At 55.9% G+C, this 69,799-nt stretch overlaps 1 protein-coding gene across 8 annotated transcripts; it reads right to left on the reverse strand.

Moving 5' to 3' along the window:
- Positions 1-34,026: 34,026 nt before the first annotated feature.
- Positions 34,027-59,925, reverse strand: TLE2 (TLE family member 2, transcriptional corepressor). Of its 8 annotated transcripts, none has more exons than XM_075544916.1 (21): positions 59,812-59,925; positions 59,135-59,231; positions 58,943-59,040; positions 58,475-58,538; positions 58,027-58,071; positions 55,564-55,626; positions 53,904-53,978; positions 53,556-53,739; positions 53,005-53,024; positions 50,489-50,596; positions 49,019-49,063; positions 48,128-48,277; positions 44,912-45,050; positions 43,616-43,776; positions 42,622-42,698; positions 41,891-42,140; positions 41,184-41,431; positions 40,940-41,087; positions 38,727-38,877; positions 35,388-35,464; positions 34,027-34,339 (listed from the first exon to the last, which is right to left on the reverse strand). In XM_075544916.1, the coding sequence occupies exons 2-21, from the start codon at positions 59,156-59,158 to the stop codon at positions 34,232-34,234; spliced, it is 2,235 nt and encodes a 744-aa protein (XP_075401031.1). In that variant the 5' UTR covers positions 59,159-59,231; positions 59,812-59,925; the 3' UTR covers positions 34,027-34,231. The 8 variants fall into 8 exon arrangements, with proteins under 8 accessions (XP_075401031.1, XP_075401022.1, XP_075401044.1 ...); XM_075544907.1 differs by lacking the exon at positions 59,812-59,925 and adding an exon at positions 59,643-59,786; XM_075544929.1 differs by lacking the exon at positions 59,812-59,925 and having other exon boundaries at positions 43,652-43,776; positions 59,135-59,496.
- Between the last annotated feature and the right edge of the window lie 9,874 nt (positions 59,926-69,799).

Raw genomic sequence — 69,799 nt, forward strand, 5'->3', positions numbered from 1 at the left:
AGCACGCTGTTTCCTTTAAAAAACAATGATCTGATGCAAATGGCTTAAGTGGAGAACAAATGCTTTGAAAATGATGAGGGCAAAGAATGTACAGATGTGCTTTACACAATTGATTTATGTATGGATTGTTATAAGAGTTGTATGAGTCCCTAATAAAATGTTAAAAAAAAAAACAATGATGAAGATGACCCCTCCACAACCCCCACCACCAAAACCAGTCGCCCTAACTCTCTGAGCGAATGCCCCCTGGCCTTCAGTGGAACTGGCCCAGCAGATTCCCTGCTTTTAATTAGATCTTTTTTTAATCCCCTTTTTTTTTAAGGCATTCTAGGTGAAAACAGGCGTGTTACTGAGAGAACCTGTCTGCAGCCATCCATGGCTTGCAGGAAGGAACATGTTGGAAAGTGTTGGGAAGAAAGCCGTGTGTGTAAGATCTGGGACTGGACATACTTCCAGACTTACCCTCATACATCCCAAGGACTCCCTGGGTGGCACAAACGGTCAGGTTAGCTGTTCAAATCCACCTAGAAACATCTCAGAGGAAAGACTTGGCGATCTACTTCCAAAAGGTTAACAGTGGTTGAAAATCCTAAGGACCACAGGTCTACTCCACACCATGTGGGGCCGCCATCAGCCAGAACCAGCTGGACAGCATCTGGTGTGAAACCCACTCCTGGTACTTCCCTAGCCCGGTGGGGCAGGGAAGGACCGCCCCTGTGAGCTGCTGAGACTGTAACTGTTAATAGGAATAGAAAAGCCCCATCTTTCTCCCGTGGAGCCTCTGGTGGTTTTGGTCTGCAGGCTTTGCAAATAGCAGCGCAGATGTAACCCTTACGCCACCATAGTCCTTAACTGCGTATAAGTCCTCAAAGACATAACGGGGTGCATAAATTGGGTGACTTTGTGTTACATAAATTATGTCTCAATAGAAAGAAACAAAGATGCCCATCGCCATTCTGTCTCATGGCGACCCCATGTGCTCCAGAGGAGAGCTAACTCCAGGACATTTTTGTTTTTCTTAATCTAAAACGTGGATGGTCACCAGGCCTTTCTTCCACAGCGCTGCTGGGTGGATTCAACATTCCAACCTTTAGGTTAGTTGTTGTTGTTCGGTGCTGTGGAGTCGGCACCAACTCAGCGCGCCCCTCTGTATAATGGAAGAAAACACTGTCCCACCCTGCACCATCCTCGCGCTGATCCCTTTGTTGGAGCTCATTGTTGCAGCCACGGGGTCAATCCATCTTGCACAGGACCTTCCTCTGTCTTTTTAAAAAAATTGTTTCATTAGGGGCACATAAAACTCTTATCACAATCCATACATACATCAATTGTGTAAAGCACATCTGTCCATTCATTGCCCTCCTCATTCTCAAAACATTTGCTCTCCACCTAAGCCCCTGGCATCAGCTCCTCATTTTTCCCCTCCCTCCCCGCTCCCCCTCTTTCAAGAGCCCTTGATAATTTATAAATTATTATTTCCTCATATCTTTCCCTGTCCGACGTCTCCCTTCACCTCCTTTTCTGTTGTCCGTCCCCCAAGGAAGAGGTCACATGTAGATCCTTGTAATCGGTTCCCCCTCTCCAACCCACCCTCCCTCCACCCTGCCAGTATCGCCACTCACACCCCTGGTCCTGAAGGGATCATCCACTCTGGATTCCCTGCATTTCCAGTTCCTAACTGTACCAGTGTACATTCTCTGGTCTAGGCATATTTGTAAGTTAGAATTGGGATCATGATAGTGGGGGAGGAGGAAGCATTTAGGAACTAAAGGAAAGGTGTATGTTTCATCGTTGCTACACTGCACCCTGACTGGCTCGTCTCCTCCCCAAGACCCTTCTGTAAGGGGATGTCCAGTGGTCTACAAATGGGCTATGGGTCTCCACTCCACACTCCTCCCTCATTCACTATGATAAAATTTTTTTGTTCTGATGGTGTCTGATACCTTCAACACCTCATGATCGCACAGGCTGGTGTGCTTCTTCCATGTGGGCTTTGTTGCTTCTGAGCTAGATGGCCGCTTGTTTACATTCAAGCCTTTAAGACTCCAGACACTATATCTTTTGATAGCTGGGAACCATCTGCTTTCTTCACCCCTTCCTCTCTTTTTTCACTGCCTCTCTGCTTGACCAAGTATGATGTTCTTCTCCAGGGACTGGTCTCTCCTGAAAACCTGCCCAAAGTTTGGGAGACTGATCTCACCATCTCTGTCTCTAAGGAGCCTAACTCCAAGGTCAGCTGCTTCCAAGGGAAAAGAAGGTAAGACTCTCTGCTCCTTGAAGATCTACAGCCTCGGACACCCACAGGGGCACTTTCGGGTGACGCCTCTCAGCGGATTGGAGTTCAAGGTTAGTGACCCATTGTAAACAGATTGGGCACTTTGGTGAAGCTGCACCGAAAACCTCTGCCTTCAGAGGGCGACCGAGACCGTAAATTCTGCCTTCTCCGGGTTCTGTCCTTATATGGGCATTCCTCATTGCGGATCTTTTTCTTTTTTCTTTCGGTGTTGTTTTTGCTTGGTTTTGTTAGTTGCGCTCAGCACGACCTGCAGTTTTTAGCAATGGAGGTGTGTGGCATCCCTGCACTTCTTTCGGCGTCATTTCCCCAGCAGCGTGTGCCCCCAGTGTGCCTCGGGGTCACCCTTTGGTTATTGAGCTAAATTTTTTTTTGAGCTAAATTTTTTTTTTGTTTTGTTTTGTTTTTTTGAGCTAAATTTTTAAAGAAAGAGAGTCCAAACATTCTTGTTGTGCTGTGGGGCACCGCACGGACTATGCAACCCACCGTAAACCACCTGCGCCGTGGGGAACCACAGCCACTTTGTGGAGAATGCTCTGAAACAGAGCCCACACTTACCCACGAGCTCCGCCTGTGTGGACAGGGCCTGGGCAGGCCCCGAAGAAAAGCCTTCCGTGAACACGTCTCGCTTGGGGTGTGCCTCCGATCCCATACATCCCACATGTCATTAAGATGAAGGCCATCCGAATTAACCACTGGCCATCTGCTGGTGACAGACTAGCAAGCCCACAGGGGGCCGTTTGGCTCTGTCATGGCAAAGTCTGACTTAACCCCAGGGGTCAACCAATTGGCTGGACAGATAGATGCTCCCGTCCCTTGACTGAGGGGCACAGAGAGGTGGAGTTGGCACAGAGCCCAGGCCACACTCCTTCCCCAAGCCTGAGCCATAGAGTTCTCAAGAGGCAGGTGTCACCTGAGGCGGACTGAGCATCCAGGAATGTGACGTGTGACAAGGAGTCACAGTTGGCCAGCCAGAGGACTGAAGTCCTTTCCCAACCCTAAGAGGGATAACAGATGCTAGGGGATCCTGAGATTCCCCAAACTCAGTCCCACTTTCTAAAACAGCCCCAAAAGACATCTAGGAACCTGAGGGGGCGGGGGCTCGAGGGGACTTTGGTGGCGGCTCTAGCAATGTATCACAGTCGGGTGGCTTAAAACTAGTCATGGGTGGCCTCATATGCTGGAGGCCAGTGCCCTGAGCGCTGGGTCTCAGAAGGGTGCTGCCCTGCCCGGAGGCTCTCAGGAAAGGGTCTCTGGTTGTCTCTCAGCTTCTGGGAGCTCCTGGTGGCAGCTCAGCTCAGCATCTTCTCTCTGCCTGGAGCCCCTCTCCATTTTTTATAAGGGACACCTGTCCTCCATGGCCCTGGGGAACCAGCGCCCAGGTAAGCACTTGATGGCTAACGAACGGGAAGGTTGGTGCTTCCACTCCAGAGTAGCCTTCAAAGATAGCTTTGGGGATCAGCATCGAAAACCCAAACTCACTACCGTCGAATCCATGCCCACTCACAGCGACCCTCCAGGACAAGAGGAGAAGTGCCCCGGTGCGTTTCCGAGACTTTCAATCTTCTTTCGCTCGGAGCTGGCTGGTGGTTTCAACTGCAGACCTTGCAGTTAGCAGCCCAATGGGTAACCCACCAAGCCACTATTTCATAGCCTCAAAAACCCAGTGGGGTATTGTGTTAGGCAGGGTTCTCTAGAGAAACGAAACCAGGACACGTATGTTTATTAATATATATACACAGCACAAAGGAATACAAGAGCTAATTAGTCCACACAGCAGTACAGAGGGCTCGGTTCAACTCACTTCCGTGGAACAGTTAATAGACTGGAAGTCCTTCAACTCACGTGGGCTGCTGGGTCCCAGGTAAGGAAGCAGACAGCAGAGTCCTCCCTTGGGCAAGGCAGGCAGAGTCTGCCCACAGGCAGCAGACAGCAGGTTGGATCACCAACAGTCACTAGCTCAGTAGCTTAGTGACACAGGCCCAGATGGGATATTGAATGCAAGCGATGCATGGCGACAGGATCCATCAGCCTCAAGCGATGTACACACCAGCAGCATGGTGAAGCAGGTCTCGAAGGAGCCTCAAGCTCTAGCAAAGATCCATGGGTTGGCCTGGCTCATAGGTCATGTAGCTCCCAGGTTGAGGCAGAGAACTAGCTCCAGCAGAAGCACACAAGCTCCAGCACTCTCTGATCTCCAGAGAGCAAGGGAGATGGGGGCCGGGCCTTGCAGAGCCATTTGTCTCTGCCCTCCAATCAAACTGCGACCTAATTCATCCCACATGTTCCTATTGGCACAATAAACCTACCTATCCCAGTTAATCTATATTCTGCTTATGTGGAGTTCCCAGGAGGCAAACTCAACTTGATGACCTCTGACATCTCACTACCCCCCCCATGATGCCGCCCTGCGGGTTTCCTTGGCTTCAGAGTGAAACACCACCACCCCGCCCACTCCTGAGTCATCCTCATCCCCACTGCCACGTTCAAGCCCATGTTCACATGCATGTGAACGACAAGCGTCTTAAAAGACCCTACTTTCCAACAAGGACTTGTTCACGGGCAACCGCTTCAAACGCCAACAAAAAAATCAAAACCAAACCCGTGGCAGCTGAGTCGGTTCAGACTCATGAGCCCCATGGGACCGACTGGACCTGCCCCCCGTGGGCTTCCACGGCTGTAGACCTATTCTGGAAGCACCCTGCCACATCTTTCTTCCATGGAGTCCAGGTGGGTCTAACCCACCCATCTTCAGGTCATCAGCTGCACCTTCAATCCATAGGTTCCCAAAATTATTTGGCCTACCCCATCCTTTCAGGAGTGAGCGAGAGAGAGAAAAATTCAGTGCCCCCTCCCACCTTCCTGGCGATTAAAAACGTTTGTACTGTGGCCCATCATCCAGGATAAAGTGTAGAGAGCTCTCTTCACAGCCTCTTCCTAGACCTTAGCAGGTGCTGTTGCCCAATTTGGGAAACATTAACTAACCTCAGCACCACCGGTAGTTAAAAAAAATCCTACCCCCAAACCAATCAATTACCATCAAGTCAAAATCGGCTCATTGTGACCATGTCGGACAGAGTCGAACTGCCTCTGTGGACTTCTAAGACTGTAAACCTTGACAGGAGTAGAAAATTCCCTTGGAGTGCCTGGCAGGTTCAAGCCCCTGACTTTATGGTTAGCAGTCAGTTCATAGCCCACTCAGCTCCCAGGCCTCCCCCAGTAGTGGTGCCATCAAGTCAATTCCGACCCATCGCAACCCCATGCACAGCAGAAGGAAACACTGCCTGGTCGTCGTGGGCCGTCTTCACAATTGTGCCTCTACCTGAGCCCGTAGCTGCAGCCGTTTCATGAAGGACCTGCCTCTTTTATGCTGCCCCTCCACTGAGCGCATCCTAGTCCTCAAAGAAGCATCTTGTTTGTCAGAGTCCAGGAGGCCGGAGGTGGACTTGCAGAACACCAGCTGTAGAGGAAGGCTCTCTCTGGGCTCCCCAGGAAGGTTCTCACCTGTTTGGACTTCTGTCGCCTGGCATTCCTCCATGTCTTGACGACCTTCATGTGATTGTGGTCTCCCTCAGTTTGCCCACGCTGTCATTGTCTCTGTTTCCACGGCCCTTCCTATCATTAGAAGTGATTCAGTGTTGGACCCCCGTGTCCTAGCAGGGGCTCAATCACAGGAAACTTACAGAAGACCCTGGTCCCAGAGTTACACCAATAGGTATAGTTTGGATTCATCGCGACCTGATGTCCAACAGAGTGAAATCCCTCCCGGGCACACACTGACCTCACACTGCTCTTCCGTGTGAGCCACGGATGGAGCCACGGATGGAGCCACGGATGGGGCCACGGATGGGGCCACGGATGGGGCCACGGATGGGGCCACGGATGGAGCCACGGATGGGGCCACGGTGCCCGTCCATCTCGTCGAGGGCCTTCCTCTTTTTTGCCGACCCTCCACTTGACCAAGTGTGACGTCCTTCTCCAACGACTGCTCCCTCCTGAGGACACGTCCAAAGTCTGTGAGACAGTCTCGCCATCCTGGCCTCTCAGGAGCACTCTGGCTGGCCTTCTTCCAAGAGAGGTCTCTCTGTTCTTCGGGCAGTTAAGGTGTGTTTAACATTCTTCACCAGCGCCACAATCCACATGCATCAATTCTTCTCTGGTCTCCCTTATCGAATGTCCAACTTTCTTTTTGTTTTTTAATCATTTTATTGGGGGCTCGTACAACTCTTATCACAATCCCTCCATCCGTTGTGTCAAGCACATTTGTACAGTTGTTGCCATCATCGTTCTCAAAACATTTCTTTCTACTTGAGCCCTTGGTCTCAGCGTCTCGTTTTTCCCCTTCCCTTCCCCCTTTCCCTCCCTCCCTACTGAACCCTTGGTATGTTAGAAATTATTATTATCATTTCATGCTTCACACTGTCCGATGTCTCCCTTCTCCCAGAATGTCCAACTGTCACATGCCCATGAAGCACTAGAAACAGGCCATGGTTTGTGTCGGATGCACCTTAGTCCTCACAGTAACAGCCTTACTTTCCACCCTTTAAAGAGGTCGCGTGTGGCAGACAGCAGATGGGGCGGATAAACCGGTATGAACAGACGCATGGAGGACAACGGAGCGTTGGGGAGAGGAGGATGAAGCCAATAGGCAACTAGTTGCCTCCACAGACTACAGCCTCCTTGGCCATGATCTCGAAAGAAGGAGATGGTGCCCAGCTCCCTGGACCAAAAACTGATCCAAGAGTCTATAGAATGCTTCTCAGACATGTGGGAAGAGGGGGTCGGGGTGGGGGTGCAACGCAAGACAGAATTCCAGTTTCTTGAAGATGCCAGAATTTCTGGAACCAAGGGGGCTGGAGGAACTCCCCCAAACAATTGCCTTGGCATATAATCTATACCACAGACGCCAGAACACCCACGAAGTCCTCTGGCAACCAAACAACACTTTTGCTTAGCTCACACGGCTGCCTTGAGCCTTCGGTCCTTGTAACACTTATCTCTTTAGGATCAAAGTGAAAACAGCATTTCGGAATTTAGGGGAGCCTGGCCTTCTGCAGCCAGGGGAGACACGGCTCAGCAAGGGCAGGCCAGAGTGGGTGGACGGCTGGAAGAGTGTGGTCAAGGTCCCCGGTTGTTTGTGGGGGAAAGGCATGGGCGGAAGGACGAAAATACGCCTTGAACTGTACTTCCTGAGCACCTGAAAAACAGCCAAGGATCCCTGGTGGTGCAGAGATTAAGCACCCAGCAGCTCACCTCAAGGTCAGTGGTTCAGAGCCACCAGCAAGTCCATGGTAGAAAGAGCTGGCGTTCTTCTGCCCCAAACTCCTGTTCCCACAGAGCGGGGGGCGGGGGGCTTTTCTTCTTCCAAGAGCCCTCGGGCTCTTTATGATATCATTCGTGGGCACGCGGGTCAAACATGTGGTGAACTCACACCGCCTGTGACGGCCGGAACGGCTTCTCTTTCGTGAGGCCTGTGTGAGGCGTGCTGGTATTGACGTTGACTTCGAGGGCCTCCTGCAGCCCTGGTGGGGTAGTGGTTACATGCTGGGCTGCTAGCCAAGAGGTCAGCAGTTCGAAGCCACCAGTCATGCCGTGGGAGAAAGACAAGACTTTCTATTTCCCTGAAGAGTGACCGTCTTGGAGACCCACAGGGGCAGAACTGTTCCACAGGGTCGCTCTGAGTCGGCATCGACTGGATGGCTGGCTGTGTGAGATTGAGTGTGTGAGTCAGCCGCAGGCCAGACATTCCCCGACTGTGAGATGGAGTCCCTTTTGATTCACACGGACTGGAAAGGACAGAGCAGGACTGCCCCCCCCCCCAGGGCCGTCTTATTTATGGACACAGACGGCTACATTCTGTCTCCCGTAGAGCAGATGGTGGGCTTGAACTGCTGAAGGCTGCATTAGCAGCTGATGCCTTTAAGCACCACGTCAGCTGAGCTCCTCCCTCAGGAAGATAACAGACATCCTGGGAAACGCCAGACTCCACTCCATGATTCTCCGCAAGAACACCATGGCCAGGAAGGTGACCGGAGCATCGTTTGGCTAAGCCAACTCAGCTCCTGGCTTACTGCCGGGCACTGACAGGTCCTTCCTATCCCGACCCACAGTGTCCCTCTGGGGCAGAGCGGGGCTGTCCCTTAGGGATTGCAAGACTGGTGATCGGTGGTCAGATCTTTGTTGTTTCTTTCCTTCACGGAGGAGCTGTTGTTTTCAAACGAAGCTCCCCCCTCCATAAGTCACCTGGCCTGTCTGTGCCTCAGTTTCCTCCTCCGTGAGATGACAATTGCTGAGACGAGTCCTTACACGTCCAGCGGAATTCCTGGTGCAAACAGCTCTGTCATGCAATAGAACCAACCCAAACTCAAGGTCAGAAGCAGGCAGGGCCTGAGGCTGGAGCAGACACCCCAGAGCTGGAGGAAGAAGGTGGATGAAGGAGGTGAGCTGGGGGTGGGGTAGGGGTGAGGCTCACCCAAAGGCCTACCCAGAGGTGCCACTGAAGAAAGACCTGGTGATCTCCTTTCATCAATTCAGCAGTGGAAACTGAGGAAGCTGGTGAGCATATGTTGGGGGGGGGGGGCGCGCGCGCGTGTGTGTGTGTGTGTGTGAGAGAGAGAGAGAGAGAGAGAGAGAGAGAGAGAGAGAGAGAGAGAGAGAGAGAGAGAGAGAGAGAGAGAGAAATTTTCAGGAGAGGCCGGGAGAGGGGTTGTCCAACTGCAAGCATGGCGTGGGTGCCAGTGAACTGGACGTGCTGAGGAATGGTTGAGCGGGCGTGTATTCGCGGGGGAGACTGGGGCAGCAACAAAGCAACTGGAAAGAGTCCTTGAGAAGCCAGCTCCGCTCAGACACACGTGGGGTCGCCCTGAATCAGCCACGAAGCCACCACAGCTGCTTGCTGTCAAGGTCCTTCCCTGAGCTCAGAGCAATGGCCCAGGGAACAAGTCATGCGTCCTGCAAACGTGACTGCCTCTCACTGCCCACCGGGCAGCAAAAGGCAGGCCTCCATGGGCCGCAGGTCACCTCTGTGGTCCAGACCCAGACTGGGGGCAGGTGGGAGGCACCCAGACCTTGAGGCTCTGCCCCTGCCTTCAGGGAAATTCTGGAGTGGGGTGGGGTGGGGTGGGTGAGACAGGAGGCCTGGAGGGGACCTGGAAGCTTTCATTGTTGCCAATGGCCAGTCCACTGGACTCTGACCTCTGGTGACTGAGAAAAACTGAGCTGTTGGGGACGCCTTAGAGGGCTCGCCGTTCTCCTGACACGCACGGGGTGGGGGTGGGGGTGGGGGCGTCACCACACAGGGGAGGAAACAAGCAACGCGGACAATTGTCTCCGGTTCCTTCGCATTTCTTTTTCGCTGATTGTTGTTTTACAAACTACCTTGCCAAGTATCCACCCCGGGGGACAGCAGGACAAGGCCTGGACCGCTCTGCCCAGCTTCAACCATGGATGAGAGGGAGGGGACGTGAATCCCCCGAAGATGCACGGAATCAGTTCCGACTCCTCTCCAGCGCTGGTGCACAGCGGGTTATGCGTTGGGGTGCTCCCTGCAAGGCGTGCGCAATGGAACCGCTAGCTTCCCCCTCAGGCTTTTCTTGGCCGCTCTCTTCAAAGGCGAAAGACGAGGCTGGCAAAGCCTTTCAGAAGCCCTGTTTAGGCGGGAGTGGGACTCGTCAAGGAAGCTGACTGGCAGGCCTTCCTGACGCAGCTCCTTGGTGGGAGCAGATCGCCAGGCCTTTCTTCCGGGGCACTGCGGGGCTTCAGTTCCAAGCCCCAGCCTTCCATGGATACCTCCCACCGATAGGGGCCCTGCTGCGCAGGGTAAGTGGCTATGTGGGATTTCCAAGATGCTGCAGAGTCCTTTCAGAAACTGGTCGCCAGCCCTCACTTCTGAGGCACCTCTGAGCCGGTTAGAACAGCCGACCTTATGGCACAGAGACCTCTCACCACCGCCTGCTAACTCATGGGACTTTTCTCCCCCTGAGCTCTCCAAAGCCTCTGCCTCACCCACCCTGGACACAGGTCGCTCTGGAGCCTGGGGTTGGGAGACACATACCAACTCTTCCCCTCATTCCACCTTCTCCCTCCAGCCGGTGGGCGCAGGGTGGGGGTTGGTTGTGGGGGCAGTGAGGGCCCCTGTGTTAGTCCAGATAGACTAGAGAAACAAGTCCAGGGAGACTCATATGTGTATAAGAAGGAGCTTTATCTAAAAGAGTAGTTGCATAGTAAGAAAACATCCCAGTCTAATCCAGATCAAGTCCATCAGTCCGATATTAGCCCATAAGTCTGATATCAGTCTGTAAATTCCTCTTCAGACTCACACCATGCGTGCAGTGACACTGAATGCAGGAAGATCACAGGCCCGTGGGTGGAAAGTCTTGTGGATCCAGTGGCAGTGGAAGCATCTTAGTGGCATGAGACTCCACATGGCTCGTCCAGCTCCAGAGCTCTGGCTGTCATCAGCGTAGCTCCATGTGGCTTGCCAACAGGAATGTCTCACAGGGAGAGTGTGTGTCCCTCCTCCAGGGAGGAGGACAGGCGTTCCGGAATCTTCAGAAGGCCATGCCCACCAGAGGCTTCATTGGCTATGACCTGATTGACAGGCTAGACTCCACCCCTTAGCAAATTGACAAGAGATGATGTCATTGCCTGGGCCCTTTCTGAGTCTCAGAGCCAGCCCAGCTTTCGGCTTTGCGTTTTAGATGACGGCTGGCAGTTATTTCCAGCAAGAAAGTCCCCAAGCCTTTGGAATGAAGATGTCTTGTTCTTCCTCCAGGCCTGGGGGTTCCAGATCAGAGAAGAAAACCCTGGCTGCCTCCTTTGCTGCCTTTCCCCTGGGGCAAGGGAAGTCTCCCCAGCTGGCACCGTGGGGGCAAGGAGACCACTGAGGCCATTGGTGGGGGCACCAAAGGAGCCCCGGGGGTGGAGCGAACGCTGGTGCTGTTGCTTTATGCCAAGACAGGAGGTTCAAGACTACCCTCAGGTGCTTCGGAAGAAAGACCTGGCGAACTACTGGCAATGACGGGGGAGCGGCCTGGGGGGGATTCATTGGCCGCGCTCCAGAGCGGAGTTCTCCTCCAATGCGCGGTTTGCGGTCGCCACGAAGGGCGCACCATAAGCGAGGATGACTGTCCTCGGTTCCGTGGCATTGCATTTTCACCGATTTGATTTTAAAAGACGCTTGCGCCTGATGGCTGCCCCAGGAGAGGGCAGGACCAGGGTCTGAAGAGCCGTGCCAGCTTCAACCTGTGAAGAGCAGGGAACATTTTAAAACGCACGCTCAGGTTGCGACTCCTCGCCAGCCCTGGTGGCGCTGCGGGTCACACGTTGAGCTGCTCGCCGCAAGATGGGCCGTTGGAACCCACTAGTTCTGTGGGAGAAAGATGAGACTTTCGACTCCCGTATAGAGGTGTTAGCTTCAGAGAGCCACAGGGGCAGTTCTAGCCTGTCCTAGAGGGTCGCAGGAAAGGGAAGAGAAGGGCCGGGGTGGTGGTGGTGGAGTAGATTAGCAGGCTCATCTATACACATATATAAAATACTTTAATTAAGACGGAGTTGAGGCATCGCAGGTCAAAGAACACCTTTTTGTGTCTCAGACAGAGGGCGTCCCTAGTGCCGTCAGTGTCAGGCTGGGCTGTCTAGGAAAACAAGACCAGTGACACTCGTAGATGTGTCAGAGGAACTTTATACCCAGCAGTAATTGTGTCTCAAGAAGGCGTCCCAGCTCCAAGCCGTGGGTCCCCTGCTGGCGGGCCCTCGGCGCGCTCACTGGGCTGCAGGCCGATGACGCAGAGAGGGGAAGCGGGAGATCGCAGGCCGCTGGGTGCAGAGTCGCTTGCGTGGGAAAGTAAGAGCAGGGTGCAGACAGCTCGGGGGGTTGACTTCCAGGGTCAGTGGTCCGCACAGGGCCTCCCCTGGAGGCAGTGTGTCAGCCAGGAAGCAGGCAGAGGGCAAGCGATGGAAAGGGAACGCCTCCCCTCAAGGAGGCATCATCAGGCCTGCGGGAGAGGGAGAGGTTGGACTCCACCCCAGCACTTTCACTCACTCGAGGGCAAGTTGATGGGAAATCTAACTGCCAGCCGCTCCACGACACCCAAGTGTTTCTAGCCTATCCTGTGGACGGTGCATTCCAGGCCCGAGTCCTCAGCCCCAGCGGCAGGGCCAGGGCAGGGCGTGCACCCACATGCAGGCACGCACGCATGCGCACACACACGCACACAGGGCTTGCTATGAATGGGAAAACTCCTGGCAACCAAGGCTAACCTGAAGGTTGGTGATAGGAACTGAAGCCCAGCCGTGCTTGGGAAGAAAGGCCTGGCAGATGATCCGCTTCCATCAAGGTGCAGCAGAAGGAAGTCCTGGCAATTGGCTTCCTTAAAGATTCTTGCTTCCCCTCACTGCCACCCAGCTTGCTCTCCCCAGGGGTCTCTGGGCAGGTGTGAGGAGGTCTGTCTGGGGGCAGTCACCAGAACAGAGCCCCGGTGGGGGCACCTCCCCGAGGATCCTGGCATCCCTCTGTGCACTCTGAACCATGCAGGGGGTTCCCACCGCAGGCGCCATTGGCCAGGACCATGAGGTGAGGGATCCCTCAGACCACATCTGGAGAACACAAATAAAGCCCCCCTCTGGGGGGGATCCTTCCTCAGAGGGGCCGGTGTGCCTTGGGGCTCTGGACTCGCAGGGGCCCTGCATGGCCAAGCAAAGCTGCCCGCATGGGCTTTTTCTAGGCTGTAACCTTTACAGTGTGCATGCTTAGTGAAGAAGATGGCGAGATTTGACCTCACATACTTTGGACGTGTCATCAGGAGGGGACAGTCCCTGGACAAATAAGCGCATCAGCAGAAAAAGGAACACCCTTGATGGGAAGGGCGGCTGCAGCCATGGGCACACAGGGGACAATTGGGAGGGGGCCGCAGGACCTCATGTTTGTATATAAGGCTTGGAACCAACTTCGCTGCTGAAACCCCAAAGCCCAAACTTACTGCTCACAGTGACCCCCTGTGGGTTTCAGAGACCCCAATAGTTGGCAGGAGTGGAAAGCCCAGGCTTTCTCCCGTGGAGCTGCTGGTGGTTTCAAACTGCTAACCATTTAGATCACAGTCCAGCAGTAGCCACCAAGCCACCAGGGCTCCTTGCTACTAAGCACAGCCACCGTCATCTTTTCAGGAGCAGAGAGCCAGGCCTTTCTTCTGTGGAACCTGTTGAATGTGTTCTAACCCTTAGCAGTTTAGCTGTAATCACTGGCTTCTTCAAGGGGTTGGGGAGTGTGCTTTTCAAAGCAGAGGTTAGGAGAGGTCATGCTCTAAAGGTGACCTCTCATAGAGACCTGAGTAGAGACCTCCAGGTGAGGGCGGAAGTCAATGGCTGGGGGGAGGGGGAGGCTGTCTGAAGCAGAGGGAACTGCTAATTCAAGGGCCTTGGTAGGAATGAACCAGTTTGAGATTCTTGGTGCGAATCTCAGGGCTACAATGTCTCAAATTGGGGCTTCAAACTGGCTTTTAAACTGAACCCTTGAACCCCACACCACACACACAGTCTCCCTGGCTGATGATGCAATGCCAACCTCTCCCTTAGGCCCTGACATCACCTTCCTCACAAGGTGGAGGGAAGGAGTGAGGGGGGGGGTGTCTCTTTCTTACTCTCTCCCCGCTCTCCCGCCTGACCCTGACCCCCAGCTTAACCGTGCCAGCCCCCGTGCATTTGTTTTGTTTACTGGGATGTAAGGACGGAAGTGAAGATGTCCCCAAAGCATGGGATAACGAGGAGCCGTTAGTTACGTTCTCTCCCGAAAGGGAGCTTGCACGCGCTCGTTGCACGCTCCCTAATAGTGCAGAAATCCCCCATTAGCCCATAGCTAGGGATTAGGGGGAGGATGCTGAAAACTCCCCCTCCCCCACACACCACCCTTCCGCAAGGCCAACCAGAAGCAGGCTTCTCGCCAAACAATGCAACCACACGCCACCCAGCCCCTCCTCCAGTCCCACTCCACCCCCACACCCCCACCCCCTCCTCGAGCCCCAAATCCCCGCTTCCTAGCGTGGAGCCCCGGGAGCCAGCAGCTCAACGCAGTAGCTCTCGGCCGTCGCGGGGCCGCAAGGGTTAAGCGGTGGCTGAGGACGCTGAGTGACAGCTCCGCCGGCGGCTGGGACGAGCCGACCAATCAGCGAGGGCAGCCGCGGCCCACGTGGGCATGCCGCTCGGCGATTGGCCAGAAGCTCCCGGCGGCCGCCCGCGGGGCCCGAGCCCACGTGCAGCTGCTGCTCATTCTTTTGAGCGGCTTCGCGGTCCAGGTGGCGGCGGGGCGGGGCGGGGGCGGGGCCGGGGCGGGACGGGCGGGGCGGGCAGGGGTCCAATAGTCCCTGGGGGGAGCAGGTGCTGCCCCTTGGCTTAAACTTGGCGCGACCCCGGCAACCTCCTCTTCCCTCCCTTGTCTGGGCCTCCACTCTCAGACCAGTGAATTTGGGGGCGGCTTTTCTGGAGGGGTGTTGAGAGGCAAAGCTGGGCTCAGGAGGGGACCTGGTGCCCGCCGGGTGATTGGGGTGGCGGGAAGTGTTTTGCTTCCTGCCTGTTAAATGCCTCCGAAGCCACCTGACTTTGAACTCTTATCCATCCTTCAAAACCCGTTTCTTCTCTTCCCTGCCTTAGGAAATGAAATCAAAGCCAAGTTTAAACCTGGTTTCCTTCCCTGTGTGTGTTTGGCACCGTCTCCCCCATGGTGCAGGGGTAGGGGTGGCAAGGAGCCTTTCTGGGTCCCCATTTCTTTAGGCAGCCAGAGAGATGTGGCTGTAAGCCCTAGGACAGCAGACGGCCTCATTGTGCTCCTGTGGAGGGCCTGGCGGATTCTAACTGCCAACCTTTTGGTCAGTGGCTCCTGTTTCTGGCCAGCCTCCAGCAGGGAATGCAAAGCTCAAACTCTCTGCCACTGAGTCGGTGCCAACTCAGAGTGACCCTGTGAGCACCGCCGGGTAGAACCAGCCCTGTGGGTCTCCGAGAATCTTTACCTGAATAGAAAGCCTCATAGTTCCCCCCAGGAGCAGCTGGTGGTTTTGAACTGCTGACCTTTCAGCTAACAGCCCAACGCTTAACCACTCTGCCACCAGCACTCCTAAAGGAATACAAGGGATGGGGGTGGGGCTTCAAAAAGTACCCAGCAAACTTGTGTTATCTTTTCATTCCATTTTTGCCCACAAATGTCTTGAAGCCCCCTTGCATGGTGGGAGGGCACACTGGAGGGCAGAGAACCAGGTCCTGGAAGGAGGCAGCCGTGGGTGGTGCAGGCAGCCCCAGTGTGGGGTGAGGGGTGACCCTCCTCTGCCACTGCCTTGCCAACTCCCTGTGCATTTCAGAGCCTCTGGCTCCCTCCCAGCTGGCTGTTCTCTGAAGATGGTGTCCTGGAGCCCAGCCACCACCCAGGGGACCCTCCCAGCATGATGAAGTCCCTCACCCCCACTCCAGGAACCTTGATGAGCAGAGAGCATGGTGTTGCATTGGCCAGATGGGGAGCCAGGGCCTTGAGTTCAAATGCAGCTGCCCTCTCACAGGCCACACACCCCCGCCGTCCCCCTTTCTGTTATCACTGGTACCCCAGGCAGCAGGGACCAGCGCTTCCTTTGAAATTAAATTTCCTTTTGCACAAAGCCCCAGTAGTGTAGAGTATCAGCAGTCTGAACCCACCAGCCACTCTGAGGGAGAAAGATGAGGCTGGAATCCAAAGGGGGCGCTCCTATTGTATCCTGTAGGTGGGTATATACACATACACATGCACATACATACACACATATACATATATACATACACACATATACACACATATACACATACATACACATATACATAAACACACACATATACATAAACACATACACATACATAAAACTAAAGCCTGTGTATACTTCCTCTGTCCGGCTAATATTTTACAAGCAAAAGCCATCCCCTCCCCTCCCCACCCTCGCTTTCCTGAGGGGACCGTTTCTGATCAGGGAGTTGGCCCACTTTTTCAGCAAAGGGTCAGGCTGTCAATCTTTTAGATTTTGCAGGCCCATGGGTTAAATCAAAGAGAGTCTATAGGTGCTTTAATTATAAGAGAGTGACGGAAGGCACTCCCTACGAGTAGAGCCCTGGTGGTGGGATGACCTACTAACCACAAGGTCGGCAGTTCAAATCCACCGGATGCTCCAGGGGGGGGGGGGAGCAGGATGAAGTTTACTGCTCCCATAAAGGTTTGCCGCCTCAGAAACCCAGAGGGGCAGTTCGAACCTGACTTATAGGGTCACTGTGAGTCAGAACCCAGTCCCTCTCAGGCTGTGTGAACCCGGGCAGGGACTTCGATGAAGAAAGGCCTGGTGATCGGCTTCTAAAAAGCCATGGCCTCCAGATGCAAGGCAACAATTAGTTCACAGGTCTCACAGGCCATGGGAACCACAGCCTCCACGACCCTGAGACCAAATGAACTAGATGGTACCCCACGCAGCCCCTGCTGACCTCCCCGAAAGACCATGCTGGACGGCATGGGAGGGAAAATGGGGAACAACATTCAAAACCATAAAGAAAACTAGATTTATTCACCAGATAGAGACTGGTGAACACCCGAGACTGTGGCCCATAAGCACCCTGTAAGCCTGCAGCTGAACCCATCCCTACCCACTGACCCAGCTCAACTTTCAGCCAACCAGTAGACCTATAAAGTGAACGGTCAGACCAGAGAGGGATACACTCTTTAGAAGGTCCCTGCCCTGAGGAGATCAAAGGGCAGCATTGCCAGGAGACAGCTCAGGCTTCAGGCAGGGGCAGGAGAGGAGGGGGGAGGATCTGGGACCCGGGCTGGGACACTGTGGGAATGGCCACCCATGGCACAGATCAGAAAGGGCCTGAACTGCTGAATGGGGAACCAAGGTGCCCCAGCGGCATTCACCCAGATCACAGTAAAGAGTCGGAAAATCAAAAAACAGGGTCAGCCAGGAAAGCCCTACGGAGCTACTCTCCTGCAGGCATCGCCCTCCCCCTTCCCCCCCTCCCCCCTGGTCCCGAGGCGTCAGGACCGGCTCCAAGCGCCGTGGTCCATTCCTGCTGCCGCCCTGGTGGCACCACGGCTAAGTGCTCGGCTGCTATCTGACAGGTTGAAGGTTTGAGCCCCCCCCCACAGGTCTGTCAGCTTGTTATACTGTGGTGGCCCCCCGTATTGTGATGCTGGACGCCCCGTCACTGGGATTTCAAACGCCCGGCAGGGTCACCCCAAGTGAACAGGTCGTGGCGGAGCTTCCAGACGGAGAGCAAACACTGGAGGACTTGACTGCCCGCTTCGGAGGAAGCACCTGCTGCAGATACTGTCAGCTCCCGAAGGCCGAGCAAATGGGAGCAGGACGTGGCTGGAGGGAGGGCTGGGGATGGGCCTCTTTAGTGAAGACACTGGACAGTGGCCCAGGGGTAGGAGCCACTGTGAGGACCGGGCCGTGTTCCCCTCTGTCACGCAGCAAGGCCGCTATAGGTCGGAACCAACTAGATGGTACCTCGCATTAGCAGTGGGCTCTGTGGGACAGAGCAGAGCTGTCCCCCAGGCCTTTGTGGAAGCCGAGTGCCACCTCCTTCTCCCCCGGAAAGGCTGGTGGGTTTGAACGACTGACCATTCACTTAGCAGCCACGTGCTTTAACCTCAGTGCCAGTAGGCCCCTCAGAGCAAATGCTCTCAGGTGATGACACCTCATCCCCCCTCTGGCCCCTCCTAGCCTGGCCCTGGAGCCACCAAAGGAGCCCTGGAGGCACAGTGCCAATCAGAAGGTGAGAGCCAAGCCCAGCAGCTGCTCCGCGGAAAAGCAGATCGACTGTCAGCTCCCATAAGGGATTCAACCCCACGGCCTTTGAGCCCGCGATGAGGCCCAGGGACCCCACAGGACAGACAGAATGACTCTGTCCCCAGAGTGTTGCAGACGGCCACCTTGATCTCCCAAGGAGCACCTTGGTGGCTCAGCAGGCAAAGCACGGGACTGGGCCCCCAACGCACGGAGGTTCAAGCCCACCAGCTGCTTGGTGGGCAAACGATGTGGGAGGCAGTGTCCATATAGAGACAGACGGACCCAGTGGCCACCACAGTGGACTCAGGCACAGGGGCCACTATGAGGATGGTGCAGGCCCGGCGGCATTCCCTTCAGTTGAGCAATGAGGTCATGGGATCCACTGGGCTGTTCGACTCTGTCACAGCGGTCAGTGTTGGAATTGACTCAGTGGCGGCCAACTTTATCCCCTATGTGGGGAGGGGTGGGGACCAGTCCAGGCGACCCGGCCCCATGGCAGTCCATGGCAGGTGTGTCCTCCTGCCTCTCTTCTGAGTGTGGGAACCGGTCATTGGTTGCCTCCTCCCTGCCAAGCCCGAGCCCATGGCCAGAGCGTTCGCCCAGCTCCTTGTAGTGAGCCTCCAGGACAGAGCCAAGTGGCTCCATAGAGTCGCTGAGGCTCTCTGTCGTCATGGGAGCAGACAGCCTCGTCTTCCTCCCTGGGAGCATCTCGTGGGTTTGAACCGCCATCTGGCCATTTGACTCATAACCCACCTAGACACCAGGGATTCCTGACTCGGCCGAGCCAGTTCCTGGGGGCTCAGGGGTGGGATGGGGGTGGTACCTGGTGGGAGGGAGACGTCACCTGGTGGCATGGTCAGTGCTAGGATCCGCAACCTTCCCTCCCCGACCTTTGACCCTTCTAGGCTGACTTCTGCCTCCAAGGGCTTGAAACAGCACAATGGAAGCCCCTTGGATCCACGCAGGGAGCAGGTACAGAGGAGAGGGACACCATGTGACCCTGGGGACAGGATGTCTCAGACAGAGGACTCACACTTGGTCCTTCTTTTTGGGGAGGGTGCAGGGCCTCTGCTCAGAAGCCAGGGCCAGGACTGGGATCTCAGGGGAGCCTGGAGCAAAGGGCATGTTTGCTCGGTGGTGGTAGCCGGCCACTACCGAGCATCTCAGGTGCCCAGCATACATTTCTTGGCCTTGGATTTGAATTTTGAAAACGTGACCTTAAAAATCTGCAGTGTCTCGATCCCAGAGCCTTTTGTTGCCACCTTCGGTCTTGCTCCCAGGATCTCTGCTGGGTAGTGGGTCATGCACTGGGCTGCTAACTACAAGGTCAGCAGTTCAAATCCACCAGCCGCTCCTGGGGAGAAAGATGAGGGTGACTCCCCCACTCCCGCCCCCCCCAGAGATTCACAGCCTCAAAAAGCCAGAGGAGCCTACTCTTGTCCTGGCAGTGAGTTTGGATTTTCTGGTTTTCCGTCTGGCTCCTGGCTGATCCCTCTTGCCTGGTCCTCCTGGTGGCAGGCCCTGCCTGGAACCTTCCTCTGGGGTCGCTGGGGTCCTGAGGCTGCTGCTTCCAGGCCATCTTGGCTGGCCCTCAGGGTCCCTCTTGCCTTGGCTACACAACTCAGGAACTGGGGCAGCCCCTCGGGACCTGGGGGGGCTGGGCAGGAGGCTGGGGTGGGTGGATGGGATGATCGGATGATCGTGGGGGGTGTTGCAGGCCCTCTGCCCCCAGCAAGCATCCTGGGAAGGCTGTTCTTGTCAGCTTCCCACCTAGAGTCCCATGGGACAACCCCCCTCAGCTCACTGCTCATTCCCGCTTACTTAGAGCCGGTAAGTTAACCCCTCCAGTACTGGCTTCATCCAACACAAAAGCAAACTCGCTTCAGCAACCCTATAGGACAGGGTAGAACTGCCCCCATGGGGTTTCTGAGGCTGTAGCGCTTTATAGGATTAGAGAGCCTCATCTCTCTCTCCCATGGAGCATCTGGTGGTTTTGAACTGCTGACCTTGTGGTTAACAGTACAATGCATCACGCACGAAGCTTCATCAAGGCAGCCTTAGCTAATACCACCCTGACTGTGAAGGCTGGGGCTCTGGGGGAATAATGGGTTAGGCCTCAAGGGGGCTGCTAACTGCCAACGCCAGCAGTTCAAAACCACCAGCCGCCCCTTGGAAGATGCACGGGCTTTCTACTCCTGCCGAGTTACAGTCTCAGCAACCCACAGGGGCAGGTCCGTCCTGTCCTTCAGGTCCCGACCGAGTCAGAATCGACTCAGTGGCAGTGAGTTTCCGACTGCGGAGGAGAGGCCCCGGTGGCACTGTGGGTTAAGCGTTGGGCTGCTAACCAAAAGCTCGGCGGTTCAAACCCACCAGCAGCTGCATAAGGGAGAAAGCTGCGTAGATAACCTGCCCAGAAGCCCTCTGCAGTAGCTCTGCTCCAACCCACAGGCTCCGCCCACCGTGAGTGTGGGCAGTGGGTGGGGCTTGGGGCTGGTTTAGGAGCAAACTGGAAATCCTGTGTGGAGGGGAGGTGGTCTGTGGAGGCCTGGCCTTTTGCTTTGGGAATGTCGTCTCCCTGTGGGCTCCACAGATCACAGTTCTCTGCAGGCTGGGGTGCAATGAGTCAGAGTCAGCTCAGGGGCAGCTGGTTTGGGGTGTTCTTGCTGCTGTTCATGTGGCCCGTGGTTGGTGGCTGGGGGATCCGGGAAATGATCAGGGCCCCTGCCCATGGGTTTATACTCTGTTGGGTAGTATTGTCCCCTGGAAGTTGCTGGGGTGATAAGAAAATCCTAAATCAACCCTGTAAGCAGTTACGTAATGTGCTGTCAACTTGTGAAGGGGTGGGATCAAGCCTGTCAATCAGGTCATAGCTAATGAGGCCTCTATGTGAGCGTGGCCTTCTCCTGAGGATTCTGGGAACTCCTGTCTTCCTCCCTGGAGGTAGGACACACACACGCCTTCTGCTTCATCGCATGGAGCTACCCTGATGGAACCAGAGCCCTGGAGCTGGAGAAGCCACGCAGAGACCCACGCCCTCACAGAGATGCTTCCACCACCACTGGATCCAAGACTTTCCACCACTGGCCTGTGATATTCCTATATTCAGCATTATTGCATGCTGTGTGAGTCTGAAGAGGAATTTATAGACTGGTATCAGACATATCGGCTAATATTAGACTTAGGGACTTGGACTGGACTGGGCTGGGATGTTTTCTTAATGTACAATTGCTCTTGTATCGAAAGTTCTTTCTTATACATGTAAGAGGGTCTATGAATCTGTTTCTCTAGACAACCCAGACTAACACAGCACCCCCAGGTGAAACTTGGACATTGCTTAAGGAGGTCCGCAGAAGACTCCATGCCTTTGCATGATGGTGCTGGGTGAAGCATTTTCAATATACCACGAGCAGCCAGAAGAACGCACATCTGCCTTGGAAGGACAGCCAGCAGGCTCCTGAGAAACACGGATGGTGAGAATCCGCATCAGGTGCTTTGGACCAGTCCCTGCAGGACAGCATGCGTGGTAAAGCTGGAGGGTCAATGAAAACGAGGGAGACTCTCGGCAAGATCGACGGGCACAGTGGCAGTGACCACGGGCTCAGACATTCCACGGACTGTGAAGATGGTGCAGGCCTGGGCTGTGTCCTGCTTGGCTCTGCATCGGGTTGCGGTGGGTCGGAAGCGACATGACAGCGCTCAACAACTCTGGCTAACCACATAGGTTCAAACCCACCAGCTGCTCCTCGGGGGATAGACAAGGCTTTCTGCTCCCCTAAAGGCTACGGCTTTGGAGACCTCCGGGGGCAGCTCTGCTCTGTTCAGCAGGGTCGCTAGGAGTTGGAGTGGACTTGGTGGTAGTGGATCTCACCACGGGTGGCCACGGAGCCCAGGGAATGTGATCCATGGTTCTGAGTTTTGAATTTGGAGTCCTTGGTGGAGTGGGATGTGCAGTGCAGTGAACGGCGGGCGATCCAAGTCCACCAAGAGGCGCCACAGAAGAAAGGCCTGGCAAACTACTTCTGACACAGCAGCCACCGAAAGCCCGGTGGAACCCAGAGCCCCTCACTGACTAGTGGCTGCTGTGTTGGGTGTGGCCGTCCGACAAGGCCGCCAGGGGTGGAGCAGCAAGTCAGCATAAAACTGGATGTGTCAAGCGTCAATCCTGCACAGAGAACACGTGCACCCAGGTGGCGGGGTTTAACAAAAGCAATGCAGGGGAGGGCTTTGCGGAGCAAAGGAACCTGGGCAGTCTTCTCAAAGGAAGTGGCCACGGGTGTTCCAGGCAGAGGGAGGGCACACTGTGCAAAGGCCCCGGGGCAGGACCAGGTCTGGCAAGTTGGAGGAACAGTGAAGAGGCCCTTGTAGCAGGAGCAGAGGGAGTGAGGGGAGGAGAGGTGAAGGAGGGGAGAAGGGGGAGGGGAGAAGACAGGCGTTCAGGGCCCTGGGGACCTCAGGGAAGATTCAGGTTTTGACCCAAGGGAGGTGGGCATCCTGGAGGGCTGTCGCCTGAGGAGGGACTGGGCAAGGTGTGCTGGGCCCTTTGGGTTGAGGGGCAGACTCGGGCTTTGACTTGAAGGAGGTGGAGGCCCTGCGGGGCTGTGAGATGACAGAAGGGCCCTGACTTGGAACCCTCCCTTTCTCAGTGGACCCCCCCACCCCCCATCACCTTGGAGTGGTCCCTTCTTCCTTCTGAGTCTCTGTGGGTGCTCAGTTGGCTCAGGAGACGGGGACCCTGACAAGTACCTCCTAGTTCACCTGCTGGGCTGTGAAGGGCCTGGTGTGTGCTGTGCGCAGGGGCTGTGGTCTACCATGTGTTGGAGAATTCCCCCGGGGCCAGTGCCGTGTGGGCAGAGGGCCAGGCCCTCCCAGCCCGGGGCACCCTGCCCGACCTCCCTCCTACCACCTGGCCCTTTCTCCGGGGCGCTGGCAGGACTTGCTGCTCATGCCAGATGTGACTGGCTGGAAGCCAGGGCTGTGTCTGCCGCCACGGTGGGCAGCTCAGGGAGCAGGGGGAGTTGGGTCGCAGGGAGGAGGGGAGGGCGGCAGGAAGCCTCCAGAACACAGTTACTCATTCAACAGAGGGCCTGCTGCCACCTCCCACACGGTGCCAAGGACTATCTCAGGTCCCAAGGAAAGGGCCAAGGGGGATTCAAAGCAGGCCCTGTGGCTGGGCCGGGGCACTGACCCTCAAGGGATACCTCTGATGGTAGGGATGGGGGGGGGAGCACCCCTAAGGAGATTAGCCAGGCCAGGGTCCAGTGATCAAAGAAAGCCCACCAAGAGGTGATGTTTGAACAAGTAGATCAGGAAGGGCACTATGTGCCCAGGCAAACAAAGCTGTCCGCGCAAAAGTTCTGGGGCAGGACCGGGCTTGGCAAATTGGAGGAACAGTAAGGAGACCCATGTGGCTGGAACAGAGTGAGCAAGGGGTAGAGAGGAGGAGGGGGCAGCATGCACAGGGGCCTGCGGGCCACCAGGAGGACTTTGGCTTTGACCTGGAGTCCTGGAGGGCAGCGGCAAGGAGGCCTGGCTTGGGTGCTCATGGCATCCCCTGGCTGGGATGCAGGGGACAGGCTAGGGGCAGGAGTGGGCAGCACTGGATCCAGGTGTAGACGCCGACAGCCAGCTGCTGGGCTGTTTTGGAGACCGGCCACTTGGATGCTGCCGCAGCCCCACCCTCCCTCCACAGCAGCTGGCTTCTGGTCCCTACACACCACTTCCCCTCCCCGGCCACCCTGCTTCCCACCTCACATGTACTGCTTCCAGACCAACAGCCGGCCAGCTGAAGGGTGCAAGTCTCAAGCTCAACATGAGCTGGAGTGACTTGGGGAGGGCTCCCCTGGGTCTCAACCTGAAGCCTGGTGGGCTCCAAAGGGGGGCAAGGAACCCACATGGCCCCCCTCCCCCCAGCCCCTACGGCAGGAGCAGGGCCAGGGCCAGCTGGAGAAGCAGCTTCAGCAGCAGACAGACACGTCTGGACTTGCCCCACGTTCTGTCTGTCTGAGGACAAGGGGCCCCATCGCTGTGGCCTCTGTTTTCCCGTCGTCCACAGAATGGGCGTCCACATGTAGATGTTAAACTTCTCTCTGCCAGCTACCCTTGTTGTTCATGAGTGCGGACAGAGCCTGGTGGCCTCCCAGGCCTCCGGAGCTTGCTCAGATTGGACTAGCTCCGGGGCGGGGGGTGGGGGGAGTCGAGGGGGAGGAGTGCCTTTCGGCACCTGCGTGGAAGGAGCATGGTGGGGGGAGAGGTCCGCCTCTGAAGGCCCATCTGGGCTTCCCTGTGGCAATCACATTAGCTGGCACTCCGTGGAATGACAGGCCACGTCCCCACGTGGCATCAGCCGCCGTTTAGTGCTCCCCGCTGTGGGCAAGTGAGTGGAGAGAGTAGAGCTTCCCTGGTGGGCTGGACTGCAGGCTGTCACCAATGGTCTTTCTTCAGAGGAGCTGCTGGGGGTTCAAACCAGCGGTCAGTCAGTTCACAGTGGCGCACTTAACCGCTGTGCCACTCGGAGTCCCCTTGGGCCGTTTGCCTGTTCTAGGCCACTCATAGGAAGCCAAAGCAAAACCCAAAGCCCACTGCTGTGCTGTTTGGGTTTGAACCACTGACTTTGAGGTTAGCAGGCCTACACCTACAGGACACTGCCACCACGGCTCCTCCACTGAGTCACAGCCACCCTAAAGGACAGGGTAGAGCTGCCCCTGTGGATTTCTGAGACCATCACTGTTGACGGGAGGAGAAAACCTCATTTTTAATCTGCAGCATGGCTGATGGTTTCGAACTGCTGATCTTTTGGTGAGCCTTCCAAACCTGAGGCTCAGACTCATTGCCATCCAGTGGACACCGACTTGTAATGACCTGATAGGACCGCGCTTGTGGTGGTTACATCATCTGGTGTCAGTTTGGGACTTGAGAGGCTTAAGAGTGACGGAGTGGAGACTAGTCTGTCAATCGGGTAACAGCCAATGAGGCCTGGCCTTCCCTTGAGGATTCTGGGAAATCCCGGTTCTCCTCCTTGGAGATCGGAGACACTTTTCTCTCTTTGCTCACTTCCTGTGAGACATCCCTGAGGACAAGACACATTGCACCAGGCTGATGGACCCTGTGCCCTGGGAACTGAGGAGCCGTGCGGAGACCCCTGCCAGCACTGAGATGCTCACACGCCGCTGGGTCCAAAGACTTTCTATGCGCTGGCCTTTGGCACCATTGTATGTGTTCCGTGAGTCTGAAGAAGACTTTATAGATTGGTATCAGACATGTGGGCTAATATCAGACTTATGGGCTTGGACTGGACTGGGTTGGGATGCTTTCTTACTGTACAATTACCCTTGATATAAAACTCTCTCTTATACACATGAGTTTCTATGGATTTGTCTCTCTAGTCTACCCGGACTCACACAGGGGTAGACGTGCCCTGTGGGTTTCTGAGACTGTAATTCATTATGGGAGTAGAAAGCCCTGTCTTTTCTCTCGTGGAGTGGCTGGTGGTTTTGAACTGCTGACCTTGTGGTTAGCAGCCCAGCAAGTAACCCCTAAGCCACCAGGGCTCCTTAACTTGAGGCTGGTGACTTGTTGGACAGGGCAGATCATGCTTCCTATGAGTCTAGATAGAGTTGTCTTCAAGATTCTCACCCAGACAGTGAGTCCGCCTGGGGCCCCAAACTGGTACATCTTATTTATTTGCATGTTAGTTTGGGTTTTGTTACAGAGCCGACTGGATCCAACCATTCAGATACATTTCATTTGGGGACATGGGTGGCCATCCGCACAGTGTCACAGCCCTCGTCCCACATCTTCTGTTTCCCATTTCCCTTCCTCCTTCTTTGCTGGGCCTGCCTGCCTTCTGAGCTTTCTCCCTGCACAAAGGCTGCTGCTGGTGGGAGTTGCCGTTGAATCGAAACACAACAGAACCATCCTCACAACTGAGCGCATGGTTGCAGCCACGGAGTCCATCCATCTCACGGGACATCTTCCTCTTTATCGCCGCCCCTCCCCTTTACCAAGCATGAGGTCTTTCTCCAGGGACTGGTCTCTCTGGACAGCATGTCCAGAGCATGTGAGGTGAAGTTTCGCCTTCCTTGCCTCTAAGGAACTTTCTTGTCTGGACTTCTTCCACTCGACAGATCAGTTTGTCCTTTAAGCAGACCACGGTACTTTCAATACTCCTCCGATTCTTCTACTGTCTTCCTTAGTCAGGGTCCAACTTGCACATGCGTGCCAGAGAAAATAATCCCAGGACCTGGGCCAGGCACACCTTAGTCCTCAAAGCAATAGCCTTGCTCTTCAACACTCTAAAGAGGTCTTGTGCAGCCGATTTGCCTGATGTAATTACACCTTTCCATTTCTTGACGGCTGCTTCCATGAGCATTGGTTGTGGATCCAAGCAAGACGAAGTCATTGACAAGTTAAAGTTTTTCTCCATGTCCCATGGTGTTTCCTATCAGTCCAGTTGTGAGGCTTTTGGATACTGAGTTGCAATCCACAGTGAAGGCTGCAGTCCTTGATCTTCATCAGCAAGTGCTTCAGGTCCTCGTCACTGTCAGCAAGTAAGGTCCCTGGACATGGACTGCCTTGTTTTGTTTTGTTTTCTTTGGTTGATTGTTCTAAAGTGTATGGTCCTCCCTGGAGCCATTGTTAATCTGTGTAGGCTGAAAGTTGAGCCCCAGGGTGAGTTCAGTTCTAGGCCTGCAGGATGACTAAGGGTCCAGATTCAGGGGTTCCATCAGTCTCACCCACACCAGCAAGTCTGCAGTCCACCCTGGACCTTCTAACCTGCCCTTTTTCAGAGACATTAGCAGAGGTAGCCGGGCACCATCTAATTCTTCTGGTCTCATGGTTGTGTGGAAACAGCTATTTGCCTGATCGATTTCTCCTTTGAACGAATTGTTTCTTTGTTCCTTCCTTTAGTCAGAGAGAGACCAATTGTTCCACCTTAGATCAATACTCATAATCCTTTTTTTTTTTAAAGACCCCTGCATGGACCTACCCCGATGCAGCTCTCGGTGCTGGAACAGCTGTGTGGAGACCCCTGCGAGCGCTGAGATGCTCACACCTTCGACTGATTCGGCTTTCCTCCTCCAGTCGGCATCATGGCCTGGGTTTTGTGGGATGGAGAAGGACTGTGTGGATGGGTGTTGGACGTATGGGTTAATGGGTTAATGGTGGACTTGTGGGCTTGGGCAGCACTGGGTTGGGATGTTTTCTTGATGTGCACTTAACCTTTATAGAAAACTCTCTTATACATAGGGGTTGCTGTAGATTTGTTTCTCTAATGTACCCAGACTCACACCCCCTGAAAAGTCAGCAGCTCAAAACCATGAGTAGCTCAGGGAGAAAGACGGGTGGGGCTTCTACTCCCATCGAGTTTCAGTCTCACCCCCACAGGGGCAGTTCTACCCTGTCCTCCAGGGTGTCTGTGAGCCAACACCGACTTGGTGGCAGTGAGTTCGGGTTTTGTTGATTGTTATTTTTTCAGCTAACGGGGACTCCTTTTGTCTTGTGCAAAATACATTTAGGGCTCTTGAATAATTTTTAAATTGTTGTGAGGCACATGACTGGCTCTTCTCAAAAGTTTGCCGACCCCTGGACTAGAGAATTCTATTGTCCAAGGCCTTCAAGCCCTCAAATATTTAGGTCCTGCTATTCACTGGGGGCAGTGATAGCCTAGTGGTAAAGACACCCCCCTCCCACCCCCTGCCTACCGGCTTCCACGGGAGAGACAGGGTTCCATTCCAGCCAGGGCACCTCACAGCCCCACCCCCACGTCCGTGGAGGCCTGCGTGATGCTAGGATACCAGGCAGGTCTCAACAGCGAGTCGCCCGGCCTCCCTAGAGCGAAAACAACTTTACAGACTGCTTGCTCAGCGAGATGCCTAAGACCCTGGCCCTGTCTCAGACAAGCTCTCAGCCTGGATCTGAACTCACTCACTTTCAGCCAAATGAAGACTGACAGGCCTACTCTGATGGGAGGGAGGTTCTCCTTAGAACAGCATCAGAGATCAAAGGGCAGCGGTGGGGGGCGGAGGGGGGGGGCGGGGAGGAAGCTCAGGAGACAGGGAAAAAAGAGGAAGGTAACTGGGGAAACGGGAAGCCGGGGGAGAGTGGGAGGAGGGCTGCGACACTGCGGACGGCCACCATGTCACAAATTGAAATGTTCATGAACCCCTGAATGGAAAACCAACGTGCTCTGGGAAAAGTTCACTCAGATCATTTAAGAAACAAGCACAGCATGGAGCCTGAAAACGCTGCCCCCCCCGCGTCTGAAAACAGTGTGTGTGCCCCCCCCCAGCCTATATAGGCTTGTAGCTCTCTCTGGACGCCACTATGTGTCACCAGGTAAGGCAGCTGTCAGCTGGTGGACCAGCTGCCTGCCAGACCCACGAACACCTGGTAACTCGGGCTCCGCGCAGCCCGCCCGCAAGACCCCACATGCCCCCTCCACTCCCCACCCCTGTCTTCAGGGGCTTGCCTCTGCTGCTCCCAATTGGCTCATCCTCTCTCCCACCGGCCGACCCCCCCCCTTGCCCCCACCCCCATCTGCCCCTTCTCCAGCTCCCAGATGGGGTTCTGACCCGGTTCTTATGTCTGCAATGTGCCTATGGACTGGGCGGGGCCTGCGGGGACCACGCAGCGGAGGGGGGGGGCACACACAGGCCGAGGGCGGGACCCCAGGGGCCTGGAGCTGGAGGCCTCTGCCTTCCCCTCCCCTCCCCATTGCCATAGCAACAGCCAGCACCGCCGTCTCCACAGCAAGCGGAGCGGAGAAGCACTGGCCGCATGGAGGGTTAATTGTCAGGCTGCTAAACAAATGGTGGGAATGGTCGGCGGTGCCCCTGGAGCTGCACGGGAGTAAGACGAGGCAAGCTGGCTTCCTCCAAGATTTTCAGCTGGTGGGTGATCCTGCTCGGGCCTTTTCCGCTTCCTGCCCTTCCCTGGGGAGCCCAGTGGTTACCAGCTGGGCAGTGAGCCAAAGGTCAGCAGTTCAGAAACCCACAGGGGTTCTTCTGGCCGGGCCTCCAGGGTTGCTAGTGAGTTTGAATCCACTCAACAGCTGGGAGTTCTTGCCTTTCTGCTCTTCTGTCCCCGAATCCCTCTGGGCCTGTCCTGGTGTCTTCCTGGCCTAGAAGGACCAGACAAGGTCCAGGTGCCCTCCGTTAGATCAGGTAGCCTGGGGGTGGGGTGGCCTACAGGTAGGGATTGGAAGCTTCTGGAACAGAGCACACCTCACTTGGAGACTTTTCTTTCCACCAGTCTGAGCAAGAAGGCAGGATTTCTGGTGGTTGGTGGCTTTTGCACATAACACTGAGCATAACTAAGGTGTTTACAGTTTTCCAACTGGACAGGCCAGTCTGGTCTGACCAGATTCTTCCACTGCCAGGAAGCTGGCAAACACGGAGGGAGAGGCCTGGGTCTGTCTTGTGGTCCCCCCATGGTGGTGTGGGGGGCTAGAAGAAACAGCTTCAGAAAATGCTTAGGGGAGTGGTTCTCAACCTTCCTAATGTTACAACCCTCTAATACAGTTCCTCATGTGATGGTGAGCCCCAACCATAAAGTATTTTTGCTGCTACTTCATCACTGTAATTTTGCTACTGTTGTGAATTGGACAACCGCTGGGAAAGGGTCGTTTGACCACCCCCAAAAGGGTCGCATCCCACAGGATGAGAACCGCTGGTTTAGGGTAATTCCTGAGGTGGGGAAGGGTTGACTTAAGGAGGTGGTAAGGAGCTCTGGTGGTTTAGTGGTTACGCCTTTGGCTACTAGCTTCAAGGTCAGCAGTTCAAAACCACCAGCCGCTTTGCAGGAGAAAGATGGGGCTCTATTCCTGTAGAGTTATAATCTCAAAAGTAAACAAAACAAAACAAAAAAAAAAGAGTGACAGTCTCAGAAACCCACAGGGGCAGTTCTACCCTGTCCTATAGGGTCACTATGAGGCAACATCAACTTCATGTCAGTGAGTTTGAGAGCCTCCTCTTCAGGATCTAACCCATTATGCCGCCTGGTCAGCCTCCCCCCATGACAGCCCACACCTGCTTGCCTCCTCCTATTCCTCACCAGCAGGTACTTACTCCAAAGAAGATTCATGGGATAGCTCATGCAGGAAAGGCTGACCCCAGCAAGTGGATCTCTGGTGCCATCTGCTTTTATCTTCGTTTTCCCAGCTTGGCTACGTCATGCTCGCCTCAGCAGGGAAGATGTCTTCTGCCAGTGTGTTGGGTAATACTCCCAGGGAGAGACTGATGAGGTGGCAAGGGAGGAGCCTGCCCCTTGGGGTTTGAACCTTGGTGCAATCTGACTTTGTCTTTGCCTAGTTCCTCCTCCTCCCCTCCCCCACTCCCCCTCCCTCCCTAGGGGGGCGGGGGTGGGGATTCCAGAGGAAGGAGCAACAGCCCTGAAGTTGAGTCTGGGTCTCAGCTGACAGCTTCCTGTCATTCTGGCCCATGGCCTCTTACCGCACTGTTCATCCCTGTGGCTGGCCTGCCTCTTTCTAAAGACTGCCCTGCTACTCTGGGCCTGAGGCTGCCAGGGGCCGAGGGGACACAGGTGGGTGGGAGAACAGGGGTCAAGGCGGTTTTTCCGGGGTCAGCTGTGACCCTCTTGCTTAGTGGGGGGAGGGCTTGCCGGTCATCCATGACATGTGGCTCTTGCCACTTTTGCTGGCAGGGGGTACCAAGGACCATTATCTGGGGGGTGCAGGGCACAGGTGGGAGTACTAGGCCCTGGATGCTCACTGACCGGCTCCAGATCCAGGTCCCTTCCTAGACCCACGGTTCTGGGCAAGCCACTTCCCTGCGCTCAGCTTGCCGCAGCCTGGATTCCTGGTGGTGCAGATGATTAAGCGCCCGACTACAAGATGAGAGGCTGTCTTTCTGAACCCACCCCAGGACACTTTGGCAGAAAGTCCTGGGGAGGATGAGGGCCACAGTCTTGGTGCCCCACCGGTCTCTGCGTGACCAGTGAGCTGGCCTCTTGGGGGACTTTGTGCTGTGTTCTCCATGAGTCAGCATTCACTGGACAGCAGTGAGTTTACGTCTGATCCAGGACCTTCTAGTGTGATCTTTTCTTCAGAGCAATTGGGCACCATCTAGTTCTTCTAGTCTCAGGGCCACAGAGACTGATGTTGGTATAGCCCAGGAGCCCCCAACGTGTTTCTACATCTCTCCATTTTCATTACTCTTCTTTCAGACAGGGAAAGGCCAATCGTTGCACCTTATACGGCTGCTCGTGAGCTTTTAAGACCCTCCCCAGTCACTACACACCCAAGTCAGATGTAGAACGAGGTCTTTGTGAACTACGTTATGCCCATTGACCTTGGTGCCCCTCTGTCTCAAAGCTTTGGCCCAAACGGTTCAAGCAGCTCCTTACACTCATCATCCTCAACGCTGCTAACGTTCAGAGTTGGGGAGTCACTGGGGAGCACGTAGATTTGCAGAAAGCCCAGGGCACGCTCGCTCCTAGGAAAGTCAGCGTCCCAAGGAAGAGGCAGTGGAGCTGAAGGCTAAAGGATGAGTAAACACGCACTGGTCTGATGGGCAGAGCAGAGGTGGATGTCGCCCGGAACCTCAGTCTCCTGGGGACCACCACCAATGCCCACCGGAGTAGCAGCAGTCCGCAAACCGAGTGGCAAGTTGCCCTTGGTTAGATCTGCTGCACACGACCTCTTCCAAGAGCGGAAGGGTACTTTGCGACCTCCGCGGTGCCTGGCCCAAGCCGGGGTCTTCTCGAGCCGCTCTTGGGCACACAAAAGATACAGGACAATGGATACAGGCAGATGGAAGACGCGTGGCACGTTTGAAGAATGATGTTGGCGAAGAAGATTGATGATGTTGGCTGAGTCACGGGTGACCAGAACAAAGAACAAACGTGTTGGGGTGCCGCTCCACTGTACGTAGCAGGGTTGCTGGGAGCAGAACTTTAGTGCAGTGGTACCCCACCCACCCTACCCACCAATCACCTCTTCATCTTACCCTGTACAAAAATGGTTCCCATAGACACATTTCAACACTAGAGTGAACGGGTGCTGGACGAATGGGAGGAAGCCTGGTTGAGGCTGCTGAAGCTGTCCTCCTTGGCCCGGTATGGACAGATGGAGAAGACTGGAGGTGGAGGTGATGGAGGGGTGCTCTCTAGCTCGGGTGGGGGGCTGGGCTGTCTGGGAAGTGGGGGCGTGAGAGGGCTGCAGAAGGGGTCCGTGTACCTACCTCACCAGCTGTGACATCTACTGCATGAAGGCAGGGGTTTGGGGAGATGTGGCTCTGTCCCTTCAGTGCCCGAAAGCCCAGTAGATGGGTGACTGACTTGGCTCTGTTCTCTACTGCTACTATGACAGAAAGACCATAAGGGGTGCCTCTACCAAACAGAGCTTTGCTTTCTCACAAATTTAAGGTGCGGGCTCTGGGGGAAGGTCCTCATCGCTTCAGCTTCCTGTCCTTGGCTCCTAGGAGATTTCTGCAGTCATGGCAGCAATCTTCCCCATCTCTATCTGCTTAACTACACCCCCCCCTTTTTTAAATCATTTTTTTTCTTACAACATTCCATACATCAATAGTATCAAGCATATTTGTAATTTTGTTTCGATGATCATTTTCTAAACATTTACTTAGCCTCTCTTGTATCTCAAAAGAGATGATTTGAGACACACCCCAGACTAATCCTGCCTCCTGAGCATAACAAAGAAACCCTTATTTCCAAAGGGGCCTGGCTCACATCAACTCCATAGGACAGCCTAAAACTGAAGCTTAGGGTTTTTGAGAACAGGGCAGACAGTTTCATCTTCCTCCCCTGGACGTTTGGTAGTTTTGAACTGATGACCTTGGTTCATAGGCAGCCTGATTGCAACCCCTTATTACCACGTCTAAGACTGCTTCTTAGAAATGAGGTTGGTGAGACTGTCTCATGTGCTTTGGATATGTTTTCTGGAGAGACTAATCCTCGGAGAAGGGCATCGTGCATGGTTGAAGGTCAGTGAAGAAAATAATAATAAAAAAAATAATAAGAGTATTCTAGCTGTCCGTCCTTCAAGACAGATGTTTGTTCTTCTGGCAGCCCATGGTACACTTAAAAATGTGTTGGAAACCCAAACTCCTATGCCTATGGCTAAGGGGCCCTGGTAGTGTAGTGGACTATACATTGGGTGGCTCACCCCCAAGGTCAACAGTTCAAACCTACCGGCTGCTCCAAGGGAAAATGATGAGGCTGTCTGCTCCTATAAAGATCGACTGTCTCGGTGAGACCTGGTCTCATGTATTTTGGAGGGCATGTTTATCAGGAAAGGCCAGCCCTAGCTCTCCAGCCCCCATTTCTCGGCATTGTGCTTGGCTGCTGAGGGGTGGGCGGCAGCCTCGTGCTCCATGGAAGGGTGCTGGACACCATCCCTATGACCGGTTGTAGACTGGGCACCCTTCTCTTGGGCCCTGCAGAGTTGTCATTGACGGGTGTTCAGCACTTGATCACCAGACCTTTCTTCCGAATCTCAGGCTGGAAGCTCCGCGGAAGCCTACCCGGCTCACACCAGCCTGCACTGCCTGTTGGGGGTGGTTCCTGTGCACTGGCTGGAAATCACACCGGGGACCCTCATAGGGAAGGCGAGCATGCTACTGTACCCAAACCTGGTACCTTTGCATCCGTGCCAACTAGAAACCCTGTGGGACGGAGTGGAACGGCCCCAAGGCTTTCCAGTGGACGGAAGCAGGCTGTCTCCCCTTCTCCTGCAGATCGGATGTTGGACTCAACCTGCTGACCCGACCCGCAGCTGAGCAGATTCCGACTGCGACACCGGGGGCCCCAATCATAGCTGTGGCCTCGCTATTTACAGGCAGAATGAGCGAATGATCTCTGTCCGGAGAGGGGGAAAGAGGTAGACAGGGTAGGTGACTCACCCAGGATCACACAGCCAGAGAGAGTGGCTTTCATTCAATGGTGGTGCCCAGAAAGCAAAGACTGGCTCCCAGGTTGTGATAAATACATTTATTTCCCCCAGAGCCCCCTGCCCACCAGCCCTCCCCTCCCCCCACATCCAGCAGAGGAAGGTGAGGGGGACAGTAAGCCAGAGAGCGACGGGATCACTCGCTCACAGGTGCGCCTGAAAAGGGGCTCGTGGGGTGTCTGTCTCAGGTGTTCCTTGCCCCGGAGTGGGGGTGAAGGGGAGGAGCCGGTCTCAGTAGACCACCTCATACACCGTGGCCTTCTTGTCCCCCGAGCCCGTCACGATGTACTTGTTATTCCCGGAGATGTCGCAACTCAGGACGGAGGACGACTCCTTGGACTGCGGAGGGGATGGGGGAGGGGGAAGAGAGGGAGAGGAGAGAGGTGACCTGCAGTCCACACTCACGTGGTGGCTGGTCCCTGGGTGCTGATCACCTGGACGGATGCCCAGGGAGAGGGGGAGGGGCTTATGGTCAAGGACTCCGGATGGGAGACGCCCAGAACAGGGAGCCAAGATTCTTCTGGTGGGGAGAAGGCTACATGTTCCAGAAGGTTATCTAGAGAAAGGTCCTTGGGAGCGGAGCCTGGTAATGGAGAAGCTTTGAACAGGTCCCGATGCCCATGCTGCCTGGATACCCATTCCCGGGAAGCTGAGAGAGGGTGTGCACCAGGCCAGGGTCACACAGCACTGCAAGACACCCCCCCTGGAGTCACTACTATGGGCTCAGCAGCCCACAGAAGGCTGTCGAAGAGTCTGCAGTGTTGTTTTTGGCAAACCCTTAAAAAATATATACCCACTTCGTACCCACTAAGATGGCTACATACTATAAACTCAAAATACTGAGCCCAGAGGCATCAACTCCAACCTCATTGCGTTCCTATGCAGAGTGTTCCAACACTGAGCTCACTGCCATCCAGGCAATGCTGACTCACAGCGACACCCTGTGGGTGTCCAAGACTGTCACTGTTGACAGGAGTGGACAGCCCTGCCTTTCTCCAGAGGAGCTGCTGGTGGTTTTAAACTGCTGACCATTCAGATTGCAGCCCAGTGCTTAACCACTATGCCACCAGGGCTCCTACCCAGGGTTTGGGAGGCTATAAATTCTTCCAGAAACAGCTGGTGGGTCTGAACTTTTGACCTGGTAGTTAGTGGCCCAACACCTAGCCCACAGAGCTACCAAGGTTCCTTTAAGCTATCCCAGGCAATGCATAAATGAATAGGGATGGCTGTGTGCCAATAAAATTTTATTTACACAAACAGGCCAAGGGCCACAATAGACCAACCCTACTTTAAAAGTAGTTGAGTGGTGGGGAAGCTTAAAGCGCCCAGAGACTGAGGGGGTGGGGGTGCACCTGGGGCAGTGTGTCCTGCCAGGGGTGGGGAGTACCTGGAAAATGCTGGCTCCGTACGGCGTCCTCCAGGCGTTGAGCAGGTTGTCCTTGCCAGTGCTCACAAACCACCTTCCTGGGGGGCGAGGGTGGGGGACAGTCAAGGGTTGAGGAGGGCAAGACTAGGTTGCAGGTCGAGGTGGGGCAGGCTTGTTCCTGGGTGCCTCCACCTTCACTTCCCCCTCAGAGCTTCTGTCTCCACTTCCCTCCTAAACTTCTTCTACCTTCACTTGTCGCTCAGAAAGCTGAGGCCGACTTCATGCCCCATTTCCCAGATGATAAACTCAGAGTCCCAGGGGGCTGCCCCTGGCCCTGACACAGCAGGCACCAGGGGCCAGATAAACTACAATTAAATCTGAATCTCAGATAAACTGACAGCATCCTGGTACCAGTAGGTCCCAAACAGCTCATGAGTTGCTTTCAAGCATCAATATGTCCTGTGCAAATATGGGCCATGCTGGTACTTAAGAATCTTTTTTTTTACGTATAGTCATGTCCCGTGCAATATTTGGGATGTATCTACATTGTTTAACATTTTAAACCGTGGCGAATCTGTCTCTAACCAGACCGTCGCCTCTTTGGCTTTCTCTCTGTACACCGCAATGACATGATGTTTAGGATGTTGCTCACTCATCACCACCGTCCATTTCGAAGCTTTCCCAGAATTCACAAGCTCAGCACCCCGAAAGCATTGTGGTTAGGTGCCTGTGGGTCACCTCTGGCTCATAGCAAACCCAGGGACGCAGCACGACCTGGTCCTGCATCATCCTCACAGGCACTGCGATAGCATCCCATCGTGTCGAAGTTCTCTCCCCGACCAGGTTGATGTCCTTCTCCAGAGACTAGTCTCCTCTGATAACATGTCCGCAGCACGTGAGACAGAGTCTCTCCAGCCTCCCTCCTAAGGAGCGCTCTCCCTGTCCTTCCCCCAAGGCCCATGGGCCTGTTCTGGCAGCGCCCGGTACTGGCACTTGGGTTATTCTTTGCCAGTGTCGTCATTTGAACGCAGTCTTCCGTATTTGTCACCCAGCTTTCGCACGCACTTGAGGTGACTGAAAAATCCCACGGCTTGGGTCCGGCGCACCTGATCCTCAGAAGGACAGCTTGGCTCACTGGCACTTTACGGAGGTCTTGGGCAGCCGATTCACCCAAGGCCAACCTTCGTTTGGCTCTCTTGACGGCGGCTTCCATGCGCATTGGCTGGGGAGCCCGCTAAAGTGAAACTCCTCGACAGCTTCACTCGCTTCTCCCATTTGTCGGGATGCTATTTGCTGGCCCGGTCGAGGCCTCGGGCCTCCTCCACGTGGAGGTGCACTTCACTCCCCAGGCTGCAGTCTTTGACGTTGGTTCGTCCCTAAGTGAGGTCTTGGAGCTGCATGCCACAGGCTGCTTCCGAGCCTTGCTCCAACCCTGATCCATGTCTTCCTAGAGGCCAGCATCTCAGATGATCTGCTGAGCCTACACATGGAAAAGTTAAAACTGATGCTCACCTTTCCTGATTTTAGACCAGTCAGGAGCCCCCGGCTCTGCCCGAACGACTGCCTCTTGGTCCATGTACAGGTTCTACATGGGCACAAGGAAGTGTTCCGGAATTCCCCTTCTCTGAGATGCTTTCCAAAATTTCCTATGATCCACCCAGTCCAATGCCTTTGCAGAGCCGACGAAACACCAGGTGTTTTGTTTCCTGCCTCCGATACTCTGTGTGTTGCGTTTACAAGCAAGCACACCTGTTTGACATTCTCTGCTTTTAGTCACGTTCTATCGGCTGATGGCCAGGCTCACTCCTTGGTCCGAGTCCCCTTCTGAATCCGGCTTGACCTTTCGGCAGTTCCCTGTCGATGTATTGTTGCAACCATGTTTAAAATTTTATCTTCAGCAGAATTCCACTGGCAGGTGCCTTGGATGATATTGTTAGATGGTTTCTGCAGTCTCCTGACTCACTTGTCTTTGGGACGGACACAAATCCAGTTCTCTTGCAGTCGGTTGGCCAGGGCTTGTCAATTTCTTGGCATAGATGAGTGAGTGCCCCCAGCCTTGCTTCTGTCAGTGGAAGCATTTTGGCCGGTAGCCCATCGATGCCCGGAGCCCTGCTTTGCACTCACACCTTGACCGTAGCTTGGACTTCTCTCTTCAGCACCATCAGCTCTGGAACCTCTGCTACTTCTTGAAATAGCCGAACATCAGCCAATTCTTCTTGCTCTAATGACTCTGTGGACTCCTCTCATCTCCTGTGCCTCCTGTCATTCCATATTATGTCCACAGAACCCGCCAACAGGGCAATTTGTGGCGTGGTTCCCCGTCCCTCCTTCCCTTCGTTCAGCCTGAGAAATGACAAGTGTGTCCTTTCTCCTTGGTCACCTAACTCCAGGTCACTGTACATTTCACTGCAGTATTTCAGTTTGTCTTCTGGGGCTGCCTCTGGAAATGAATGTCCAGTTCCCTTACTTCATGGCTTCTTAGATCCACAAGCAACGCTCACGGAAGCAGCAGACAAGAGACCGAAAGACGCGTTGCGTCGGATCACGCCGCAGCAGAGACCTTTTCAGGGTAGTGTACAGCAAGGATGTTCCTTTGGGGGCGCGGGGGCGCCTGACCCAAGCCATGGTATTTTCAATGGCCTCCTATGCGTGTGTGACAGTTGGACATGGAATAATGAAGGACCAGAGAAGAACTGACGCATTTGGATTGAGATGCTGGAGAAGACCATTGAAAATACCATGGCCTGCTGAAAGGACAAACTCGTCTGTCTTGGAAGAAATATAGCCAGGCTGCTCCTTAGAGGCAAGGATGGTGAGACTTCATCTTACATACCTTGGACATATCGTCAGGAGAGACCGGTCCCAGGAGAGGGACATCATATTAGGTGGGGTAGAGGGACAGAGGAGAGGGAGACGCCCAGACTGACACAGCGATTGCGTGGAGGGCCTCTGGCATAGAAACAGTGGTGAGGACGGCACAGGATCGTGCAGTGGTCTTTTCATAAGGTTGCTGTGGGTGGGAACTGACTCGCACAACAGCAACATGTACCATTTGGGGCACACGTACACTGCCAGATTGTGCACCTTTTGGTACAAGAACAGCCCACGCAATCCTGAGGGCCGACTTTATACGAGACCCATCTTTTAGGATGAGGCTACGGGACAATACTTTCACTAACACGTAATGCAATTCTTGGCATAAGTGCACCCCGCGCGATATTCGGGGAGTAATTAACAGCAAGTTAGGATTCAAGTGTCACGGGTCAGCATGCTGGGTTGGTTTTGCATTTTTGCCCAGTCTGAGCCCTAGCCCGCCCCCCCCCCCGCCCATCCCCCCCAGGACCCACCCCCAGGACCCACCGCAGGAGGCGAACTTGAGCGAGAGCACGCAGCTCTCATGCAGGTGCAGCTGGTACTTCTCCGGCTTGCGCACGTGCAGAATCTCCACGTTGCTGCTCTCCATGCCGACCGCCAGCCAGTCCTGGTTCGGGCAGTGGCCCAAGGAGAAGATCTGGCGGGGGCAGGGAGTGGGGGGTGGGGTGGGGAAGGAAGACGCCTTGAAGGAAACCCCTCCGATGTCCGGGGAAGGCCCGGAACCAGTCGCAGGAGAAAGCGGGGGTCGGTGTGCTCCCACTTGCACCCCCACATCGGCAGGCAGCTGGCCCAGGCCCTGGAGCACAGCAGGCGGCTGTGTTCCATCATTAATATTAATCAGAATCACGCGGAGCCCCAGGGCCTCGAATCCATTATCTGCTCAGAGGGCGGAAGGAGGGAGGGGAGGCCAGGCAGGGACAACTGCCCCCGCCTTTAGCAGATGGTGGACACTGAGGCTGCGTCTCATTCAAGGTCACACTGCAAGTCCGTAGGAGTCACGATCACAGCCCAAGCTTCCCCCACTGGCTAACACACGATTTCCCCGACCCCCTCTCCCTCCATTACTTTATGTTTTGCTTTTGCTTGGGGAAACCCAGTGTCCTCATCATGGGGCGCCATACCCATCCTGATGTTGCTGTCAGGGGCTCCTATGAGACGGAGCAGGGTAACCCTCTAAAGCAGTGGTTCTCAACCTATGGGCCGAGACCCCTTTGGGGGTCGAACAGCCCTTTCACAAGGGTCACCTGATTCATAACAGTAGCAAAGTTACATTGATGAAGTAGCAACGAAAATAATGTTATGGTTGAGGGGTGACCACCACATGAGGAACTGTACAAAAGGGTCAAGGCATGAAGGTTGAGAACCACTGCTCTGAGGTCCCCCAGGCGGTCAGTTCTTCCAAGGATCCGCCAAGGGGTTCAACCATGTCTACACCCAACCCAAGGCACCGGGTGCCAAAGCCACCCTGACCCCCAGCAAACCCATGTGGGCATATGTGGGAGCAGGAGATGGGGAGGGTGGTGTTTTTAATGGATGAATTTTGGAAGTGGATTGCCAGGCCTCTCCTCTCATGGACCTCTGAGTGGCCTCAACCTCCCCCCTTTTGATGAACAGTGGAGCACAGTCACCATTTGTCCCCTTCCCCAGAAGGAGGGCTTCGTCCTGGGCACAGGGAGGAATAAGTCTCTTGGTGTCTTACTGGCAAACAACACACACACACACACACACAAATACCAAAATGATAAAACAAAACTACAACCCACAAAGTCTCTAGCAGAGCAGCCTGGCACGTTTCAAAAGTCCTAGAGACTCCCCTCTTGGCCACACAGAAACGGTTTCATGGAAACACAGGGGCTGGTGGGTAGGAATTCCCAGAAATGTAAATTACTCACATATTGGAGATGAAAGCTGGACAGCTAAACCACATACACACACACACACTCACACACACACCACTTCACTTCCCCACCAAAGGAACCATCCAGTTAAAGAGAAGAGCTAAATCACCCTGGGTTTTGAAGGATGCATAGGAGTTCGCCGATCGGAGAAAGGAAAGCAAAGACGTGCCAACAACCAGGGGAACAGTAAGAGCAGAGGTCTGGAGGTGTGACTGGGGTATGGAGTGTGTGGGTCCACAGCACAGAAGACATGCACACGCCCCCCTTGCAGCAGCAGTGACAGGCTCCAGCCCCGGGCTATCCTCTGTCATCCTCTCTCCTTCCTCAGTCCCTTCTCTGAATCCTTTGGTTTGGACACTCACAGTGTCCTCAACAGGGGCCTGTCAGTTCCCAGCTCCCACGTCCACCTCTACCTGGACCCCAGGTCAGCGGCTCTGTCAGGTAGGGTACGGATAATTCCCTGAGGTGGGTCTTCAGTGGGGGCACCGGGAGCTGTCAGCAGGGTCCAGGATCTTGGGTCTGGCAGGGAAAACAAGCTACACCAGGAAAGACTAGGGAGTGGAGCAATGGTTTGGCCAGAGCGTGTGAGGAAGACGAGCTGAGGGTCTCAGTAGCTCCACAGGCTTCCTGCCACGTCTTGGAGAATTAAGGGGGAGAGCTGGGGATTTCTCTGGATGCCCAGAGCAGGAGCTGGGTCCTGCCCAGGTTGGGAACAGGAGGCATCAGGGGGCTGGGAGGGAGGGAGGATTCCTGGAGCTGCTTCCAGTCCCCCACTGAGCCAGACCCCCACTGAGCTGCCACCTGGGAGCTGAAGTCATGCTGCTGTAGCTGGCGGCCCTCCCGCAGGTCCCAGCACCGCACGGTGTTGTCCAGCCCTCCTGTCCAGAGCCTGGTGCCATAGTCGGAGATGTCAATGCAGCTGGCTCCATCGGTGTGGCCCTGGAACTGCCTGCAGGAGGTGGGGTGGGGTGGATTCGTGTCCAGTTGAATGTCCAGCAGGCCCCTCCCAGGCCACAAGCCCACCTACCTGCACCTCTGCACCCACCTGACCATGGTCTGGTTCTGCAGATCCCACACCACGATGTTGCCATCACTGCAGCATGAGAAGCAGACCTTGGCGTCGGGGCTGACCGCCAGCGCATAGCAGGCGGGGGCCGAGGAGGTCAGCTCGGCCTTGATGCGGGGCGTGGGTGCTGCCAAGTCCCAGATGGACAAGGTGCTCGCCTCGCCACCGACGATTAAACTCCGGCCATCCGGCAACAGTTTGCAGGAGCGAATGTAATTGTCCCGGTTCTGGGCGGCAGGAGGGGGCGGGAGGGTAGTGGGGGACAGAGACGGGGATGCTCATGGGGGTTGGCCAAGGCCATTTGCCCAAGGGTCTGATCCGCTACCTTGTAAACTGCTGGTCGGCTTGATCTATAAATACCGCCCACTCTCCTGCAGACCCCTCCCCTTATTGGTCTGTGAGCCCCCACCCCTTTGACTGCAAGCCCCGCCCCATGTTGACCTGTAAAACCCCACCTTGTTTACATATAAGCCCTGTCCCTAATTGGTGAGCCCCACCTCTTTTTCAGCAAGCCCCACCCACACTGGCCTCTAAGCCTCACCTCATTTACATAAAGCCCTGTTCCTGGTGGAATTACAAGTCCCACCCTAATTGGCCTCTCAGCTCCGCCCTATCCATCTTAAGCACAGCCCTGTTGACCAGTAAGGCCCTCCCTGTTCTTCTGCAAGGCCCTGCCCCGGCCTCACCAGGCAGTCCAGCTGGGCCACCGGCGTCTTGGCCCCCGGCTGGCCCACGTCCCACACCTTCACGCAACCCTTGCCGCCCGTGTACACGTGTTGTGTGGAGCCGCTGATGGTGACAGCGCAGACCACCTCGCCGTGCGCCAGCGTATGCAGCTGCCGCGCGTGCCGCGGGATGCCCGCGCCCACCAGGGCGTCCGAGGGGAAGGGCACGGGCTGCATCTGCCCATCGGCGGACACATGGAAGGAGTAGGCCCTGGAGGGGAGGGGAATGAACAGCTTCAGGAGGCCTCGAGCTGTTACCATGTGTCAGCACCAGGGGCCTGGGGCAGACACACACAGGATTAGAACCTTCAACCTTTCCGCTCCACCCAGCGCCTCCCCATTGATATTCAGGGCCTCCCCGTTCTCTGCAGGTCTTGTGGGAGCAGCCTCCCTGGGTCCTATCCACAAGGTGCCAGTAGCACCCCAGCCACAGACAAGAAAACAATAAAAAACACATCCAGGCGTTGGCCGGTATTACCTGGGGGACAAAATATGCCAGGTGAGAGCCCCCATGCTGGTCTCTGCTCCCTTGTGCAGTTCTCTCCAGAGAGCTCCCCAGGGGGACCCCGATTAGCTTCCATAAGGGTTTGAGAAAGGAGCCGGGGACTCCACCCACCTCCCCAGTATAAGCCTGACAGGAGGAGCCAGGAGGTTGGTGACCAGGTGGGGGCCCCTCACTCCTCAGTACTCACGGTTTTCCCCCAGGGATACTGGGCAGGGAGGATGAGATGGATGACCCTCGGAGGTGTGGGTGGGACTCAAATGCCATCTGCCAATTCCAGAGGGATACCACAGTGCTGCTGACTCAGAGCCACCCCACTCTGCCCACTCCCATGCCTACTTTCCATGCCCCTCCAAGTCCTCCCCAAGAAAACAGAGGTATCTTTTCCTCAACACAATGTCAGATGGGGCAACTGAGGTTTTCACTTGCAGGAACCCCAAAGTCTGTCTAGGAAATCTCAGGAGAGAATCTCTGTTTAAGGAATTGTCTGGCCCTCCACTTGTTTTTTGTCAATAAAGTTTTATCGACACAGCCATTTATTCCTATGGTGTCGGAGGATGCTTTCCAGTTATAAGGGCATACCTCGCCTGCTCTTTCAACCCCAGTTCAGGGTCTCCGTTGTTGTTTCCTTAGCAACTCCTCCTGGGGCAGCATTTCCAGCCTTCTTACCAGCCCCGTCTTCCTCTCTGAAATCTCCCAGGACTGTCATTGTCCCTTAGAGCCCGGGACTGGCTACTGTACACTACCTGCCAGGAAGCTGAACAGACTCTTGCTCCATCTGACCTGGACATTCTGTTTCCTCCTCTCTCACTGTCATGGAGTCAGTTCTGACTCATAGCGACCCTATAGGGCAGAGTGAAACTGCCCCTGTGGGGTTCTAAGACCGTGTATAACTCTTTATGGGAGTAGGAAGCCTAGTCTTTCTCCCCAAGGGGCGGCTGGTGGTTTTGAACTGCTGATCTTTTGGTTAGCAGCCTAACACATCACCAGGGCCTTCCTGTTCCCCTTAATTACAGGTGGTTTTTTGTTTCCTCGTTTTTCTCTGCAGTCACAGGTGCTGGTTAGTACTAAGCTTTGGGGGCTACTGAGATACCTGCCTCCCAGCCTCTTCCCTCCCCCCTCCCTGGTCTCTCCTTGTGTAGCTGGTTTCTTTTTCCAGCTTCTGGCCCCCACCAAGGACTCACCATGGGGGAACGTCCATACACCATAGAACCGCTGACCTGAGGGGACAGGTGGAGGCTGACGTAGGAGCTGGGCACAGACAGGTCCCCATTGAGGGTGCTGTGGGAGCCCAGAGTGAAGGACGTGGTGAAGGGGCTGGACAGTGTCAAGGGGCTCCTCAGGGCTGAACAAGGACAGACAAGGACAGCTCTTCAGAAACCCCAGGCCCAGACAGACCCTGCCTCCTGGTGTCTTGTGGACAGGGTGCCAGCGGCTGGGCCTGCCACTCAAAGCCTCCACCATCTAGTCCCACATCTGCCAACAGTGTGAATCCCACTTCCAAAGGCTGTTCCCTCTAGCGGACAACCTGTCCCTTTCCTTCTACTGGAGACCCCCCCAAACCAAACTCAACTCCCATCAAGCCGATTTGGACTCCCGATCACCCTGTAGGGCAGAAACTCCGAGTTTCCAAGACGGTAACTCTTAACAGGGGTCGAATGCCCGTCTGTCTCCCTCAGAGCGGCTGGTGGTTCCAAACTGTGGATGTGGTAGCTAGCAGCCCAACTTATATCAGGGCTCCTTGGCAAACTCCTACTCAGCCTTCAAAGCCTTTTAAACCAAATGTCCCTCCCTCTACACCTCAGGGACACCTTTTCACTTCCTCTCCCACCACCAACAGCCTTCCCCATCTCGAGAGTCTCCTCCTCCATGCCAGCCCTGATCACACTATGCTGAACAGTTTTGGGGTCTGGGTCCGCTCCCCGATTCCCTAAATCACTGCCCTTGAGTAGAGTCAGACTCATAGCGCCCCTAGAGGACAAAATGGATTTCCAAGGTGGACAGTTTTCATGGGAGCAGACAGCTTCCTCTTTCCCTTGCGGAACAGCAGGTGGATTTGAACTGCTGGCCTGGTAAGCAGTTCAGTGCTTAGGCCACTGAGCCACTAGGGAGCCTATTCCTCTCCTCCACCAATTTGGGGCTCCTGAAGGGCAGGTTCCGTGGTTCAGTCCTCTCTGAAACTAGCACAGAGCCTGGCCCTGAAAAGGCTGCTCTCCTGTTCCTGGTGAAGAGGCTGAGTCTCACAGAGGGAGGCCACCTGCCCACCGTCACACAGCTGGCTGAACCCAGACCCCAGAGTCTGTCTTTCTGTCTTTCCAGCACACTAGTGGCCGCAGCCCTTGAGAAGGCCACTTCCCCACTCGGCCTGTTTCCCCACTGTTGAGTGGACACACGGAGGAAGGCGGGGTCCTATCAAGAGGCTGCAGAGTGTGCCAGGGTAGGATCCCAAGCCTCCCAACCCCGGCAGTTGCGCTGCTCACCAGTGTTGTCTGTGGGCAGCACCGGCTTGGCTGCGAGCTGGCGGAGATGGCTGGCTGAGCTGGGCCCTGGGGTAGAGGTGTCCTGGGGCGGGGAGGAGTCGCAGGACTTGGAGGCAGGGGTGCTGGCGGGAAGGTCATTCTGCAGAGAAAGAGTAGGCTCCAGGAGTCTGGGCACACAGGGCGGGGGCAGGGGCGGGGCTACAGGTGCCTGGGAGGCCCAGGTGTTTAAGCCAGGTGCTCACATACCAGGGGGGATGGGCTCCACCCACAGGTGGTTGCATGACTGGGGGGGTGTCTCCCAGCAGAAGGCCAGGTGGGTGCCTGGGTAAGGGGGCACAGGCGGGGTGTGCCTGCAAGGGGGTACACTTGCATGTACCACACATGCACCTACTGTGAGAACCAGGCATGCATCTGGTAGGGTCATGGTATGGACGCAGACAGGCAAACACACAGCTAATAGAACCAGGCATGCGTGGATGTGGTAAGATACACACTGTAGACACATGTGTGCAATGACCTACCTCAAGAACACATATGGTAAGGTACACAGTGTGGATGTGTATACACATATATACACACCTGATATGAGAACCAGGCATGCATCTGGTAAAGTATGAAGTGTGAACACATGTATGTATACACACCTACTACGACAACCAGACACACATGGTAAGGTGCATAGTATGGGCACAGACATGTATACACATAATACACACATCTAATAAAAGAACCAGGAATGTGTGCGGGTGGCAAGGTGTGTAGTGTGGACACACGTGTGCTCAGACCTACCAGGAGAACCAGGCACACATACAGTAAGACCAGATGCGTGTGTGTGCAGGAAGGTATACAGTGTGCACACACACAGGATTGTGGGTGACCTGAGGCTTGTCCACAGCAGTGGTCCCACCCTGCAGGGGGCAGGGTTACCACGTGGCAGGTCACCAGGTGGTGGTGGGGGGCGCGGAGGGGAGAAGATGCCAGGGACAGAGATGGCCAGAGACTCAGAAATTTAGGGACAAGTCTGTGAAGCCCGAGCCCTCCCAGTGAGTTCCATAGGGGTAGGGTATCTTGCTTGAGCCCTAGGGGAGAGGGGACCATCACTCCAGCCAGACTTCCCTCTGGGGACACTTGAGGGACCCTGGGAGCCTCCCTTCAAAGGAGGAGGCCTCTGTCGCCCCATTTCCATCATGGTGCCCATCGCCTTTAAAAGAAACTTCCCTTGCCTCGCTGGGGTCTCTCATCCTCCCAGCCCACATATTGTGACAGCCACAAGCCGCCCCCCCCCCCCCCCCGCAGGAAGGGGAGGCCTCTCTCGGGGGCTCCTCCATTAGCAGGGAGCGGCCCCGCCCCCTTGCTGGTCTCCATGGATCGCGGGAGTGGGAGGAGGGCACTTAAGATGGAATTGAGCCCCAACCTTGGCAGTTGCCATAGCAACCTGCTGGGAGGGGGGCCTAGAAACTGACACAGTCTCTCTGGGTAAGTGCAGGGCAGGGGCATGGGGAAGAATGGGGGGAAGAGGGGGCCGCTGTGCTGAATGGCAAAGCGTCCCCCCTCCTCCCGAGGGAGGTGCCTTTAGGTGGTCTGGCTACTAAGCGGCTGGGAGTTTGTGGTTTTCTCTTCCCTTTTTGTGTGTGTGTGTTTGGGGGGGGGTAAAGCCTGCTCTCACTGGCAGGGCGGGGGGTGGAGGGGAGGGCTCCAGTCTCTCAGAGACCTTCCGGCTTGTGGATCTGGGGATCAGCCCTTCATTAGAGGGTCAGGGCTTTCACCTCGCGCTTGGCTGCACCCCGAGGCTGCTCCACTTATTGAAGGCGAGTCCTTGTTCCCCATGGAAGGTGGGACAGACCTCCTGGCCTTTGACAGTTGGTACAGGTGCAGCAGAGGGAGGCAGGTCCATTTACCTGCTCTACACGTGGAAACTAGAGACAGCTGGGTGGCAGACCAGCGCCTTGCCCCAGAGCCTCCTCTTGCCTCTGATCTTTACAAAGACAGAACGCCTGCCCTTTCTTCCGTGCAGCTGCTGGTTTGTGTGACCCACCGGCCTGTATATTAGCCGGCCGTTTGCAACACCCAAGAGCTTTCTTGCAACTAAAACCCACTGCCATCGTACCCATTCGCATGCACGGCGACTCTCTCTAGGGTCTCCGAGGCTGTACACGGTTGCGGAAGCGGAGAGTCTCATCTTTCTCCCCAGGAGCAGCTGGTGGGCTCGAACTACCAACCTTGTGTTTAACAGCCCAAGTCCTAACTCACAGCAGCTCCAGGACTCCTTTTCTTAGGAAATGAAATAAAAACAAAAACAAACTCTGCCATCGAGTCGCTGCCGACTCACAGCGGCCCGATAGGGCAGGGTAGAACTGCCTGCGTGGGTTCCTGAAACTGCAACTCATCCAGGGGTCAAAAGCCCTGTCTTTCTCCTTCACAGGGACTGGTGGCTTTGAACTGCTGACCTTGTGGCTCACAGCCCAACATGAAACCACTGAGCCACCATGGCTCCTTTGCTTGAGAAACAGATTGTTGAAGAAACCAAACCAGCAGACTGGTCGCCTTCCGGTCAGCCCCTACATGTCCCTCGGGCCTCAGCTTGCAGGAGCGAATGTAGTTGTCCCAGTTCTGGGGGGTGAGGTGGGGGGCGGAAACGGCGACAGGCAGAGCACACTCAAGGGGTTGGCAGAGGCCACTTGCCCAAGGGTCCAGCCTGTAAACTCCTGCCCTGCTTGATCTAGAAGCACCGCCCATTCTCCTGCAAGCCCCTCCCCTTATTGGCCTGGGAGCCCCATCCCTTTGACTGCAAGCCCCGCCCCACGTTGGCCTGTAAAACTCCACCTTGTTTACATGTAAGTCCCGCCCCTGGTTGCCTTGTAAGCCCTGTCCCTAATAGATGGTAAGCCCTGCCCCTTATTAGTCTGTGAGCTCCACCTCTTTTCAGCAAGCCCCACCCACACCAGCCTCTGGGTAAACCTGCTCTGCAGGGTTTTCAGCTGCTGGTTGCCTAGGAGGAAATTTCCAGGGCTTTCTTCCGAGGCACCTCTAGCTGGACTTGAACCTCTATCCTTTCAGCAGAGTGCACGGACTGTCAGCAGCCCCAGGGGCTCCAAATAAACACAGGGACCCAGCTCATTGCTGGCTGCCAGGAATTTCATTGGGGTAGCATTGCTTTCCAGACTTCTAGGATTAAGAAAGTGAGTTTCAAGTCTCCCCACTCCCCTAGATCCTTACCAGGACAAGCTCCTTGGCTCTGGGGAGCGGTGAGCCAAGGCTGGACGCCAAAGAGGCTGGACTATCCACCAACTCTCGACGGGCAGGGACGCAAATTGGCACCTTTCCACACGGGGTGGTAGCGGGGCTGGGGGGCTCGGAGGGCTGGTCCTAGGTTCAAGGAGGGAGGGATGAGTGGAGGACCATATGTATGTCGGGGAGAGACCCTATCTAAACACCCTTCAATGCTCACCCTCACATTCCAGATCCAGCACCCACTGCCCTCACCCAAGGTGTGCGTGTGGAGGGGGCGGGGCGAGTCAGCGCAAACAAGCAGAAACAGAGGAGCCCAGGGGTGGGTGCTGGAGCACCTGACCACCCTACTACTTGGGAAGGCAGAGAAACCTCCCTGTGCCTCGATTCCTCATCCATAAAAATGGGTCCAGTGTTAGCATCTTTAAAATAATAATCTCAATGCCATCGAGTTGGTTCCAACTGACAGCACCCTTGTAGGACAGGGTGGACTTGGCCCCCATGGGTTCCGGAGGCTGGAACGCTTTACAGGGGTAGAGAGCCTCATCTGTCCCTCAAGGGGTGACTGGTGGCTTTGAACTGCTAACCTCTTGGCTGGTCACCACTACACCTCCAGGGCTCCTCAGCTCAGCATCCATATGAGACAAGGTGGAGCTGGCCCTGCGGGTTTCCGAAGCTGTGATTCCATACAGGAGCAGAAAGCTCCAGCTTTCTCCCACGGAGTGGCTGGTGGTTTCAAACTGCTTACTTTGCAGAGGAAGCTGGTATTTCCTATTCTTCCCCACCCAAAGCCCCCACTTGCTCTCTGTCCAGACCTCCCGGCTCCCCGATTCAAAGTGACAGAACTCAGGGTTAGGGGGAAGCTGGGTCCCGACTCACCTCGTCCACCACCAGGTTGTAATCACTCTTGTCCTCGTCGCTGTCCTGGGGAGGGGAGGGAGGGAGAGAGGATGAGGTCTCCTGCCGACCTGCATGCCCACGACTGTCTGGTGGGCCGGGGGGGCTGGATTAAGACCCTTCCACTGAGGCAGCCCCTGCCTTCTAGGAGTGGGAGGGGGAGGTTTCTGGTCGGGGAAGGACAATGAGTATCCAGACGCTGTGGGTCTGGCCGATGCCACATCCTTTCTGGGCCTTAGCTTACTTACTCCTCTGTCAGTGGGGGGAAGGCGGGGGGCAGTTCCCTAGCGGGCAGAGCCAGGATTCAGGCTTCCTTCGTGCTCTTACGTCACTCTTCCCCACAAAGCCAGCCCATCATCTCCCATCTGTCTGTCCTCTCATCCTCAGATCTGAGTCCCTCCCACTTCCTGTGGGTCCTTGGCCAAGCTGCTCTCTGTATCACTCCATAGCACTGTTCTATATCCTTAGACCGCTCCCTAGTGCTCCTGGGAGAAAAACCCAGCTCCAGCTCCATTCACTGATAGGGCAGCAAACTCTGTCCTGGTCCTGTCGGTGGCCTCAGGGAACTTCCAGCTTGGCGGTAGCTCCCAGGAAGAGGGGGAAGGTGGCAGCCTGTGGCCTGGAGGCCGAGTCCACCTCTCAGTGTTTGCTACCTGCCCTCCAGGGTTCTTCTAAAGATCTGAACTGGTTGCCAGCTTTGAAAAACCCAACTGGTCCCTTGTGAACCCAGACATCAAGCTTCTCTGAGTAGCAGCTGGATTAGGGAACCCCCAGTGGGTATTCCCCCACGGCTGGGGTCAGCTAGATGAGTGGTTCCCAGCTAGCCACAGTCCTGTCACCTCACACTTCCAGCCCAAGAGTCTGTGACCATGGATGGGTAGCCAACAGAGAGAGGAGGGCCCAGTTCCCCAGGAGAAACCCAGGAAGGATTCCTGGAGAGGAATTTCTTGGGAGAGGTATGTGTAGGGGTGGGGGGAGCAGGGTTGTCTCTGACCACACTGCCTCTGTGTCCATCCTGACTTGGAGTGACCCTGTCTGGCAAAGAGCTGACCAGGGTTTCCTGGACTAGACTCTTTAGCCTCATCTTTCTTTCTGGGGAGCAGCTGGTAGGTTCAAACTGTAGACCTCTTGGTAGCAGTTGAGTGCTTCAACATGGTCCCACCAGAGTTCCTCCAAGGGAACTTGGTAGGGGGTGTGGGGTGGGGGTGGGGGACCATCAGGACCTGGAAGGAGGCAGAAAGGTAAATCTGTCACTCAGAGGTTAACCAAAGGGTTAAGCCTGGCAACACAGCATCTCTTCTGATTGGCTGGTGCCCCCCCAAGAGCAGTGGGGAATTAGAGAAGGTTTGGGAGGGAGGGAGACAGGGGCAGAGCTGGGCGCTAAGGGGCTCTGAGTAACCGACTGGGTGCTGATCTGGGCAGTGTGTGCCGCCCACCCATGTTCCTACTCACGTAAGGGCCCGAGAGGTCCTTGTCCTCCACTCTCTGCTTCCCGTTGCCCCCGGGGCCACTCAGGTGGTCCTCCTCCACCAGACTCTCAGGGGGCGAAGGGGATGCGCTCTGCAGAGAGAAGGGCCAGGCGGGAGAGGGGTTCAGTACATGGGCTCCCCCTGACTCTATCCTGGCCTAGATGAGACTGGGGGTCCCCACAGGGTCTCTTCTGATCAGCCAGTGCCCCACAAGCAACAGGGAGCTATGGGAGACTCTGGAAGGAAGAGAGAGTGGCCAGATTGAGCTGGGTGCTGTTTCTCCAGCTTCTCATCTGGGCAGTGGGCCCACCTGAGGGTGCTGTTCACTGTTAGCTCGGAACGGACAGCAAATTAAGCAAGCAAGCAAGCAAACAAAAACGATTGCCATCCAGTGGACGCTGACTCATAGCAGTGCTGACTCATTGAGTACAGAGCAGGATCGAAAGGCCTCTGTGGGTTTCTGAGACTGTCACTCTTGGCGAGAGTAGAAAGCCCCATCTTTCTCCCAAGGAGCAGCTTGGAATGCTGACCTCGCAGGGAGCAGCCTAACACGGAACCACTACGTCACCAGGGCTGCCGGAACAGACACCAGCTCGTCAAAACCACAGAGCAAGCTCATGGGGCAACTATGGCTCCTTTCCCTACACGGGTGAGGAAATGGAGGCCCCAGGAAAAGCAGGAGCTGCCCAATGAATCTGGGGCTCAGACAAGTCTTGAAGCCAGCCTACCTACATCACCCCAGCACACGGGATGGGACACCATTGATAAAACTCATATCCTGGGGAACTAGCCACATGGCAGCCGAAAACCGTCTACCCTAGCTTGTCGTGCATTCTTTCCCAAAATCGGGACTTTAGGGGCAGCCCTACCCTGCCTTATAGGGTGACCACGAGCCATCATTGCCTCAATGGCAGTGAGTTTGTTTGTTTGTTTGTTTAAAGCAGCAGTGACTTCAGACACTGGGGCTGGGACATCTTCAATGGGAAGCTTATCTTGAAGCCCAGCAGACCAGACAGAGAAGAAATCCAACTGGGAAGTTGCCCTGGAATGTCAAACTTCCTGTCTGAGTAATGGACCTGTCTGGGGGGCCGACCCTGACACCCAGGTCCGGACAGGCAGGAGCCTGAACACAGACCCAGCGGTAGGTCCAGGAGCCAGTGCTGGGCTGAGGGTGAGGAGGGCGGTGGGAGAGAAGCGCAGGGCAGCGGTGGTTAACTGACACGGTGGCAGCGACAGTGGGCTCCGACATGGCGTGGGTGGTGCCGAGCTGGGGAGTGGTCGGAGCGAGCTCGCGGGCACCTAACGACCACAACTACGGAGAGAAAGTCAGAGTCCCTGAGGAGGTGTGCAGACACACCCTCGGGCGCACGGGCGGCACCGCTGCACCATCTACAGCAGCCCCACGGTGGAAACAACCACGTGGCCGGCCCTGGAGACGGCACGTGATGGGAAGCAGCTCAGCCGAGGCGGACACAGGACTCAACCAGCCGGGGAGGCGTGGCCCTGAGCGAGGCGAGCCAGATGCACATGACAAAGCGCGGCTGATGCCACCCATGGGCGTCAATACCGACCCAGAGCTAGTCTATAGGCCAGGGTAGGGCTGCCCCAGTCACTTTCCGAGCCTGCGGGTGACTCTTAACGGGAGCAGAAAGCCCTGTCTTTCTTCTGAGGAGCGGTGGGTGGCTTTGAACTGCTGACCTTTGGGATCACATCCCAATGCAAAATACCACGCCACTCATGGAAAAAAATCACTGCCTTGGAGTCAATGTCGACTCACAGCGACCCCATCGGACAGGGTAGAGCTACCCCTGTGGGTTTCTGAGATTGGAACCCTTTACGGGAGTAGAAATTCTTATCTTTCTCCCGCGGGCGGGTGGTTGGTAGTCTCGAACAGCCAACCTCACGGCGAGCAGTCCAATGCATAACTACACCACCACCACGAGGGCTCCTTATTTCAAATATATACATACACATATACGTATATATATGGTAGATGTGGGTGGAGAAACCGACAGCTCCCGGTCAGCGTTGGAGTTTGTGCAACCAACAAGCAGAATGGCAGGCACATGCGCATGCGCGCGCACATGTCCTTGCGCTGGGTACTGCTGTGTAGACTACGATTGAATGGATGGTGGAAAATGAGTGACAGACAGAAGGGGCGGGGGCACCGCGGGTTGAAAGATCTTGGTAAAAGCCGCCCAAGATCTATTAAGAAACAAACGCACGCCCCGACAGGCGAGTCGCCCCGCCCCACGGCCTGGTGACCTGGGAGCGTTGGGGGAGAGTGCCCCCATGGAGCGCATTCGGCTGCCACCTGGACAGGCGGCCACTAACAACCACCCTCTGGACGAAGCAGGTCGCCAGGCCATTCTGGGGTTGCACGGGCCATCCAGGGCAGTGGTGTCTGTCGGAAATGGGGGAAGGCCTTCCATACTGCCCCCCCCCCCAGTACTGCCTCAGGGTTAGGACTTGGTCCCTGGGATGGCCCCTTCCACTTACCCTGCTCGGGGCTCTCTCTGCTGGCCGAAGGTGGTGGGGGGGGCAGGGGAGAGAGAGAGAGAGAAATGAGGTCTCTATCTCATGGGGCCCAAGGCTCAGCCCCCATCTTCACACAAGCCCTCTTCCCTCTTAGACTCTCCTGTCCTTTCTCACTTCCCCAGCCCATTCAGGCAACCAAGGCCCAGAGAGGGAGTGTGTCTTGTCCAAAGACACACAGCCAGTTGGCGGTCAAGCCAAACCCTGTGGCCCCATAAAAACCCAATCAAACTCACTGCCTTCTGTCGTTTCAGACTCACAACGGCCCCTTGGGACAGGGCAGAAATGCCCCCTGTGAGTTTCACAGACGGTAATTCTTTCTGGGAACAGAAAGCCTTTTTTTTTCTCCCGAGGAGCTGCTGGTGGTTTCAAATTGCCGATCTATCAACCAGCTGCCCAACTTGTAACCGCTGTCACCAGGGCCGCTCATTTAACCCCTCGTCCCGTTTAGGGCTGGCCAGACCTCCCTCTCCAGGCACCCGGCCAATGCCCCCCGACCCATGCTGCCCACTCACCTCGGGAGCTTTCGGCCTCCACACCTGCTCGATCTTCTTTGGCTGCAGCAGCCAACTGGGCCTGGGCGGCCAGCGCTCCGGACAGGGCGAGCAGCCCCGTGGCACTGCCACCCACCAGCCCGGCTGGACGTGGGGTGAGGGGCACAGGCGGGGCATGGTGGGACAGTGGCTGGAGCTGCTGCTGCTAGAAAGGAGATGGGATGGACCAGGGCGGGCAGGGGCTGGCCACCTGCAGTGCCCGAGGCCCCGGAGGTGCCCTGCAGGAAAGGCCTGGCCATCTACTTCAGAAAGCTTGGCCCTTGAAAACCCCAGGGAGCAGGGCTTGGGCAGGGGGTTGAGAGGACTCACCCCAATGAGGCTGTTCAGCTCCCCAACCGTCACCTGCTTGGCCCGCTCTACCGCCTGGAGCACCTGCTGCTGGTGCTGGAAGGGGGTATGGGGGGGGAGAGGGGGTGGTCAGGCTGCAAGGAGCCGCCACCTGGGTTCTGGCCCCACCCCTGGCTGTCCCCTCTCTTCTCTTCCTCTCTGGGAGCCCATCTTAGTCAATAGCAAAATAAACACACGCAGAGCAAGAAGGAAAACACTGCACTATTCAAAGGCAGGGTCTGTGCCCTAGGCATTGCTGACAAGAGCTGGAGCCCTCTGTGGGGTGGAGCCTGTCCTGGGCACCGTAGGGTGTTGAGCAGCATCTCTTGACCTCTGCCCACTATGTGCCAGTAGCTACCCCCACCCCACCCCTGGCTGTGACACCCACCCACAAATGCCTCCTGAGTGCAAACTGCCCTGGGTTGGGAACCAGTTCTTAGTCAGCACCGGGGTGCCAGCCCACAGAAGGCTCCCTCCCCACGCAGCCTACCTTGAGGCAATGTCCTCCTCCCTTCCCCACTTTGCTGGCGATCACTTCTGTGCCATCACACCACCTACGGCGACTCTCTTATACCTGCTTCCATTTCCCCGCTTGAAACGGTTAGGTGGACTTTTTCTACACGTCATCTGTGTGTCTGACCTCTTTCTCCTAACACCGCGCTCAAAGCTTCATCCACACTGGGGTGGGGCCTGGCCTGCTCACCAGAAGCTGGGAGGGTGAAGTCCACCCACCGGCACCATGGAAGAAAGGCCTGGCAAACTACCTCCCCAAAGCCAACCTTCTGCTACATTGACTGGTAGCAGAGAGACCACAGGCCAGCCCTGATGAGGACAGAGGGACTGCGACACGGGCAGCCACGCAGGGAAACATTCTGGAGGGCTTTACAAAGGAGGACAACCCCAAACGCAAGCTCACTGCCAGGGCACCCACACGACCCAGCGTTGCCACGGAGAGGCAGAGCCCGGGGAAGGAAGGACAGCATGCCCCCTTACAGAACCCTGAACCCCAGGCTCACGGGCACCCTGTTCACAAAAGCCAGAAAATGGAAACCAACCAAGTGCCCAGCCACAGCTGGTGTCCACCCTGAAAGAGGGCCGAAGCCCCGCCCAGGCCCCCACTCAGATGAGGAGCCTTGAAAACATGGGGAGAAGAGAATAAGCCAAGCCGGTCTCCAGAGGACCAACGGGCTGATGTCCCGCCTATGAAATAACCAGAGAGGGAGGAGGCAGAGGTGATGAGTGGTGGCCAGGGCTGAGGAGGAGGGGAGGGGGTGGTTGGTTATCTTCAGGAGGGTGGGATCATTTGGAAAAAGGAAAGAAAGGAAGGTGACAGAGTGACAGAACAGGAACAAGGTCCCCTGATGCCGGCGAATTACACATGTGGGCGGTGGTGCTGTGCTGGCTGAATGTTTCCATGTGTGTTGAAAGAGAGAGAGAGAGAGAAGCACAGAGAGGGCCAGTGGCTTGCTCAAGGTCACATAGCAAACAACAAACACCTTGTTATTCATCAGGAAAGCCCCTGTACTATCTGCACCCTGGGGCGCCTGGCCTATCCAGTTAATCCAGAGCCAGCCTGTGTCCCTTCTGATTCCCTCCTCCTCACCCGACACCCCCCCCCACACACACAGCAGGGTCCACTCACCTCCTGGGTCAGGAAGGGGACAATCTGAGCACAGATCCCGCTGAGGCGTTTGACTATCTCAGCCTAGCAGAAACAAAGGGACATAAGCTAGAGTGGGAACCCCCCTTCCCCAGGTACCCCCTTTTCCCCCTACCAGCACCTCAACTCCCAGCAGGGGGAAGGGGCATGGCAAACATCTGCAGGGCTTTGGGGTAAGGGGGTTCTTAACCACAGATGCAAATGGTACTCTGAAGCCAGCCAGGCTTGGGCCAAGAGACAGATGCTAGCAGCCAGCGGGGCTAAAGATGGATCTTAGGCAGCTGGGGCCCAGTCCATTCCCAGGGCAACAGGAAGACCCAGGTCTAGGGAGGGACGCTTGTCAGGTGACAGCTAGAAGCCGGGCGTTTGGATGCACTGGGCTCCTCAGATATACAATGAAAGGAGCTAGCACCCAGAGTTCTGGGTTCGAGCCCCAACTGAGCTACCAGTCAGGTCTGTGCTGCTGTTGTGAATAAAGGTTTATTGATACACAGCCGCATGTGTTCGTTTGCATATTGTCTAAGAGGTCAAAGTGTCAGAGCTAATTAACGAGCACAGTCCCTCTCTGGGCCTCATCTGCCACCTGGAGCTGATCATTCAAAGGCAGGCATGCCAGCACCCCCCATTCCAGCTAAGAGTCGGGAAGGGGGTTCTACCAGGGTCTGCCCCAAAGCTGGGTGGGCAGAGAGGAGGGCCGTGGCCACATCTAAGCATGCTCAGAGTCTCCAGGGTCAGAGGCGTGCTGTGTGCGGCTGAGAGTGCAGCTGTGTTGGGCACTCGGAAGCAGGGGTCTATTTTATATCCCAGTATGACACGGCACCGTAGTGGTGCGGAGGTGAAGCGTATGGTTGAGAGTGGTCAGGGCAATGGCTTGGAGGACTGGAGCGGAGATATGGCTGCTCAGTGAGGCCCTGGGAGATCTTCTGGAGCTGTCCAACAGGGCAGCTGTGGAGTGGGCATTGAGAACCCCGCCACGGCAGTGGCTATTGGTTTTGTGTGTGCCAGTGTCATGTGGCCTGTGTGTGCTGGATGGCTGTGGCCCAGGCTGGCTCGTGGACCAGACCCACGCCATCACTGCTGGCCGGCTGGTATCTGGCCCTGGCTCCAGGAAGCTCTGCCAGGGAGACCTGGACATGAGGCCGGAACCCAATCTGTCAGCCCCTCCCCCACCTCGCCATCCTCCACCAGAAGGGAGAAGTGAGGCTATCAGGGCCGGGCTGATCAGAAGTCTGCCTCATCCCCAAGCCCCCTCACCCCACCAAGGGTACCCAGATGACCACGCTCAGAGCAGACAGCCCCCTCCCACGTATACCAGGACCAGCAGCCTCATGCTTCCAACATCACCCCCTCTTTGGTGCACCCTCCAGTAGTCGCCTATGCATGGGCCCTGCACACTGATTCTGTTCTGCTAGACAGAGGGCATTTAGAACCCTGGGTTCAGGGCCCATGCGCGTCATGTTAGAAGTCAATCCATCCGTCGAGGGGCTCAGAATCTGGAGGTTTATCTCAGAACCGTGAAATCACACGCAGATTAGGGGTGGTCTCAGAACCTTGTTACCCATCTCAGCACTTCAGAGGTCTGTATCAGCCCCTCCAAGCCGAGCTCAGAAACAGCACCCTGTGTTCAGAATGGCCAGACGGGTCCCAGAATAGTTCTGCCAGTAAGCTCAGAACCTTGACTGCACCCATCACATGCTCAGGTCTGTCTCAGAATCCGGAGATCCCTCTCACAAGCTTAGGAAGAGTCTCAAAACCTTGCGACCCAGCACAGCATTTAGAGGGCCTATCTCAGAACCTCTCCAAAACTACAATCCCTACAGAAACTGCAGGACCATCCGGTCAGTCCGTCCCAGGAGCATGGGGTCTATCTCAGAACCTGGAAAGCCATCTCAGAAGCTTGCGGTCTATTGGGATCAGTCTGAACCATGAGGTTACATTCAAGGCTTTAAGAAGAATCTCAGAACCGTCCAGCCAATCCCACAGAACCTTCACAATCACAGAACATCGGGATCCACTCAGGTCCTCAGTCCATCTCAAAACTCCAGATCCTCAGGCCTGAAAATGAGCCCCAAGACCAGCCCGCCAGCCCTGTCCAACGGTGATGGAAGTCTCCTTCCTCATAGCCTTCCTGAGTGGTCACTCAGGTTCTGTGCAGATTCCTCCTTGACCCCTGCCCACCAAACCACCTCTCTGGATGGCACCGATATCCCCAGAAGCTGAGACTCTTCTTCCTTTCATGAGGTGAAAAACCTGTACCCCCGATCTACAATCTTTCTTCCCGGAGAGTTCTGGACAAGACCCCCTTGCTCCAGACTGTGCTGGGTCTCACCCCCAGTTTCTGGGTGCCCACCATCCCAGGCAGGCACCTTCACACACACACACACACACACACACACACACACACACACACACACACACACCACCCACCACACCACCCTCAGGTACCTGCTTATGCATTTCAATGTTCAGTCCATATGACATCTCGTAGTACTGCAAAGGAAAACCCAGAGTGGTGACTTGAGGTCCCAGGTATGCCCAACCCTATGCCACATGCCATGGTGGGGGGTGGGGTGCTCCAAACAGGACACAGACACCCCCAGGCCCTGTGGGGCTCCAGAAGGGAGCACAGAAGAAGAAGTTAAGGCTCCGCCTGGAGGGCCCCCTCATTCTGCTCAGCCAGGTGAGTCAGGTAGGAGGTGAGGTACCCAAAGACCCCCCAGGCCTCAGAGATGGACATGCTGGGGAGGAGAGGGTGTAGACAGCCTTGTCCATTGTTCTTAAGAACCTGGAACCAAGTCAGCCCAGTTTACAAAGAGCATGAAAGAGGGTGGCCCCAGGTCTACCACCCACAGCCCAGCCCTCCCCGCCACCCCGGCAGGGCAGCCCCCCTCACCATGACATAATGTCGCTGCATTTCTGTCTTCTCACTGGCCAGCTTCTCGCATTCCAACTTGAGACTGGGAAGGAGAAGCCATGGGTCCTGCTGGCCCCTGCCCATCCCCCAACAGGAGACCCGCACCCCCTCTGGGCCAGTTTCCAAAAGTATTGGGGGCCACTGCCCCCTCCCACATTGCCCAGTAGCTCTGACAAGTCTCCCCTACCTCCAAGTAAGTCCCCCGTCCCTCAGCACCTTTCCCCAGGCATCCAAGGTCTCCCCGTGCCAGGGCCCCTTCCCCCACCTCACCTGTGCTACCACCTGGCAACCTTACCTCTACCCCCCCACCACCCCCATCTCCTCGGAAACCCTAGGATCCAGCCCTTCACCCCCCACTGATCAGCGCGCCCCTAGGAGACCTCTCCCCTGTGCCCAGGGTGAGCCCCTCTTTCCCTCACACCCTTGGGGGCCGCCCCGCCCCCGCACCTGTGGTACTGAGCTTGAAGAAACTGGAATTCCTCTTTGATCCGGTCGCAGATCTCCAAGATAGAGAACTTGAAGGGCTGGCCAGACTGCAGCGGGGTCTGGGGGGTGGAGGGGTCGCGGGGGTCAGAGGTCCCTGACGCCAGGGGCAGGCGGGGGAGGGGACCTCTCCAGCAGTCTAGGACCCTCACTCACCGGGTGCCTTCCCTGCGGGTACATCCTGCCGCTCCGGGAAGCGCCCCCAGGCGCCGCCGGGACTGGACAATATGGTGGGGGGCCCCGCAGTGGAAGCCTTGGAGAGACGCCGGAGAAAGCTGGAGCGGGGCGAGCCGGGGACCCGGGAGTCCCCCGCGCCCCCACGAGGGTGCCCGCCGATGCGGGGACGGAGAAGGGGCGCCCAAGCCCCTGCCGGACCAGGGGCGCTCCGCGCGGGCGGGGAGCGAGGCCGGGCGCCCGCACCGCCCGCGCAGAAGGTCGGGCGGCCGCGGCCGGGGTTCGGTGGCGGCGCGGGCGGGCGGCGGGCCCCGCGCGGAGCCGCCTCCCTCCGGCGGGGCTCGGCCGGGAGCCGCGGGCTGAGCCGCCTTAAGGTGGCACCGCCGCCCCCCTACCCCGCCCGCCGGGGCCCGCCCCCGCCCCTCCTCCACTCCAGCCTGATCCGCGGGAGGAGGGGGCACCCCGCCCGCTGGAGCACCCCCTTACTCACCCAGGCGCTCCGGAGCCCAATCCCTTCCTTGGACCAAAGGGGAAATTGAGGCTGGAGCCCGGTCCCTCAAATTGTCCTCACTCGGGGAGGGGGCGTGGAGCCCAGAGACCCCATCAATCCGTGATCGTCCCCTGTTAGGGCGGGGGCGCCGTGTGGGGCGGGAAAGTACCTCAAAGGGCAGGTGACATTTGGCTAAGAGCCGGGGAAGCAGCGGATGGCAGAAGTAGGCGCCTTAAGAGGGAAGGAACCAGTGTTAGCAAGGACAGGCTGGGACCAGGCCCCACCTCTCTGGGCCTCCGTAGTCTCATCTGTGCAATGGTGTAGACGTGGGGGTTTAAAAGGAGATGAGGTTGTGTAATCAGCCCTGGGCCCGAACTGGCCAGGACAGGACGACGTAGGTTTCCCCGCAGCCCCTGCCAACAGCTCCCTCCGGGCTATGCCCATCTCAGAGTATGGGATTCTAGAAGGCAGAGGGCCAGGGCCCCCTTAGAATGGAGAAGCCCTTGTCTGCCAACAGAGGCCTCCCTCCTACCCCAGACCTCCACATCCCTCACACACACTCCTGGAGGTTGTTGGCAGAAACCTCCCGGGTGTCCGCATAGCCAATCAACAGATATGTATTGTTCATCCACTGTGGGCCGGGCACTGGGGTATAGCAGGGAGTGAAGGAGAAAATGTGCTTGCCCTGTGGCAATGCCACACCTGTGCCAACAGGTGAGCCAGAAAACCAGGTTCAGAGGACCCTTATCCAATGTAAAGGCATCGTGTTTCAACTGACATGTGTTTGTGCCCTGGTGGTGGAGTGGTTATGGGTTGGGCTGCTAACTACAAGGTCAGCAGTTCAAAACCACCAGCTGCTCCTCAGGAGGCAGATGGGACTCTTGACTCCTATAAAGAGTGACAGTCTTGGAAACCCAGAGGGGCAGTTCTGCCCTGTCCTATAGGGTCACTATGAGTCAGAAAGGACTATTGTGTACTATATGCCAGGCAGCTCTCCAGGGACCAGATGAAAGAGAAGGAATTCTCCACCTTTCTGGTTTCTTGAAAGCAGCAGCCCTGGTGGCACCATGGGTTAGGTTGGGCTGCTTACTATAAGGTCAGTGGTTCAAACCCACAGTCTGGCTGCAGCACAATGGTGATACCGTCTTCTCCCGTAAAGACTGACAGTCTCGATGGAGTTCCAGTCGACTTGATGGCATTGGGTTTGGGTCTTTTGGTTTTCTGGCTTCCAAAGGAGGTGGGCACCACCACGGCTCCTTAGTTGGATAATTAGGGAAATACATCTGCCAACAAAGGAGCAGCAGCTATAGAAACTGACAACCTGCTTACCTGGTAGGAGCCCTGGTGGCAAGGTCTTTATTGAGAACCTACTATGTGCCCTGGTGGTGCAGTGGTTATAAGTTGGGCTGCTAACTGCATGTCCAGCAGTTCAAAACCACCAGCAGCTCCTTGGGAGAAAGAGGAGGCTTTCTACTCTGAAACCCGGTCCTGTAGGGTTGCTGAGTAAGAATTGACTTGATGACAATGGGTTTGGTTTTGGATTTTTTATTTGGAGCTGGGGGGAGAGGAAGGGAGATCTTGGAGGGAAAGGGGTGTGTGTGTGTGTGTGTGTGTGTGTGTGTGTGTGTGTGTGTGTGTGTGTGTGTGTTTTGAAGAATTCAGTGGTTCCCTGTTATTGTTGTAGTGACCCCGTGTGTGTGTGTGTGTGTGTGTTGGAGAGTTCAATGGTTCCCTGTTATTGTTGTAGCGACCGAGACCGTATGCACAACAGAAAGATGCACTACCAGGTCCTGAGCCAGCCTCGCAATTGTTCTTGTGCCTGAGCCCATTGATGCAGCCAGGGTATCCCTATTGCCATTAAAATAGCATCCAAATTCTTCCCTCCACCCAAGAGCTTCTGTAAACTAAACCGCACCCCCTCACTTCCCAGACCTGTAGATCCAATCTCCATCCCTCCCCCTCACGTAAGTATCACCCTCCAACCACCTACAAGGTCTCCTGGATGTCCCTCCAAGACTCCAGGCGAACGCACAGTTCTGCCACATGTCCTTTGCACATGCCGTCCCAATGTTCTGGAACACACGTCTCTGCTTCTCATCATTCAGGTCTCTCAGCGCAGCTGTCCCCTCCTGGCCACCTCATCTGGGCAGCGTTCACCCACTGTGTCCTCATGTTCATCTGAGTGCCCACTGGTGGTGCAAATGGTTAAACGCCGGGCTCTGAGCAGAAAGGTTGGCTGTTCAAACCCACCCTGAGGCACCCTGGAAGAAAGGCCTTGGTGAGCTGTCTGTCTCAAAAAAGTCACAACCTTGACAAACCCCAAGGGGTAGCTTTGCTCTGCAGATCTGGGGGGGGGTGTCTCGCTATGGGTGGGAACCAACTCAACACCAACAAGGTGGGTCTGAGGGTTATGTATTCACTGCTTGTCTCCCTGGTGGCCAGTAGCTGTGTGTCAGGCTAAGGTCCCTGAGGTCCGTCCGCAAGGTCAGCTGTTTGAAATTACCTCGGGAGAAAGACAAGACTCTCTACTTAAATTCTTGGAAACTCGGGGCAGTCCTATCCTGTCCTATATAGGGTCCCTGTGAGTCAGCATGGACTTGATGGCAGTGAGTTTTTTGGCTTCCCCCCCGCCTCCCTGGAGCCCTGGTGGTGTAGTGGTTACACATTGGGCTTCGTGGTTAGCACTTTGAAACCACCAGTGGCCCGGTGGGGAAAAGATGAGGCTTTCTACTCCCGTGAAGAGCAGCAGTCTCAGAAACGCATGGGGGGCAGTTCTCCTGTATGACTCGATGGCTGTATTTGGTTGGTTGTTGGCTTGTCTCCCTGGATAGATAACACAGGGAGAGCGCCTGGCTTGGTCCCCTCAGGAGGTGGGACCCAGTATGTACTCAATAGTTTCTTGTGATAGACACAAGAAGAGCTGACCCTGACCCCAATGAAGCCAGAAACCACTGGCCACACTGGTTCCCGGAAGTGGTATGAAGTGGGAGTCCACAGTCTCATGGTGCTGAGAGCTGGTGACGTCGGCTACGTGGGGATGGGTGAAGTCCCTTGTTCCAGACCCTTTGCAGAAGGACTTTTGCTTTCCTCAGGAAGGGCGAACATCTCCAACAGTGTCCTCCTCCTTGCCCACCCTTCTCCTCATTGTCTGTCCCTCCCACCCCTTCTTCTGAGTCTCCTCTTGCCAAAAGACACCCTCAAACTTAGTGGGTTTCTCATCCCTCCTCCAGGCAGCCCCCGCTCTCTGATGCTCACCTTGACCCACACCTGCCAGTCACCACCTGCAGGAGGATGGCTTGAAACTCTATCCCACCCCCTCCTCTTGGCATCTCCCCTGGGCCTCCTGTCCCTCAGGCCCTCTAGCTCAGCATCTTCAGCATCTTCTCCCAGACCTGTTCCCACCCAAGCCAGAAACCCAAATATCCTGCTAGCTCCTCTCCTTCTCTTACCAGTTCTGGGCCTTCCCACCATCTCCACATCCCCTTTTCTTGTACCAGACCATCAGTCTCCCACTTCCTCCACAAGCCATGTAGGGCCCCCTGTTATGACCTTCAACTTGAGCCGGCCCCTCCCACACTTAAAATCCTCCAAGTCTCCCTGTTACCCTTGGGATAAACTCCGAGTTCCTCAGGCTTACTTGGGACACCCTGTACCATCTCCTCCTACCCAGTACCTCCTCCCACCTGTTCACACACACCCCTCCCCTTCAGCTCTGACAAATTCCCTAATCTGGGTTATTCCCACCTCTGGACCTTGGCCTAGGCAGTGGTTCTCCCCACAGGGAATTTCCTCCCCTAGAAAAAGTTCATTCCTTTTACAAGGCCCAGCCCCAAAGTCAACTAGGGGCCTCCAGGCTCTTGCCCCATCCCCAGGACATAGATACCCTGATCTTGGGAGATATTGGATATTTATTATTTAAACACTGTCTCTGGCTGGAAGAGATGGTGTGGCCTTAAGGGGTCCCCAGGGCAAGTGGGGGAGGGAGATTGAGTTGAATGCCTCTCTTGTCTTAAAGGGGTCAGTGCCAGGGCTGAGGGAGGAACCCAGGGCTAAAGGGACCCAGAGCGAGCAGCCTGGTGAACCAGGAGAAGACCTTTCCCTAACCCCCAGTCTTTAGGAACAGGGGCAGATAAATAGGGATTTGTGGATTGCTTGGGAAGCCACCACACACACACACACACACACACACACACACACACACCACCTCTGGCTGTACAAAGATGACTGGGCTCTTTGTAGCCACCGCTGCCCAGCTTTGAGGGCAGAGGGCGGAATTGGTGAGGCTCAGGATGAGAGCGGCTCTGTTAGACTCAGGAGGACCCTTAGCCAGCCTATTACTCTCGATAACTCGCTGAAATGCCACATCCGGCCAGAGCAGGAGCCACCAGCCTTGACTTACAGCCCGGGCAAAGTCTAGCACTTCACCCAGAAACTTGTTCACGATCCAGCTTGTTACACCACACCTCAGGGTCTCAGTTTCCCCATCTGCGAAATGGGGGGGAGGGGCTCTGTGCCCCCTTTCTTCCCTTCCACTCCCTGGCTCTGCCTGGGTGTTTATGATGTGGATATGGACTTTTTTTTTCCGTAAAGGAAAAAGCTGAGAAGGGGCGCTGGGACCCCGGATGGCTCAGACCACCTTAAATCAGCCTCGCCGTCCCTGCTACTGTGGAAATTCCTTTCTCGGCGGTGGTTGGCTGGGACCGCCAGCCAATCCGCCCGCGGCGCTCCCACATGGGTCCGTGACGTCAGAAGGCGAACCGGCCAATGGGGATCTTGACCCCGGCAGCCAATAGCAGGAGGTAGTAGAAACGGCTAGACCAATCGGAAGGAGACCAGCACCTCCCGCGGGGTCTAGAGAGTGTCGCTCCCCCTCCTTCCCAGGCTGAGACCCTCGTGGACACCCGAGTCGGGCTAGAAGGGCAGTAGTGTCCACCCGGCAAGATTATTATCCAGAAGCGGGAAGACCATCCCCTGGTCCTAGGGGGCTGCCCTTCCCAATAATAACCTTTGATCCAAAGGGCATTTCGCCGCGGGACCAACTGTGCGCCTTTCGCCCTATTTTACAGACAGGGAAACTGAGGCAGGGCGGTTAAGTCAGGGGGAAATAAAAATGACACTCGAACCGGAGCGTGGAAGCTGCAGGCCTGCGGTCAGTTTGTTCCCAGGGGTTCCGATAGGGGTGGCGCGGCCCTGTCGGCGGGCGGGGATTGAGGGGTGTGGATCTTCGTGCCTCAGTTTCCCCGAGCGCAGACTGAAGAGGAGACAGGAGCAGAGGTTCCCGCAAAAACTACGATTCCCAGAAGCGCCCGCGCGGCGCCCGCCCGGGCTGTCAATCAAAGTAACGTGGGTCCCTTCAGCCCGCGCTCCCCCTCCCGCCGCCTCCCGCCTGCCAACTCCCGCTCCCTCCCCGACGGCTCCGGGCCCGGCGCGGTATAATTACAGCCCATTGATCCGACCCGGGCCGGGAAAGCGGCTCCCTCGGGGAGGCCAAGCCTTTGGCTTCCGACACCGCCAACCTCTGCCTATCGCCCCCCCAACACGCCCCCCCCCGCCGCCCTCTCCCAGCCGAGCTGCCGGGCCACCAGCCAGGCCTGCCCCCTCCCGCTGGCCCTGGGCTCGCGGGTGACCTCTGAGCCTCGGTTCCCTGCCAAGGTTGGCTGTGAGCCCCCTGGAAAAATCACTCTCTCTCACATACACTCCCCTCCTTCTACCCAGGAGTAAGGGGCGCCCTCCCGTGTTCTAGCAGGGCCCTCCCCACCCCTACTCCAGACAAATGAGAGCGTCCCCTGAGCCTCAGTTTGCTCCTTCTGTACAGTTGGAAGGTTGGACAAGGCTCATTCATGAAACCGATACTCCCTGCTGCCCTACGAGGAGCTGCCTGGGCTGGGGGAGGAGAGGTAAAATGGCAAACAGGAGACTCTCACCGGCTCTGTGGTCAGGGCTGGAGGGGAGGGGAGGGAAGGCAAGGGGAGCCCCCACCCCCGGCTGCTGAGCCTGGAGGGGTGAGGACTGTCATTGGGAATGGCTTTCTAGAGGGTACAACCAGGGTGTTTGCGCTGGGGTTCAGCAGACAGCATGGGAGTTGTCTCAATGGAGCAATGCATTTGAATCGCCCTCACCCCGTGCTGCACAGGAGAAAGACCTGGCAAACTGCTTCCATAAAGATAAACCTCAGAAAACCTTACTCTGTCACTTGGGGTCGCTGGGAGTCAGAACGACCTATGGTGTGTGTGTGGGGCGGGGGGTCAGCTTCAAGCCTTCAGCCCCTGGCCTTGCTATATGAACCTGGGGACTTCCCTGTCTGTGAAATGGGGGCAAGTGGACACACACACACACACACACACACACACACACACACACGCCCTGTTGGCTGTAGGGTCCATGGCATCACAGTGGGCTCCAGCCAATGAGGACCAGGGAACTTTCAGCCAATATCAGGAGGTACTCTGATTGGTTGAGTGCTCAAGAATTCCAGCAGCCCCCCTGAATAAGCACTAAGGGAGCTGGAGGTTGAAAAATAGGGCAATAAGGATTGGAGGGCCACAGAGGCATGGTCCCTGGGGGCTCTGCGTCGTCTATCTAGCTCCTTCCCTCTGCCTGGGTTTCCTCACCTGGAAGACAAGGTTGCTAACAACAGAATCTTCAAATACACTCTGGTCTACAAAGCACTTAAAACAATTCTCAGTACATGTTCATTGAAGGGTGGCTGTCAAAGTAACGTGGGTCCCTTCAGCCATTGTCCCCCTAAAGAGCCTTCCTCTCCCACTCTGACACTCCCCCTCCCACCCCCACCCCCCACACAGCTGGGCTGTGCACCCTCCATTCTGCCAGTGTCTTTGCTTACTCATCAAGATATGAATTAGACCCCAGCGCTCCCCTGCTGGAGAACCTTCCATAGCTTCCCATCGCCCTCACAGTAAAATCTCAACTCCCTACCCCTGCTTTCAGGATAAGGTCCCCACCCCTTCTGTCCCTTAGCTCCCGGGGCTCACTGTTCCAGCCACAGAGCCTCTTCATGTTCCTCTCTGTTCTTTGAGCTCACGGGGCTCAGGACCTTTGCACAGCCTGTGCCTTCTGCCTACACCACACCTGGCTCATCTCTTCCTTCTTCCTTCAGCCTTGTATCAAACATCATGTCCTGGAGTGCCGCCCCCCACCCCCCACCCCCGCTGGACAGTCTTATCTTATTTTCTTCATGTTTACTCTGTTTTTGCTCTGCCCAAGCTCAGCAAAGTGAGAGTTCACAGGAGGGGGGATAAACGCAGGTTCATTCAGAGAGAAGCACAGAGTCGGGGTGGGTGGGGGTGGAGAGTGGTCTTCTCCCAGGTCACCCAGAGCAAACCAAAACAAAATAAAAAGACAGCTGCTGTCAAGTTGATTCTGTCTCCTGGAGATCCATGTGTGTCCAGTAGAAGTGTGGTCCACGGGGCTTGTTTCAAGTCTGTGGACCTTTCAGAAGCAGAGAGTCAGGCCTTTCTTCCAAGGCACTTAATCTTTTCCCCCAACCAGGGTCTCCTGATACCTTGCACTAACACATCCTGCCTTCTACCAGTAGCAAGGGGTATAGCAGCCTGGTTTCCCTCTCCTGCTAGGTCAGTGTGTGTGTGTGTGTGGTGTGTGTGTGTGTGTGTGTGTGTGTGTGTGTGTAACACGGAGAGCAGCAGCTGTTAAATGGAGCAAAGGGGTCCCGGATGAGCCATTATGGTTTGTGAGTGGGTACAGGGTCTGGCTGGGATAACTTGGGAGTGGGGGGAACACTCAGAAACAGGATCTGTGGTAGTTACATAATTTTTGTTGTCAACTTGAAGATATAATTAAGTGTAAGGGGTGGAGTCTAGCCTGTCAATAAGGTCACAGCCTTGGGTGGTACCTCCTGGTGGGCGTGGTCTTCTCATAAGAATTCTGGGAACTTCTTCACGGGCTCTCTCTCTCTGTCTTCACCTTCCTGCTAGCAAGCCAAGATGAAACCTGTGTGAGTCCCGGAGATGCATCCACCACGTCTGGATCCACGAGACTTTGCCGCCACTGGCCCGTGACCTTCCTGCATCATTGCACGTGGCTTCATGAGTCCGAAGAGGGATTTATGGACTAGAATTGGACATATGGACTTGAGTTGGACTGGGCTGGGATGTTTTCCTGAGATACAACTACTTCTTGAAATAAAGCTCTTTTTAGACAGATGTGTCACTGGATTTGTTTCTCTAGTCCACCCAGTCAAACACAGGCTCCAGTTAAAAAATTCCTGAAGTGGTTTCTGACTACAAGGTCAGAGGTTTGTCCTCACCAGTGTCATTGCAAGGGCCCCAGAACCCACCCAGCTCTTTCAAATCCAGGCCTTCCCCCTCAGAGGTACTTTGTTGTTCCAATTTCTATCCCCACAGCCAGCCAGGGAGTCCTTCCTGGTCCTTGGGCTGCCCCTGCTCCCAGCAGATCCAGCCCAGATGTAGGTTGGAAAAAGGACTTGCCCGGTGGTCTAATTGGAGCCCTACTCTGGCAGCTTCTGGCCAGAGCACCGTTTTAGGAGCCCTGGTGGCAGAATGGTTTCCTCTTGGGCTGATAACCCACAGCCACTGTGCAGGGGAAAGATGGGTCTTTCTACTCCGTAAAGGGGGGTAGTCTTGGAAAGACACAGGGGCAGTTCTACCCTGTGCTGCAGGGTCTCCATGAGTCAGGCCGACTTCACAGCAGTGAGTCTGACTGATTGATTTTGAGCCGCACTCTGCTCATCTGAGAAAGGGGGCGCCGCGTTGGGTCAATGTGCCCCACAAGCCCTCTGTTGAGGGTTGAAAAGCAAGGATGTTACTTTGAGGGCTAAGGTGTGCCTGACCCCAGCCAGGGCATTTCCATTGCATCACGTGCACGTGAAAGCTGGGCATGTGAAGAAGGCAGGCCGAAGAAGAAGAAGCGGTGCATTTGGGTTGTGGGCCGGAGGAGGAGGAGAATACGGGGAGTACCACGGACTGCCAAAAGGCCAAACCCACCTGTACGGGAAGAAGTACGGGTCCTTAGAGGCAGGGGTGGCAAGACTTTGCCTCCCAGACTGTGGGCCGTGTTGTCAGGAGAGACCAGTCCCTGGCAGATTAGAAGTACAATGGAAAAGAGGGAGCCCCTGGAGGAGATGTATTAACACAGTGGGCTCACACCTCACAATTGTCAGGACGCTGCAGGACTGGGTGCTGCTGTTGTACATGGGGTCGCGACGAGGGACAAGGGGGAACCAACCTGATGGCACCCAACAACAAGAACAAGATGAGCCCTATGGCTGCAGGGTCAGCGGTTCGTACGCGCCAGTGTCTCCCAGGGAGAAAGACAAGGCTTTCTAATCCCATAAAGAGTGACAGTCCTGGAAACCCACAGGGCGGTTCAAGACTGTCCCAGAGGCTTGCCATGCCGTGTGTTTGAATTGATTCGATGGCAGGTGGTTTTAATTTTCTTAGAGGTGTCCGGTGGTGCTGTCAGTAAGTGTTGGGCTGCTACCTCACAAGATCATCCGTTCAAACCCACCAGCTGCTCCTTGAGAGAAAGATGAGGCTGGCTGAGCCTGCAGATGGACAGCCTCAGAAACCCTACAGAGAAGGCAGCGAGGAGTCAGCATAGGCAGTGTCGGGGTTACTCCTAAGGGCTGTTGAAACGGCCAACTGCTCTGTGGGAGAAAGAGGAGGCTTCCTACATTCCCAAAGAGTCAGTCTCAGCACCCACAGAGACAGCTCTACCCTGCCCCATAGGGCCACACTAAGAATCTGGGGCCGGCTGCTCTTCCCGCTTTGTTATTGGAAGACCTGTGATTCTGAGGTTCTCCGGGGTGCTGGCTCCCCCTTTGGCCATCCCAGCTCCCCAACCTGGGTCCCAGACCCCTCCAATCCCTCTCTCACTCCCTGCCCCCATCCCACCCCACTGCCCCTGAAGCAGGGTCCTCTCTCCAGACCTCACCTCCAAGCCCCCTTCTCAGGGGCTCCCCAGTCTGGGACAGCAGGCCCCCAGTGCTCCCTTCCTGTGTGGGCCTCCCCGCCCCCTTCCCCCGACCCCCAACCCTCACTTGGGTTCTTTCTGGAATGATAGTATTATTTGTGGTTTTATGTGCTGGTCACATCCTCTTCAGTGGGGTCCTGGGGTCTCCTGGGCAGCTCCCCATAAGCCCCGCCAGGTGGTGGAGGAAC

The sequence above is a fragment of the Tenrec ecaudatus genome, chromosome 1 (genome assembly GCF_050624435.1).
Source record: "Tenrec ecaudatus isolate mTenEca1 chromosome 1, mTenEca1.hap1, whole genome shotgun sequence".
NCBI lineage: Eukaryota > Metazoa > Chordata > Mammalia > Afrosoricida > Tenrecidae > Tenrec > Tenrec ecaudatus.

Coding starts and splice junctions, on each gene's coding strand:
- TLE2 (XM_075544916.1), bottom strand. CDS start 59,158: ATGTACCCGCAGGGAAGGCACCCG. Junction 53,979..55,563: donor TCCCCTTCCTGACCCAGGAG/GTGAGTGGACCC, acceptor ACCCCCTTCCAG/CACCAGCAGCAGGTGCTCCA. Junction 41,432..41,890: donor TGGCCCAGCTGGACTGCCTG/GTGAGGCCGGGG, acceptor CCTGCCGCCCAG/AACCGGGACAATTACATTCG.